General features: G+C 45.1%; 2 protein-coding genes and 1 non-coding gene across 3 annotated transcripts; 1 reads left to right on the top strand and 2 right to left on the bottom strand.

Annotated features, from left to right (window-relative positions):
* Positions 1-21,552: 21,552 nt before the first annotated feature.
* On the bottom strand, positions 21,553-25,705 carry ELF3 (E74 like ETS transcription factor 3). Its single transcript, XM_007941129.1, has 8 exons — positions 25,543-25,705; positions 24,996-25,217; positions 24,687-24,782; positions 24,377-24,481; positions 24,118-24,210; positions 23,873-23,989; positions 22,611-22,806; positions 21,553-21,667 (listed from the first exon to the last, which is right to left on the bottom strand). Exons 1-8 carry the CDS (start codon positions 25,703-25,705, stop codon positions 21,553-21,555), a joined length of 1,107 nt encoding a protein of 368 aa, XP_007939320.1.
* Positions 25,706-30,337: 4,632 nt separating this feature from the next.
* Positions 30,338-53,138, bottom strand: LOC103197293 (arginyl aminopeptidase). The gene is made up of 11 exons (XM_007941188.1): positions 52,704-53,138; positions 46,331-46,468; positions 45,850-45,998; positions 40,260-40,376; positions 39,302-39,537; positions 36,576-36,689; positions 35,487-35,599; positions 35,193-35,301; positions 33,643-33,867; positions 31,965-32,107; positions 30,338-30,496 (listed from the first exon to the last, which is right to left on the bottom strand). The coding sequence occupies exons 1-11, from the start codon at positions 53,136-53,138 to the stop codon at positions 30,338-30,340; spliced, it is 1,938 nt and encodes a 645-aa protein (XP_007939379.1).
* On the top strand, positions 42,392-42,494 carry LOC122150022. Its single transcript, XR_006163446.1, has one exon. It is a non-coding gene; the product is annotated as a U6 spliceosomal RNA (small nuclear RNA).
* Positions 53,139-64,497: the final 11,359 nt, after the last annotated feature.

Genomic DNA, 64,497 nt, shown 5'->3' with positions numbered 1-64,497 from the left:
CGAGGCGGTATCACTATGGAAGTAGATTGCCCAATCTTCCTTCCGAGGAGTGGCTGGTGGGTTTGAACTGCCAGCCTTCTGATTAGCAGTCAAATGCCTAAGGTACTACATCACCAGAGCTCCCATATCATACATAGATACCTATAATTCTTCCATTTTTAAACCAAAATTGAGACATACTACATTTGCTGTTTTGCAACCAGTCTTCTTCACTTAACAGTGTATTATGAACAATACTCCGTCCGTGTCATTAAATATCATCATTTTTAATAATTACCTCTCACTCACTCCCATCAAGTCGTGTTTCATTTTATGGATATGACAATTTATTTAACCAATCTCTTCTTTTTGACATTTTGGTTGTTACAAAGTTGTTACTCAAGATGCCATGAATCACGTTATAGATACATCTTTGTACATTTATCTCATTATTTGTTTAAAATATATTCCTTGAAGTTGAATTGTTGGGCTGGGAATTTGTACATTTTTAAAGCTTTGGCTAAACTGTTCTCCAGGAGGATTATAGCATTGTTATATTTCTACCAGCAATGTCAGACAGTACCAGTCTCTCCACTTCTTTACATAATTTCATCTTTGTCAGTCTGTGGTGGGAGGAGGAATATTGTTTCTATTCCCTTCGATAGAATGTTAAGTAGTTTTGAGGCCAGCATCTCCATAGATAATCACATAGTTGGTGCTTAATAAGCATTTTATGAATGAAGGAATGCATGAGTGAAGGCAATGTATGGATATGACATAACATATGGGACAAGCACTGAACTCAGATTAGACACAGAGTTCAAATCTTGGTTCCATCACCTAATGTTCATATGATCACAGAGAAGCCACTTACCTTTAGTAAATCTTGCTTTACCCAGTTATGAATTGGAGATCACAATCAATACCTGATATGATTACCTTTTTTTATTTTATTTTATGTTAGATACTCATAAGAAACTCCTGTTTTTGTTTTGGTTCTTTTAGTTTTATTGTGGTGAAAACATACGTAACAAGACACTCACCAACATAACAACTTCCACATTTACAGCTCAGGGACACTGATGACATTTTCATGTTCTGCCACCACTGTTGCTATCCTTTTCCAAAATAGTCCACCACAATGAGCATAAACTCAATGGCCCCCAAACAAAAGCTTCTTCATTCCCCCACCCTCCTACCTCTGGTAACCACTAATAATCTTTGATTTCTAAATATATATATATATTTTCAACCTATCTAGGAATTTTCCCTCCCCTCTCCTAACCAAGAAAGAATGTTTCCTTCCATGTATAAACCTTTCCTCAACTTTTTAGTGCCTAAGGCATCTGACTGCTAACCAGAAGCCTGGTGGTTCAAACCCACCAGCCACTCCTCAGAAGGAAGGTTGGGCAATCTACTTCCATAGTGACACCGCCTCGGAAACCCAAGGAGGGGTTGCTATGAGTTGGATCTGACTCGGCAGCAGTGAGTTTGGTTTTGGTTTAGATTAATACAATATTTGTTCTTCTGTGATTGCCTTATTTTACTCAGCAGAATGTCCTCCAAGTTCATCCACGTTATACGGTGTTTTTCAGATTCTACATTGTTCTTTAGGGTTGCATAATATTCCACTGTGTGCATGTACCATAGTCTGTTTATCTATTCCTCAGGTGATGGGCACTTAGATTGTTTCCATCTCTTTGCTATTGTGAGTAGTGCTGCCATGAACATGGGTGTACATGTATCTGTGTTCTGCCTCTCACTTCTTTAGGATATATGCCTAATAATGGAATTGCTGGATTGAATGGTATTTCTATCTCCAACTTTTTAAGGAATTGCCATACCAATTGCCACAGTGGTTGTATCATTTCACAGTCTACCAGCAGTGTATGAGAGTCCCAATCTCTCTACATCCTCACCAGGATTTGTTATTTTCTGCCTTGTTGAACTTTGCTATTAAAGCTGGCGTGAGATGGTCTCTCATGGTTGTTTTGATTTGCATCTCTCTAATGGCTGGGCAATCTATTTCTGTAGTGATACCACCTCGGAAACCCCAGGAGGGGTCACTATCAGTTGGGTCCCACTCGATGGCACATAACAACAACAACAATGGCTAGTTCTGGTAGCGTAGTGCCTCAAGCATTTGACTGCTAACCAGAAAACTGGTGGTTCAAACCCACCAGCCACTCCTCCTAAGGAAGACTGGGCAATCTACTTCCGTAGAGATATCCCCTCAGAAACCCAAGGAGGGGTTGCTATGAGTTGGAGCTAACTCGATGGCAGTGTGTTTGTTTTTTTGGTTTTTATCACTACAGAAGTAGTGCCCAGTCTTCCTTCTGAGGAGTGGCTAGTGGTTCAAACCCACCAATTTTCTGGTTAGCAGTCAAATGCCTTTGACACTACACCACCAGAGCTCTTACCCTATTACGAAGCTCTGGTGGGGTAGTGGGAAAGTCATTTGGCTGCTAACCAAAAAGTTGGCGGTTCAAACTGAAGGAGGAAGATGAGGCAATCTACTTCCATAAAGATTCACAGTCTTGGAAACCCAATGAGTTGGAATTCAGTCTCTCAATGGCAGTGAGTTTAGTTTATTTTGTCCCTATTAGCAGACTTTTCTAAGCCATTTGACTGCTAACCAGAAGGCTGGTGGTTCAAACCCACCAGCCACTCCTTGGAAGGAAGTTTAGACAATCTACTTCCATAGTGATACCACCTCAGAAACCCACAGAGGAGTTGCTATGAGTTGGATACGACTAGATGGTAGTGTGTTTGGTTTTCTGATTAGCAGACTTTTAGAGCTTGTGCATAAGAGCATAAGCTCAGGAATCAGACAGCATGAGCTTTAATACTGCTCTACTACAACAAAGGAACTCTGGTAGCACAGTGACTAAGGCATCTGACTACTAACCAGAAGGTTGGTGGTTCAAACCCACCAGCCACTCTGCAGAAGGAACACTGAGCTACTTCTGTAAAGATTTACCACCTTGGAAACCCAACAGGGGTTACTATGAGTCAGAATCGACTCAATGACAGTGGGCTTGGGCTTGAGCTACCACAACTTAAGGAGCTCTGGTGGCCTAGTGGATAAGGCATTTGGCCGATAACCAGGTCAGTGGTTCAAACCCCTCAGCCACTCTGTGGAAGAACGATAGGGTGATCTACTTCTGTAAAGATTTACAGCCTTAAAAACCCAGTGGAAGTCACTATGAGTTGGAATCAACTCCATTGCACTCCATTGCAGTGAGGTTTTTTTCCCCCTGCTACAACCTACTATGAAACCTTGAGCAATGGACTTAAATTCTCTGTACCTTGGTTTTCTCATCAATAGAAGGGGATGATAGAGACATACCTCAAAAGGTGGTTTGCACATATAAAATGTTAACAGTATCTGACACATAATAACCACTTAATAAAGTGACTTATTTTTCATCTGCTTCTAGTAATTTGTTATTTTCAAAACAAAAATGCTGTAATGACTATCCTTCCATCCACGTGAAATTATATCCAGAGGATAAATCTTCAGAAATGAAATAGTTGTGTCAGAGGGTTCATGCATTGTATTTTGAAGCCTTCCAAAGAGGCTGTTCCAGTTTACCCACCTACGGAAAACATGCAAAGATGATTATTTTTACCTCCATTTCTAAGCCAACCCAACATGTTGTATAACCTTTTTTCTTTTTCAAAAATAAAAATAAAAATAAAAGAATAGTATCATGTCTTGTTTAGATGTACATTTCTTTAATTTTTAGTAAGTTTGGGACTTAATTTATCTTAAGCACTGAAAATAGAGGTTCTTGCATACCTAGGGGCAGATCCTTTGATGGGTAAATTTATGTGCATATGTGCATTTTGGCATGGGGATGGAAAAAGGATTTTATTTTTCTTACACTCTCAAAGAAAGCTGATGTTTTTGTTGTTTTTAATTTTTATTGTGATTTGGGTGAGTTTAAAGAGCAAATTCATTTTACATACCACAGTTCATATACATTTTGTTTCATGACATTAACTGCAATTTCCCACGATGTGATAGCTCTCTTCCCACTTCCTTCCTATAGTTACCTCTTCTCTGTGTCCTTCCCTCCCACGCACTCCCAACACCCCCAACCCCAGCTATCTCTCTCTGCAAACACTGCCCTTCCGTTCTCCCACGATTGATCAACTGATCAATAGAGATTGATCAAATGATCGATCGAGATTGATCCATCGCTCCAAGGAGTGTATCTACGTGATGTAAATGTTCACCCCATATGCCTGTCCTGTCTATTGTTTGGCTGGAAGCCACAGGGGTGAGTTCAGTTCCAGACCTGAAGGGCAGCTAGGGGCCATAGTCTCAGTGGTTCCATCAGGCTCTATCAGGACCAGCAAACCTGGTCCCTTTTTCTTTTTTATGATTTTGAGTTTTGTTCCACATTGTTCTCCCACTCTATCCAGGATCTCCTGAACCAATCCCCCTCCAATTGGTTGACAGTGGTAGGTGGGCACCATCTAGTTCTTCTGGTCTAATGGTCACATAGGCTGAGGATCACATGGTCTACTAGTCCCTTGGACTAATTGTTTCCGTGAGTCTTTGCTTTTCTTCATTCTTCTTTGCAGGAGAGATCCATCATTGCATCTAGATGGCCACTTGCAAGCTTTTAAGACCCCAGTGGCTACTCACCAAAGTGGGATGTAGAACAATATTTTTGTGTAGTATGTTATGTCATTTGAGCTTGATGTCCCCTGCGACTACGGTCTCAGGCCCACAGATCCAAATACTTGCTCTCTCCAGATAGCTGGTTATGGCTAAGAAGTCACCACTATGTTGTCCCTTGTCAGCTCTACTATAAACCTGGACATTCTTACAGCACATATCGATACTCACGTAGAAACATCATCTGCCAACATGGTCATGGGCACATAGTCCCCTGCCTAGACATAACCAAACCATAGTTTGGTTATCATTCTTCTGTTGATGGGCACTTAGGTTGTTTCTATCTCTTTGCCATTGTAAATAATGCTGTGATGAACATGGGTGTGCATATATCTGTTCCTATCCTGCCTCTCACATCTTTAGGATATATACCTAGTAATGGGATTGGTGGATCAAATGGTATTTCTATTTCCAACTTTTTAAGGAATCACCATACTAATCTTCACAGTGATTGTATCATTTTACAGGCCCACCAACAGTGTATGAGAGTCCCAATTGCTCCACAACCTCTCCAGCATTTATTTTCTGTCTTGTTGAACTTTGCTATTAGTGCTGGGGCAAGATAGTATCTCATTGTTGTTTTGATTTGCATCTCTCTGACGGCTAATAATTGTGACCATTTCTTCTTGTATTGTTGTCCACCTGAATATCCTCTTTGGTGAAGTGTCTATTCATGTCTTCTGCCCATTTTTTAATTGGATTGTTTGTCTTTTTGCTGTTAAAGTGTTGGAATTTCCTATAAATTTTAGGGATAAGTCCCTCATCAGATATGTTGTTGTTGTTGTTATGTGCCTTCGAGTTGGCCCCGACTCATAGTGACCCCTCCTTGGGTTTCCAAGGCAGTATCACTACGGAAGTAGGATTGCCCAACCTTCCTTCCGAGGAGTGGCTGGTGGGTTTGAACCGCCAGCCTTCTGGTTAGCAGTCAAGTGCCTTAGGCACTATGCTACCAGAGCTCCTCTTGTCAGATATATCATTGCCAAATATTTTTTCCCAATCTGTAGGTTCTCTTTTTACTCTTTTGGCGAAGTCTTTGGAAACACATACAAATTTAATTTTCAGAAGGTCCCATTCATCTAGCTTATCTTCTGCTATTTGTGCATTTTGAGTGATGTTTGATAGTCTTTTTATGCCATAAATTTAAAAACAAACCAAAACTCACTGCCACCTAGTCAGATCTGACTCATAGCAACCCCTCCTTGGGTTTCTGAGGAGGTATCACTACAGAAGTAGATTGCCCAATCTTTCTTCTGAGGAGTGGCTGGTGAGTTTGAACCACTAGCCTTCTGGTTAGCTGTGAAATGTCTTAGGCACTATGCCACCAGAGGGCCCCTGAATTTTCCCCTTTTTTTTCCCTTAAGGAATATTAGAGTTTTATGGTTCACATTTAAGTCTTTGATCCATCTGGAGTTAGTTTTTGTGTGTAGTGTGAGGTATGGATCTTGGTTCATTTTTCTGCAAATGGATAACCAGGTTTGCCAGCAGCATTTGTTGAAGAGACCATTTCTTCCCCTTTTAATAGATTTTGGCCCTTTGTCAAAGATCAGATGATCATAGATTGATGGATCTATATCTGGGTTCTCAATTCTATTCCACTGGTCTGTGTGTCTGTTCTTGTACCCAATATCAGGTTGTTTAGACTATTATGGCTGTATAGTAGGTTTTGAGATCCAGGAATGTGAGACCTCCTACTTTGTTCTTCTTCTTCAATAATGTTTTTCTTATCCAAGGTCTCTTTCCTCTCCATATAAAGTTAGTGATTGTTTTCTCCATATCCATAAAGAAAATTTATGGGATCTAGTTTGGGATTGCATTGAATGTATAAATTGTTTTGGGTTGTTGTTGTTGTTAGGTGCCATCGAGTCACTTCTGACTCATAGTGACCCCATGCACAGCAGAACAAAACACTGCCCGATCCCACGCCAGCTCCATGATCCCTGCTATACTTGAGCCCATAATTGCAGCCACCGTGTCAATCCATCTCGTTGAAGGTCTCCCTCTCTTTTGTCGACCCTCCACCCTACCAAGCATGACATCCTGCTCCAGGGAATGATCCCTTCTGACAACATGACCAAAATAGGTGAGACGAAGTCTGGCCATTCTCACTTCCAAGGAGCATTTCGGGTGCACTTCCTCCAGGACAGATGTTAGTTCTTTTGGCAGTCCATGGTATTTTCAGCATTCTTCACCAGCACCTCAACTCAAAAGCATCAACTCTTCTTCGGTCTTCCTTATTCATTGTCCAACTCTCATATGCATATGAGGTGATTGGAAATATCATGGCTTGTGTCAGGCGCACCTTAGTCCTCAAGGAGACATCCTTGCTCCTCAGCACTTGAAACAGTTCCTTCGTGGTTGACCTTCCCAATGCTACACATCGTCTAATGTCTTGACTACTGCTTCCATTGGCATTGATTGCTTTGGGTAGTACTAACATTTTCACAATGTTCAATCTTCCTATCCATAAGCATGGTATGTTCTTCTATTTATGTAAATCTCTTATGGTTTCTTGAAGCAGTGTTTTGTAGTTTTCTTTGTACAGGTCTTTTGTGTCCCTTGTGAGATTTATTCTCAAGTATTTTATTTTTTTGATAGCCATTGTAAATGGTATTGATTTCCTTATTTCCTTTTCAGCAATTTCTTTGCTAGTGTAGAGGAACCCAACAGATTTTTGTACGTTGATCTTGTATCCTGCCACTATACTAAATCTCTCAATTTGTTCCAGTAGTTTTCTTGCTCAGTCTCTTGAGTTTTCTATGTATATGATTATACCATCAGCAAATAGAGATAATTTTACTTCTTCCTTACCAGTTTGGATGATTTTATTTCCTTTTCTTGCCTTATTGCCCTGGCTAAGACTTCCAATACAATGTTGAATAGAAGTGGTGATAGAGGGCATCCTTGTCTGGCTCCTGTTAGCAAGGAGAATGGTTTCAGTCTCTCTACATTGAGAATAATGTTGGCTGTTGGGTTTGCATATATGTCCTTTATTATGTTGAGGAATGTCCCTTCTATTCCTATTTTGCTGACAGTTTTTATCAGGAATGGGTGCTGGGTTTTATCAAATGCCTTTTTGCTATCAGTTGGTATGATCATGTGATTCTTTTCCTTTTTTTACTTATGTGATGGATTATTTTGATTGTTTTTCTAATGTTGAACCATCCTTGCATACCTGGTATGAACCCCACTTGGTCATAATGTATTATTTTTTTGATATGTTGTTGGAGTCTATTGGCTATGATTTTGCTGGAAATTTTTGAGTCTATATTCATGAGGAATATTGGTATGTAGCTTTGCTTTCTAGTGATCTCCTTGCCTAGTTTTGGTATCGAAGTTATGCTTGCTTCATAAAATGAATCTGGGAGGATTCCATCCTTTTCTGTGTTCTGGAATAGTTTGAGTAGGATTGGTGTCCATTCTTCTCTGAGCTTTTGGTAGAATTCTTCAGTCAAGCCATCTAGGCCAGGACTTATTATTATTATTATTTGGCAGCTGTTCAATTTCTTCTTTTGTTATGGTTCTATTCAAATTCTCCACCCCTGTCTGTTAGGTAAGTAGTGTGTTTCTAGGAATCTGTCTATTTCTACTAGATTTTCAGATTTGTTAGAGTACAGTTCTTCATAGTATCCCGATATCCTTTTTATTTCAGTTGGTTCTGTTGTGATGTTGTCCAATTCATTTCTTATTCGTGTTTTTTGTGTTCTCTCCCTCTCAAAGAGGGCTGATGTTCTTATTGTTAGTTGTTGCCCAAGAGTCCATTCCTACTCATGATGACTCCACATGTAAGGAGTAGAACTGCTCCTTAGGGTTTTCAAGGCTGTGACCTGTCAGAGAAGATCACCGAGCCTGTCTTCCAACACACCTCTGAGTTGGTTTAAACTGCCAACCTGACAGTTATCGGTAGTGTGCTTAACATTAAGTTTATGCCATTCAGGACTGTAGAAAGCTGAAAAGTGCTTCATTCCTACACTGGTAACATGAAAAAAGTCAGATAATATACAAAATTAGAACTTTCCTTGAACTTATCGGACAGCTAGGGTCACAGGGCAACCAAGTAGCTTAAGCTCCAAGGACAGACAGGCTCCTCTGAAGACAGAGGGCAAAGCAAGAAGGAGAGACCAGGTGCCATACAAGCTGGTAAGAATTCAGCTACTATTTTTTAACAAGTTGCTAAAGGCTGAGTGTGGGCTAGTAGGCCAGTAGAGTCCTTGGGAGCTGCACACCAATGGGATCTTCTCTACAGACCTCTGCAATGGCTCACGGGCAAAGGGGGTAGGGAGGGCGGGAGACCAGAGAGACCCTGAAGGTGGGGGGGGGTAGCAAAGGGAAAGGCACCAAGCCCCATCCAGCCGAGAAAAGAATGAAAGAACATCACAATTTATGAATCTTTGGACAAAGCCTTTTAACTTCTCAGAGTCAAATATTTTACATCAAACTAAAAGGGATGAGTGGTTAAAAAGAAGAAACTCTTTGGAGACATTTAAAAAGTGCTGTACAGATGCTCAAGGAGCTCTGGTGGCACTGTAGTTAAGGCAATGGGCTGCTAACCAAAAGGTTGGTAGTTTGAATCCACCAGCCTCTCAGAGGGAGAAAGATGAGGCAGTCAGCTTCTGTAAAGATTTACAGCCCTGGAAACCCTATGTGTCAGAATTGACTGGATAGCAGTGAGGTTTTTTTGGTTGTTGTACAGATGTAAATTATGGCCACTGGCAACTTCTTCTAATCCCACTGATACCTATAACTTGCTTTTTTTTTTTTTTTTCCAAAATGGTAAATAGCTTGATTTTTCTCGAGTAATAAATACTTAGGAATTATAAAGGAAAAATTATTCATGATACCACCAGAGATACCAATTTACAGAATGTTCTGGCTACCTAGTGCCGCTCTGACAGGAATATACCACAAATGGGATGGCTTTAACAAACAGGAGTTTATTTTCTCACAGTTTGGAGGCTCTAAGTCCAAGTTCAAAGTGCCAGGCTCTAGGGACTAGGTGAAAGCCCCTCAACCTTGGGGTCCAGCTCTGCCTCCTGCTCCCGGCCCACTGGAGCTAGAGGCATTTCTTCACTCAGACAGCTGTTGGCTGCTGAGGCTGAGAAGCTCCAAGGTTGACAAGTAAAAAGGCACAGTCCTGATGTTATCAAACCACATGGCAGTCCATTAACTTAAGTCCATTGTAAGTCCCAAGGTCGGCAGAGCATAGCAGGCTGCTGAGCAACAACACAGCTATATGCAGGGTCCAAGCGCGCCAAAGGCTAGAGACCATTCTCAAAGCTTCTCTGTTTTTACAGGAAGCAGACCACATCCCAAAGGCAGCTCCTCAGCTGCTTGTGGTAGATTCCACCATGGAGTTGATTGCCAGTCTCTTCATGGGGAATAACTACCACCAGCTGCCCAACCATTCTACCAGACCCAGCCTAGCTGACACACAAACTTAACTACCACACAGAAGTGGGTTCATTCTATGCAAAATGAATGCAAATATGCTTTTTCCCACTTAATAGTATATCATAGACAATTATACATGTCAATAAACATAGCTCCACAGCATCACTTTAATGGTAGCCTAGTTTTGAATGTAGTCACTAGCTGACACAAGCAGTTAAGCAGTTGGCTATTAACTAGAAGGTCAAACGGCTGGCAGTTTGAACCCACCCAGAGGCATCTTGGAAGACAGGTCTGGTGATCTGCCTCCCAAAGGTCATAGCCTTGCAAACCCTAAGGAGCAGTTCCACTCTGCAGGTGGGGACGCCATGCGTGAGCATCAATACAGCAGCAACCAACAACAATCAAGTCACACAGAGGAATGTGCCAGGTTGAGAGGTGCGGCTACCAGCCCATACCAACCAACAACCGACTCACGGTGACTCCGGGTATAGCAGAGAGGAACTGTGCTCCGTGGGGTTTTTCAACAGCTGATGTCTCAGAAGTAGGTCAGCAGGCCTTTCTTCTGAGGCACCTCTGGGTGGGCTGAAACCGCCAACCTCTTGGTTAGTTGTTTGTTGTTAGATTCTTAGTTCTTAGCTGTTAGTTGTTTGTTGCTGTTGTTGAGTTGGTTCTGACTCATAATGACTCAGTGTACAACAGAATGAAACACCGCCCTGTCCTGCGGCAGCCTCACAATCTAGTAGCTGAGACATTAACAATTCGCACCTCCCAGGGGCTTCTGCTCTTCAGAAAATCTCTCCCAATTTACAACTCAACCAGCTGGTTTTAATTTCTTCCCATTCACACCATCTCTAGACTTCAGGGGCATTCTTTTGATTCTTTGCCAATTTGATGTATGAAAAATAGTATCTCTCTGTGGTCTTAAACTGCCTGTATTTCAAACACTGATATAAAAGAGAATAGATGCTGTTGTTTGTAGTCTCCATAGAGATTCTAGTTTTTCTTTATCCTAACATTTGTGATGCCTGGAGCATTCTCTCTTAACTAGAAATCAGCCAGGAAAACAAGCATGTAATACAAGGACTCTAAATCCCAGCATGCCTTGCAAACACATGGAGCAGATGAGGATGAACTGAAGGATGCTGGGACTTTCCCCTAGGTGTTTCGGCCTGGGTCTTTGCTGCTGGCAGGTGAGGCTGAGTCATGCAGGACTTTGGGCGTGGTTTCCTGGATCAGCTCCAGAGTTGACACGCAGGTTCCAGTAACGGGCGGCTAAGCTGGGCTAATTGCTGCTGCTGCTGCTATTGCTGCCCTAGCCCAGCCCTGCACGTAGCAGGAGGAAGAGGAGAAGGGGCATGAGAGACACGAATGAGGAGGTAACATTCTCAAGAAATAGTCACCATGAGGGTCTCAACCACCTGGCTGGCTAGGCCCTGAAAACTTCCCATCTTTACCACATGATCCAGGAGTCCTGGCAAAGCAGCTCCAATTGAAGCCATCGCCACCTCAGGCATGTTTGTATGTAAATGAGGCCCTTCTCAAACTGTACCTCTAACGGTGGGATTTCAAGCTCCTTGGCGGGAGCTCTGGTAGTGTAGTGGTTAAGGCACTTGACTGCTAACCAGAAGGCTGGCGGTTCAAACCCACCAGCCACTCCTCGGAAGGAAGATGGGGCAATCTACATAGTGATACTGCCTCGGAAACCCAAGGAGGGGTCTGACTCGATGGCACATAACAACAACAACGATTCAGAGAGGAAAATCCTCACAACTGGACCTATAAACAGCATGATGATAAACACAGAAAATATTGAAGTCGTCAAAGAATTCATTTTACTTGGATCCACAATCCACTTATGGAAACTGTTGTTACTGTTGTTATGTGTAATAGAGTCATCTCCAACTCATAGCAATCTTATGTACAACAGAGCAAAACACTGCCTGGTCCTGTGCCAGCCTCACGATCACTATTATACCTGACCCCATCGCAGCAGCCACTGTGTCAATACATCTCATTGAGGGCCTTCCCCTCTTTCATTGACCCTCCACTTTACTGAGCATGACATCCTTCTCCAGGGAATGGTCCCATCTGACAACATGACCAAAGTAGGTGAGACAAAGTCTGGCCATCCTCGCTTCCAAGGAGCATTCTGGCTACACTTCTTCCAGGACAGGTGTGTTAATTCTTTTGCGGTCCACAGTACCTCCAGCATTCTTTGCCAACACCACAACTCAAAAGCATCAACTCTTCTTTGGTCTTCCTAATTCACTGTCCAGCTCTCACGTGCATAGGAGGTGATTGAAAATACCATGGCTTGGCTTAGGAGCATCTTAGTCTTCAAGAGATATCTTTGCTTTTCCGTGCTTGAAAGAGGGCTTTTGCAACAGATTTGCCAATGTAATACGTCTTTTAATATTGTGACTGCTGCTTCTGTTGATGTTGATTGTAGAACCAAGTAATATGAAGTCTTTGACAACTTCAATCTTTTCTCCATCTGTCTTAATGCTGCTTATTGGTGCAGTTGTGAGGATTTTTGTTTTCTTTATATTGAGGTGTAATCCATACTTCAGGCTGGTCTTTAATTTTCAGTAGTAAGTGCTCCAAGTCATCCTCACTTTCAGCAAGCAATGTTGTGTCATCTGAATATCTCAGGTTGTTGATGAGCCTTCCTGCAATCCTGATGCCACGTTCTTCTTCATATAGTCCAGCTTCTCGGATTATTTGTTCAGTATACAGATTGAACAAGTATGGTGAAATGTTATAACCCTTCCTGATTTTAAACCATGCAGTCTCCCCTTGTTCTTAGTCTTATGAGGACTTATGTCTTAGTCTTATGTCGAATGATAGCACCGTGGTTTATGTACAGGTTCCTCATAAGCACAATTAAGTGTTCTGGAATTCCCATTCTTCTCAAAGTTATACACAATTTGTTGTGATCCACACAATCAAATGCCTTTGCATAGTCAATAAAACACAAGTAAACATCTTTCTGGTATTCTTCGCTTTCAGCCAAGATCCATCTGATATCAGCTATGATATCCCTCACTCCACATCCTCTTCTGAATCCAGCTTGCATTTCTGGAAGCTCTCTGTCAATATATGCTGCAAAGATTTTTGAATTATTTTCAGTGAGATTTTACTTGCTTGTGATATCAATGACATTGTTTGATAATTTTCACATTCTGTGGAATCGTCTTTCTTTGGAATGGGTACAAATATGGATCTCTTCCAGTCAGTTGGCCAGGTAGCTGTCTTCCAAATACCTTGGCTTAGCCGAGTGAGTGCCTCCAGCTCTGCATCGGTTTGTTAAAAATCTCAGTGGGTATTCCATCAATTCCCAGAGCCTTGTTTTGTTTTGTTTTTTGCCAATTCCTTCAGTGTCACTTTGACTTCTTCCTTCAATACCTTCAATACCACTTGATCTTGATCATATGCCACCTCCTGAAATGGATGATCATCTACCAATTCTTTTTGCTACAGTGATTTTACCAAAAATCACCTCCAATTCATAGCAATCTTATATACAACAGAACAAAACACTGCCTGGTCCTGTGCCAGCCTCACAATCACTATTATATCTGACCCCATCACAGCAGCCACTGTGTCAATACATCTCATTGAGGGCCTTCCCCTCTTTCATTGACCCCCCACTTTACCAAGCATGACATTCTTCTCTAGGGAATGGTCCCATCCGACAACATGATCAAAGTAGGTGAGACGAAGTCTGTGTATTCCATCCATCTTCTTTTGATGTTTCCTACATCATTCAACATATTTCCTATGGCATCTTTCAATATTGCAACTTGAGGCTTAAATTTTTTCTTCAGTTCTTTCAGCTTGAGAAATGCTGAGCGTGATTTTCCCTTTTCGTTTTCTAACTCCAGCTCTTTGCATATTTCATTATAATAATTGACTTTGTCTTCTTGAGCTGCTCTTTGAAATCTTCTGTTCAGCTCTTTTTCTGTCGATTCTATGCTATGGAAGCAGCAGTCGAGAAATCAAACACTGTATTGCAGTGGGAAAATCTGCTGCAAAAGACCTCTTTACAGGGTTAAAGAGCAAAGGTATCACCTTGAGGACTAAGGTATGCCTGACTCAAGCCATGATATTTTCAGTCGCTTTGTATTCATATGAAGACTGGACAATGAATAAGGAAGACTGAAGAAGAATTGATGGTTTTGAATTATGATGTTGGTGAAGAATACTGACTATGCCAGGGACTGCCAGAAGAACAAACAGATCTGTGTTGGATGAAGTACAGCCAAAATTCTCCTTAGGAGAAAGTATGGTCATGGTGCCACATTCTTTGGACATATTATCAGTAAGGACCAGTCTCTGGAGAAAGGCCAGTGAAAAAGAGGAAGACCCTCAAAGAGATGGATGGATACAGTGACTATAATAATGAGCTCAAACATAGCAACGATTGTGAGCATGGCACAAGATGGAGCAATGTTTCATTCTGTCATGTGTAGCATTGCTCTGGAACTGACTTGAAGACAACTAACAACAAGATGCAGAGGTAAAGAAGCCCTGGTGGTACAGTAGTTAAGCATTCATCTGCTAACTGAAAGGTTGATGATTCGAACTCACCATCTGCTCTGCAGGAGAAAGATGTGGCAGTCTGCTTCTGTAAAGATGACAATCTTATAAGCTATAGGGCAATTCTACTCCATTCTATATGATTGCTATGAGTTGGAATTAACAATGGGTTTTTTGACTTATGCAGAGGTGTGATCTTTGGGTTGCTTAGATTTGTCAAAGCAGAGTCAGCTGTGGGCTTGAGGAACTGCTGCAATGATTTTTGAATTATTTTCAGTGAGATTTTACTTGCTTGTGATATCAATGACATTGTTCAATAATTTTCACATTCTGTGGAATCGTCTTTCTTTGGAATGGGTACAAATATGGATCAGTTCAAAACCTGATTTCCTAACTTCTTAGCTCTGAGCATTTGAGATGTTGCTTACCTTCTCTGAAGCCTCAATTTCCCCATCTGTAAAATGAGGAGCTCACTCATTCTCTACCTTGCAGAGTTGTTTGGAGGTTGAAGTAATTACCTTTGGAATTTCCTAGCTTTCAATCTATGTCCTCTTCTCTCCCTGGGTGGGTCCCCTGCACCCAGCATGGAGCCAAGCCCTCAGCGAACACTCACTGGGTGCTCACTGAGAGAATGAATAAATGACATATGCAAAGCACTAACTTGGCACATTGCTTAGCACCTCCCAGGTGCTCATTAAGGAATCAGCTGTCAATATTAAGCTCAGGCTCTGCACCAGCCTGCTGTGTGACTTTGAGTAAGTCACCTTCCTTCTCCGAGCCAGAGATTCCTCAAACAACATATGTGTGCTGTTCTTTTAGATCTAGTGCTCTGTTCTACAAATCATTATTAAATGGTTGTGAGGTAGAGAGTAATTTAGGGCATTTGTTCCTCCTGAAAAGGGATGGGTTATTGGAAGAAATATGGGAAAAAAATGTTGCCTGGATGAATGAGGTTCTACCAAACTCTCCTCCTTCAGCAGGGGAGAGGTATACACAGATGAGACAAGATTGCTGGGCAGTGGCACCATCTTTGAGAACCCTGGATAAATCAGCATGCCCAGCCCAGCAAGGTCACACATGAATATTCCAGTGTGCATTCAGGGCCTGATACACCATGCACTGAGTGGGCTAAAATAGTCTTGGAAATGAGAAAATTTGGTACTTCCTAGTAAGTAGCAGGAGCTCTGGTCTCCAGCCCAGGCTTTGACAGTAGAAGGGGCTGACCACATTTCCATACTCAACAACATGACCCTTTCCTCTCCCCTGACCCCTTATTAGCATTTACTTATCAATGTCCTCAAGAAGGCATCAGTTTGCCAGGTATCCAAACCTACTGCCACTGAGTTAATTCTGACTCACAATGACCCTATAGGACAGAGTAGAACTGCTCTATAGCATTTCCAAGGCTGTAATCTTTACGGAAGAAGCAGTCTGCCCCACCTTTCTTCCACGGAGCAGCTGGTAGGTTCAAACCACTGACCTTTTGGTTAGCAGCCCAATGCATTAACCACAGCACCATGAGAACTCCTTTGCCAGGTACAGGGGCTACAAGATGAGCTCCTACTCTGGAACAGGAGGTGGAAGCACCTTTTCCATTAATGGTTAAAAACTCAAATACCTCCGGGACCACCATAGGTGTTACATGATGAAAAAGTTGGTGAACACCAGACCATGTAAGGAGAGGACATGACTCTGCCTTGGCTGATGGTGGTCTAGTGGGAAAGCTGACTCAGCAACACCAGAGCTGATATTTTAAAAAGAGAAGCCACATAGAGTTTTCTGTGAAAAAGTTCATGATTTTCAAAAGTTGGCAACCTACTCATTTTGTTATGACAGCTACAAACAGATCTGTAGTAGAAGGCATGGTGGGGTGGCTCAGTGGAGCACTAAACAAGCCAGTGGGGCACCAGGGGCAGGGCTGGCTTTATGGCTGCATGGCTGACACAGTCATATAGGGCCCCAGACTGGCTTAAAGAACCCTACACTCTGAAGGGCCCTGTGTTTGGTTTAATGCTCTGCTCTGCTATTGCCAACTGACATTTTTAATACCTTCTGAATAAGGGCCCTATGTTTTCATTTTGTTGTTATTGTTAGGTGCCATCAAGTCAATACTGACTCATACCAACCTGATGTACAACAGCACAAAACACCGCCCAGACCTGCGCCATCCTTACAATCCTTGCCATGCTTGAGCCCATCGTTGCAGCCACTGTGTCAATCCATCTTGTTGAAGGTCTTCCCCTTTTTTGCTGACTCTCCACTTTACCAAGCAGGATATCCTTCTCCAGAGAATGGTCCCTCCTGACAACAAAGTAGGTGAGACGAAGTCTGGCCGTATTGCGCTAGGCCTCACAAATTAGGCAGCTGTCCTGATTCCAATCAACACTCCTAAGAAATAGCCACCATGAAAGTTTCAGCCACCTGAAAAGGGAAGGGCTGAGCCCAGCTTGTGTGAGAAAAGGTAGAAGGAAGGTTAGGAAATGCTTGAAGGAAGGGCCAGTTGGATCCCAATGGAGGAGGTGAGCAATGTGAACAAAAGGGCCGAGGCCAGGAGGCTGGTAAATTTGATCCACAGCAAGGGGTTGGGCCTGTGTGTGTGTGGGTGGGTGTGGCTATGTGTGAAGTGGTGTGTGGGTATATGTAAGAGTGTGTGAGTGTGTGGTGTATGTGTATGAGTGTGAATGTGTGTCATATGTGTGTGCTGTGTGTGTATATATGTATGAAAGTGTATGTGAGTGTGGTTTATGGCATAAAGAGTGTGTGGTACATGTATGTGTGGTGTGTGTGAATGTGTGTGGTATGTGTGTGAGGTGGTGTGTGAATGCGTGTTGTATATATGTATGTGAGTGTATATGGGAGTGTGCATGAGTGCAGGGTGTGGGTGGTATACGTGAGTGTGTCGTGTATGAGTGTGTGAGTGTAGTCCATATGTGTGTGAAGGTGTGTGGTGTGAGAGTGTGGGGAGGCAGTGGCCAGGGCAAGGAGAGGCAGGGAGAGTCACGGGGCAGTTTAACAAATATTTATCAAGCACCTTCTCTGTGCCAGGCGCTATGCAAGCTGCTGAGATGAGTAAGCCCCAGTCCCTGCCCAGAGGTGCCCACAGCCCTATAGAGAAGTTGTTGTTATGTGCCGTGGAGTCAGACCCAACTCATAGTGACCCCTCCTTGGGTTTCCGAGGCAGTATCACTACGGAAGTAGATTGCCCAACCTTCTTTCCAAGGAGTGTCTGGAGGGTTTGAACCACCAGCCTTCTGGTTAGCAGTCAAGTGCCTTAGGCACTACGCCAGACATGTAAAGATAACTAGAATAAAAGAATAGATTAAAATAGCTCCTTAATAAAAATATAACCACTTTACCTACTTCACTGAGGAGGGCAAGTGAAACAAAATTTCTCCTGAATTGGGTGGGAGGGGTGGGGCTGCAGGGCGAAAATCCGAAAATCCGGGAACTATCCTAGGGGAGGCAGCAGCAGACAGGAGGCCTGGTGGCAAGCCCAGCCCCCAGCAGGCACACCCAAACTTGGGAGGGGTGACCTCTCTCTGACCTGCACAGCAACACACCCAATCCCCACAGAAGCAGATAAGAGGTGACCAGTGGCTGGGGCAGGATCTAACAGCCCAGCCTCATGCCCTCCTCCCACAACCCTCAGTCAACGAGCTGAAGGGACACAAACCCTGCTAGTCCCCTCCCCCACACACACCATCTCTAGGTGGGAGTCCATTCAGAGGCTCCTAAACCAGTGAGAGTTGCCAGTAAGGGTGGCTGACGCCTGACTCCCTGAGGTGCATGGAGAATGAGGAGGGCCTGCCTGGGGGTTCCGGACTTGATGTGGGTTGGGGGCTGTGCCTGCGGCTCTGCAGTGTTCCGAAGGGGTGGAGTGTGAGTAAAAAATATGTCCCTTTGGGGTGGTAAGAAGGCCTCTTACTACCTCCTCTTCCCCAGAGCTGCCCTCTGACAGGCATCCTCCCAGACCCCCTCCCAGAGTACACGGCGGGATGGGGTGCTGCTGCCTGAGCTCTGGCCTGGGGGCAGGAGTCCTGGGTCTGGTCTCCACTCAAGCCAGGCTGGTGACCTTGGGCCCAGCCACTAACCTCATCAGTGAAATGGGGACACTCAATCTCCTCAGAGCTCTACGGTGAGGATCAAATAAGATAATAGGATGAGGAAAGCACCCCATAAAACGACAAACAGCAGGACAAAGGTCAGAGTATCGTGCTGTTTGGTGCAGCTGCCTTTCCAGTTCTTTGGCAGCAGATTACAGGGCTGGGCTCCATATTCTCAGCCCTCCTCTCTGACACGTACCCTAAGTGTGTCTCTAAGTGCCATGGAGTCGGTTCCAACTCATAGCGACCCGAGGTACAGCAGAACGAAACACTGCCAGGTCCAGCACCATCCTCACGATACTTGCTGTGTTTGAGCCCACTGTTGTAGCCACTGTGTCAGTACAGCTCATGGAGGGTCTTCCTCTTTTTCGCTGACCCTCTACTTTTAAGCATGATGTATTAGTGTCCCCTGTTTCTAGAGCTGAAGAAACTAAGGCTTAAGGGAGGTATAGCAAGTGTGCCCTGGGTCCCAAACGCTTACCTCCCATGTCTTGCTATGTGACATTAATAGCACAGGTGACCTCACCTAATGTGTGAGGACCCTGAGATATTCTCCATAGAAAATTCAGCACAATGCCTGTTGTTGTTGTTGTTATGTGCCGTCGAGTCAGACTCGACTTGTAGCGACCCCTCCTTGGGTTTTTGAGGCAGTATCACTATGGAAGTAGATTGCCCCATCTTCCTACTGAGGAGTGGCTTGAACCGCCAGCCTTCTGGTCAGCAGTCAAGTGCTTTAGGCACTATGCTACCAGAGCTCCCAGCACAATGCCTAGCACATATTAATTTTAAAAGAAATGATAGTTATCATCAGGCTAAGGTTCTCTAGTCAGTAAAGTAGTCTGGCCAGGATTGGAGCCAGGTCTGTTTTAGGCTAAAACCTACGCTCCTACCAGCTACCCTCTTGGGCTAACTCAGTCACATTTTAGAAGGGAAATGTAAGGGACATCATCTTCTCCTAAAATGGCTTTAGAAGATCATAGGTTCTTTCATGACCCCATTACTGTCTCCAACCAACAACCCTATGTCCTTCCCACCCTCCTCCAGGGTAAGCCCTCTTTGTAGACATACATTTACACAGCCTTCTCAAAATCCCTTTTTCACCCACATCCCTTCAGCAAATGATCTAGTGTCTCTAAAGCAACTGAACAACACTTCAAACTTCCCAAATGAGTATTCAATATGCTCCATGGAATCTGAAGGCCCAAACTTAAGGAAGTTTCCACCTACAAGGGTATTCTTCATGAACCAGCCTATAGCACACATCAGTAAAATGTCCTTTCTAATACCTAAATGTAATTATCACTGTGGAAACAGAATAGCATAGTTCTAGGATCTGCAGAGGATTGTGTTAGAAAAGCCTTAGCCCAGGAGAAGGTCCCAGGGCAAGGCTGCATGGTATCACCAAGGTACTGCCTGAGTGACCATGGCCACGTCACTGGCCCTATTGAACCTGTTTTTACATCTGTGAAGTAGGAATAATAAATCTCCCTTCTGGGGAAAAGATTACATGAAGCAAGTGGCATTTGGCTTAGAGTAGGCTTCCAACAAATGTCAGTTCCTTCCCCCATTCCTTTCTCACCTGTTTTTCTCTCCACACGACCATAACTCTGATTTCACGTCAGACAAACGAAAGCTAGGATTCGTATTACAGACGTTCAGCTTAAAGCCAGCTTGGCTGGAATGCAAAAGCCATCTATCCACAGGCCAGACATGCAATTCTAGACTTCTTAGAAAACATTGGGTCCAGCCCCAGCCTTCCAGTGAGGAAGCAGGCCTAGAGAAGACCAACTTGGCCAAGGTTACAGACCCAGTATGTGGCAGCAGCAGGACCAGGCCCCGATTGTCAGCTTCCTAAGCTCGTGTCCCTGCTTGCACGAAGAAGTCTTGCAAGCTCTCTCATTCGTGTGATGGTCTTCCCGTTTACTTTGCTCTCTTCCCAGACGTTCCCATTACCATCACCAATGTGTCTGTGAGCCTAGCCCTTCAACTATAGGAAGGTGTACACAGACCCCCTTGGGTCTGCCTCTGTCCTCACCTTCAGCCCAGTAGGACCCTGCCCTGCTCCCCCACCGATCCCATGACCCAAGCCAATCCAGAGGCCCAAACTTCAAGACACAGATAGCTAAGACAAAGGTTAGAAAAAGCCGAGAAGGCACTTTATTGGAGGTCTCTACCTCCATCCCTAAGAAGGAGGAGCCAGGAGCCCCACCCTGAGGGTCCTGGCATCACCCACCCCTCACTGGCCAAGCCAAGGGCCTACAACACCCAGTCTGACCACCAGTGCTCAGTGGGAGAGGAGTGGGGAGGGGACTGTCATAGAAAAAATAGATCTCTATGTACATTCTGACATATTTATAGCACATAAATTAGGGAGTGCTCTGACCCCCGCCTGCGGAGTCCATGCACTGAGAAGAGAGGTGGAGGCCAGTACTGGGAGGTCACTGGAGGATCTCGTCCCATCCTCACTCACAAGGTGCTCTCCTAAGGCTCCCCAGCCTCCTTGGCTCAGTCCAGGCATCAGCCAGAGGAAGGTATAGTCTGCAGTTAATGTCTGGGATTGGGTTTGAGGAGGCGCCAAATAAAAGAAGCTGCACTTGCAGCTACAGTCAGCAGTTCAAGTGGCTTCAAACCCCAGGGCTTGTAATTCCAAGAGGACAGAGAGGAGAGGCCACAGGCCCCATATCCCAGGACAGTGGTTGACAATAAACCAACACTTCAGCTTCTATCCACAGAAGCACACAGGGAAGCGTGCCCAAGTTGGGGCAGCCACCACGCCCAGCTGTCCTCCTAGGAGGGCTGTAGGCCTTGAGTCCATGAGTTCCATGAGTTTGGTCCCAGGTCTAATTCAGACCCTCAGTTCCGACTTCCAGGAACCTCTTCCTCTTTCCAGCCACTGGAGTTTTTGCCAAACTTGTAGACAAGCCGCCGGCCGTCCACTCGTTCCAGGATCTCCCGTTTATAGTAGTACCTGGGGTGAGCAGAAGGGTGGTCAGAGGGTTCAGGCAGGAAACATGCCCTGTGGTGTGGATACCTCCCACCTGTCCCAGGTTATCCTCAAGTGACTTGTCCCCACTGGTTTCCAACTAGACTAACCTGCCTCTGACCACTGTGGCTCAGCCTTGCTGAAATTACTCTCTTTCTTACCTGCAAGGGAAAGCTCTCTTTACTCCATCACTGCTCTCTGGCCTATAATTGTGTCCTGGTTCTGCCTTTGTTTCTTAGTAACTTATGGTTGTGTCCTGGGGCTCATCATGACACTGTATATTTCAGGGTTGAGAGGGACCTCTAGAGATGAGCCTGTCCACTCTTGTACGCAGGAGGAGACAGGCCCAGAGACAAGCTGCTTCAGTAGTGGGAGGGCCAGGACTTAAGCATGGGCTGTGGCAAATATTCTATTACTCTATAAACACCTTTCTTAGGCACTTGCAGACAGGACAGAGAAATGTTACTGTTGGTTAAAGTTTACTGAGGGCTTTCTATGTGCCAGGCTAAGTACTTCCTCCATGTAAGCATTTGATTATATGAAGCAGATATCACCAGTCGCTGGCAAGTAGATTCCAACTCATGGCGACCCCATGTGTGTTAGAGCAGACCTGTGCTCCACAGGTATTCAATGGCTGATAGTATGGAAGTAGATCTCCAGGCCTTTCTTCCTAGATGCCTCTGGGTGGATTCAAACCTCCAACCTTTCAGTTAGCAGCCAAGCATGGTAAGCATTTGCACCACCCGGGGACTCCATGAATTAAGCAGGCATTGCTATTATCCAAACTTGTTGGATGAAATAGGATTCGCAGAGGTTGGTGGCAGCGGTTGGGAGAGAGCAGGGGGCACACAAACACCATTCTGTCCCTGTCTCGTCCTGGATCCCCACGGTGACCTGCCAGGGTATGGGGTCCCAGCCATCAGCTCACCTCATGGCCCGGCTCAGCTTCTCATAAGTCATGCTGTTGTTCTTTTTCTTTTGACCCCACAGCTGGGCCACAGCCTCGGAGCGCAGGAACTTGAAGACGCCCTCGTGCCGGTTCTCCCACTTCATGAGACCCTCGTTGAGCTCTGGGTGGATGAGGATGTCCCGGATAAACTCCCACAGGTGGGTACCTCTGGGGGCTGTAAGGCCAGATGCCCTCGGTCAGTGGGTCAGTGTGTGGGCTTTGTACCCCACTGTCACCACAGGCCAGCTGGCCCTGCCATCTCAGCACGCTGCTTACTAAGTCTGATGCATGAAAGGGGCCTCACTTGGCACCATGTATTTACTAGCTTCTTCCCTCCTTGCCTCTCCACTGGATGGGAGCCCCTGGAAGACTTATACCATATCTTACACAGCAACATCCATTTTATTCACTCAAACATCTATCAAATGTCTGATCAGGACAGACAGTGACTGAGACACAGTAGGGCCCAGAGGAGCTCCTGGTCCAGTGGGGGCCACGGTTAAAAAGCAAACACACCTAATGGTGGTAAGTGCTACCATAGTAAGTACAGGGAGCAAGAATTGGCCACAGCCTGGAGGGTCAGGGGACAGCTTCCTGGAAAAAATACACACATATAAACACACACACGCACACACACACACAGAGACAACCAAGGACAAGAGAAAATAGGCCAAGTGTGTGTGAGCAAAAGCAGAGAGGCAAGAGAGACCACGGAGCTTTGTGGCAACCTCCTGCTGGTTCCCAGCCACTGGAGCATACAAGGCCTGACCCCTGTGGACTCAGGCCAACAGGGACAGAAGGACTGGTGGCTGGAGAGGTTGCCCACTCCTTGGCCCTGAATAGGCTGGGAGTCCAGCAACTTTCATGTTCTTTGTCTGGAGACTCAGCCCACTGTGGCCCCTTCTGGCCCTCCCTGACACACATCAGCTTCCTCCTCCAACACAAAAGTGTCCCAGCAGGCAGCACAGGGGCCAAATGCAGAGAGAACTAGAATGGGTTGGGCAGGAAACCTGGACCTTTCTCTAGGAGCTTCAGTTTCCCTCTGCTCCATGACCACCCAGCCAGGCCGAGCAATAAGGTGGTGGCTGTTAGCAGCCATCATGAGAGCAGGTGGCAGTGCAAGAGTCAGAGAACACAGGAGGAGGAGCATTATCAGCAGCGCCACAGTAAACCCTTCCCACCGTCCGCCAGGCCCACCCCCACCCCCCACCTCCCAGGAAAATGGGTGACCCAGGACCCACCATGCTTGCTCTTCTTGCCCTCCAAACACTCCTGGGACTCTTTGCTCAGTTTTCGCGGCCGGCCCCGTTTCCGCTTCCCATGCTTGGAGTCCCCCTTCTTATAGCTTGGAAAGCCACCTGTGGGGAACAGAGGTGGTCTGTCAGGGGGCAGGGTGGGTGCCAGGAAGACCAGCCGCTCCACACGAAAGCCCAGATATTGCCCAGTGAAATAACTTCTTGGGGCCCAGAAGCCTCCCTGAACTCACCACTGGGGAAGAGCTTGCTGCTGTCATTGGGATCCACGTCCAGGTCGCTTCCACCAGAGTCTGAGGAGTGTGAGCTCTGAGGTGTGCCAGTGCCTAGGGGAGGCAGGCCAGGGTGAGGTCTCACATAGCCCACGGCCTCTGTTAGGCATGCTGCACCCCCATTCCTGCTTCTCCCAGAAAAGCCTGGGTTCTAGCACTGGGACCTAAGGGGCTCAGGGCATTTAGGGCAAGGGAGATGTGGATCAGACAGTGTTCTCACCTGCAGTGGAGACATCTGAGCTGCCAGGGGAGGGGGCCCCTGCGCCATAGCTGTTGGGGTACTGGCAGTCCTCCAGCAGCTCCTGGACGAAGGGGCTTGCCTGGTCTGGGAGGAGGAGATGAGAGTTCAAAGTGACTCAGGGGACTGTGCAGGACAGAAGAGGGATGCCCACAGAGGTCTGCTAAGTTGCCCTGTTGATATTTTTCTAGTTGGGAGACGAGTCTAGTGCATGTGGGGTCATCTCTTGTATTCTGTAAGTGTCAGAGATGGGACAGGACAAGGTGGGGAGAAGAGGAAAGTGGGTTCTCACCAAAGGGACCCGAGTTTCCTAGGGTCTCCTGGAAGGCCATGCCATCCTTCTCCAAGAGCTCAATGATCCAGCTGAGTTCATCAGAAGAACTGGGAGCTGGCAGTGAAGGAAGAAGAGGTCAGAGCCCAGGCTGCAGTCCACTCTCCTCACCCTCAGGGCTCCCCTCTGGCTGTGCCCTCAAGCCTGGATCTGGGGTCTTTCCCATCACTGTGCCAAATTCTGCTCAGCCTCTCTGAGAAGGAGGATCAGGAAAGAAGCCAGCCTCCTCCCAACTCCTGGGCCCCCTTGGCACCAGGAGCCTGGACTCACTGAGGTCCCGCAGCTGGGCGTGGAGCTGGTCCCCCAGAGGCCCAAACACCAGGCGCAGCTCCTCAAGGGCACAGCTGCAGAGTGTGGCCCCATCCATGTCACACCGTGAGAAGTCAATGGAGCTTGCGTCGTACTTGTTCTTCTCCACTTGGTAGCTGATCCAGTCCAGAACCTGGCCCTTGGACCAGAACTGAGGCTGCTCCCCTAACCAGCTGGCTTTCCCTACAAGGGGCCAGCACAGCAACGGGGTCAGCCCAGATCACCCGGCAAACCCTCCAAGCCCCCTTCCCTGGAGCCCATTTCGAACAGGAGAAAAGACTGGGAATCTGGCTCCTCAGAGAACCCTCCCAGGGGCAGGGGCAGGGGCAGGAGAAGGGGTTCACAGCAGTCACAACCCCATAACCTCACACCTCAGCCACTTACATCACCCCAGCCCCTAGCCCCCCGAGAACTGGTTCAGGAGACCTTCCTCCCTGCCCAAACCCACTTTTATCAAACAGACTCTCAAGATAGGGTCTGTCACCCCTTCGCCCTGCCTGAGACCCACCTGTGCCCTCCAGAGGCATCTGTGTGTTACTCAGGGTCAGCACCAGGTCATCGGCCCCAAAGGTGGCCGCAGGGGGAGCAGGTGCCAGAGTAGGGTCCTCCGAGCTATACATGGCACTGAAGTAGTTGCTGAAAATGTTGCTAATCTCACAAGTTGCAGCCATGAGGCTACCTAGGGACGGGGAAGGGACGGGGAAGAGATGAGTTGGTGAGGGACTAAGGTCCTTGCCTTACATTCCACCTACTGTCTGGCCAAGCCTAGGCAAGAAAAGCTGCTGTCTTGATAACCCCTGAGGGTCGGAAGGTGGACATCTCTTGGAGCACCCTCTCTTGAGGAAGGGTTCCAAAGTCTAAGAGCAAGGGGAGGTCACAAGACTCCCTCTGCTAGGGCTCCCTCCTCAGCCCACCTGGACCCTTGAAAGGGACTGGCAGACTCATGGCCACCTTGTCCCTCCCAGAAATCATCCCTCCACTCCCTGTCAGGTCACCCTCACTGCCCAACACTCCTCTGAGATTCTGGATTGTGGAGCTAGGTGGGCAGGTTCAGAACTGCAAATCCACAAGACCCCTCCCCAATTTCCCAAGGCCCAGACTAGGGATTATGACAGGTAGGGGTCCTACCAGAGTGGCGCAGGGTGTGGATGCAGCAGGCAGAAAGGGACAGCAGGCAGGTAAATAATCCAGGTGGTAAAATGCTTGCCAGGTAGTGTGAGGAGGTTGGCCTGCTCACCCCCACCCGCCTAAATAGAGTGTGAGCTCCTCCCCCTGCCTGGGCCTTTATAGTGCACGACGCTGGTGGTAACCTGAGCCAGTGGCTCATTGGATGGAGGGGATTTCCTGGCCTTTAGACTGGGCTCTTGGCCCCAGGTGATTTGCATATTATGTGCCACTTGGCCCGGATCCTAGCAGGAGGTGCTGGGAAATCAGGCCCGGCTGGTTTAATGATTGTCAGAGTCTGTAATCCCACACCCTCTGGGGTTGGGCACAGGGCACTGGCCTGGGCTGGTGGTGGGAGAGTCAAAGGGTGGGCATCTGTGCTTTCAGTCACCCCCTACCTCAGGAAATTTCCTCCCCGGGGTCAGGCCAAAGATGGCTGGGGAAGGGGAAGGGTGGGGGGGCGGAATCTGAACCTCTGGCTGAACTGAGTCACAAGTACGTTGTTAGTAGTTGTTGTCATGGAGTCGATTCCAAGTCTGTTGTGACTCGTGGCGCCCCCATGTGCAGAGCAGAACTGCTCAATAGGATTTCAAAGACGTGACCTTTTGCAAGCAGATCACCAGGCCTATCTTCCGAGGCATCTCTGGGTGGGTTCAAACCACCAATATTTTGGGGAGTTGTTGAGCCTCTAACCCCTTGTGCCACCCACGGACTCCCTGAGGACAAAGAGGCCAAAGAGGGAGAAAAGTTACTGAGGTTTATAGATTTTCCCAACACCTAGGTTTCTGGGCGCAGATGGGGAGACTCTCCAGACCCAACATCAGACAATATTCAGGGGCGAACGGCGGGACCCATGCCTGCCAGCCTAGCCCTGGGCCTCCAAGGTCCCTAGTCACAGGGCCCTCTCGCTGGCATCAACTTTGTTGGCAAGGTCTTGGCACACTCTTGCCTACCTGAATCCCATCCATCCAACAGTGTTGCTGCGGCCACTTCTGAAGAGACCTATCTTTGCTTAAATGTTCTTCCGTCTGGCCCTGATGGAGCCCTTCTTGACTAGGGGCTGCTGGAGGTGCTGGAAACCGCAGTGATCTGTTTATTCCTTTCTATCTTGTCCCCTATGTAATCCCTAATTCACGCTTCCCAGTTTACCAGTGCCTGTTTGCTGCCCTCTAGTGGCAAAAAAACCATTCACAGACTAAAAAGGAACACGCAGGAATAATGTTATTTGCCAGGCATTTTTACCATATTCTCCAATTTAATCCTCACAAAAACCCCGTAAGGGATGCACAATGATCCCCATTTTATAGGTGGAGCTCAGAGGGGTTGAATGATTGTCCCAGGATGCACCCAACTAGTCCAGTGGTATGACTGAGATTTTAAAACCCAGGTATGCTGGGTGCTCAGCCCCAGCGCTGTCCCTATACCATATGCCTCCTGGCTTCAGAACCTGTCTTCTCAACTCCATGGAAGAGCCCTTGACTTCCTTATGCGCAAAGTAAATCCCCTATGTGTATTATCCTCTCTATGGACTCAGCCCACAAGGTTCTATAAACCCCCCTTGAGATTTTGGGGGTGGGGGTAACATAGCATAGTGAGTTGAAAGGCAGATTTGTAGGTTCCCACAACTCTGGTCTTGGACAAGGTTCTGCACTTCAGTTTCCCCATCTGTAAAGTGAGGAGATTTTTTGGGCTTAATTCCTACAATCTTCCAGAACTAGTTTTTTTTAATGCATCTATGATGTAGGATCTTTGTATCTCTCCTTTCCACTCCTTTATTAATGCCCACAGCCTCAGCTGGCCGATAGATAGCACACTCAGCCCAGGTGGGCAGAAAGGTTCCTGAAACAAAAGGTTACTCCCATTCCACAGATACCCCTTTCTTTAACTCTACAGCCTGAGGACTAAGAAAGTCCATCCCAGGCAATCTGTTTCTTATTTTCCTTGTCTCTGAAACTACTGGGTGCTTAGGAGAAAGGGGGGTTAAAGTCCAGGGTCCCCTCCACTGGGCCAGGGGTGGCAGGACAGCCTGGGAGGCTCTGGCAGTAGGATTTTTCCCAGCCCTTCAGGGGGCCACCCCCAAGTAGCCTGAGGCAGGCACACCCTCTGCCCAGTCATTCACTCTGGAATGTGGGAGAACCGGCTTCTAGCCCCAGGACTGCTCACGTGCTCCTGGCCCTAAGGATGGGGTGGGTTAAGGAGGATGTATAGAGAATAATTAAGGAGACTGCTCCCTTGCCTTCAGGGGGCTTAACAGAAGAAACAGAGCAGAGGCTTATGAAACCTTACCTCTGAGTATTAATGCCTTCAGTCGCCAAGTGAATGTTAAGGAAGGTAGGTGGGAAAGACTTGGATGTGAGGTCTGTCTTGGGAGGGCTAGGGATGGGGGATGGGATGATTCCAGGACAGTGGTCAGAGGATCTATGGAGTAGGAGGCAAGGGCCCTTCCTGATACTCTGCCAATGCCAAGGACAGCCTGATGACCCGCCCCCACAGAGCTGCCCCAGCAGTGGCACAGCCTCATCCTGGGGACAGCAGAGAGGAGCCAAGAGCCTCTCCCCCAGCCCTCTGAGAACAGGAACATCCAACTGGAATGCTGGTAGACATGGTGGGTGGGAGAGGCCACACAATCCCAGAGCCATGCTGTGAAACGTGAGGCCTCATGACAAAGTGATGGAGTCAAAGAACTGTTTTCAGAGGATGAGCTTCCAGCTCTTTGCTTTCACAATGACTCTTCATTATTACTGGGTTCACTGATGCCGTAGGTTATTTATACAGAACAAGGAAAAACAGCTACTGGTCTCAGAGCTAAACTTTACCCCTGCAGGCATCAGGATAGCCATTAAATAGCCCTCACCTATACCATACTGACAGGCAGCACCCTGAAAGAGCTACCAAGGAGTAGCTTTAATGATCCTGGCCCTGCAAATTCCAATCTTAAGACCCCAAACACCCTCCCTCTCTGTTGATGAAGCTCTGGGTGTCTCATGGTTCAGAGCCACTCAGCTAGCCCCCTGGTCACTACTACTTCCCTGCTTTTGCTAAGAGAACAAATCTATTTAAAAGGCTGTGTTCTTACCCAACCCCTATGCAAGGGGAGGGCGGAGGCCTGTATTGATAACCTCAAAGCCAAGGACAGAGCCACAAAAGGAGAAGCTTCAAGGGTACCCTGGTATTTAAAGAAAGGCAACTTAAATGCTATACTTCAGTATTTCTGTGTAACCGCCCCTCACCACACCACCAAACTCCAGTTACTAAGTGCTTAGGTCCACGAGGTAAAGTCAGGAAATCACAACTTAGTGCCAAGTTATGACTAGACTTTATTTACCATTAAAACAGTTATCCCAGAACACAGGCAGGGTAGGCCCAGCGAAGCCCAGGGATATTGAGAAGGCTAGGAGTTGGGCCGACTCGTCGGCACATAACAACAACAACAACAACAGGAAGTAACACTGGAACCCGCATTTTTTTCAGTGATAGATTAGTGATACTGCAGGTAGGGAATCAAGCAGCCGTCCCAGGGCCCAGGAGCGTGATCCCTTTGTACACCATTCTTGCACCAGGTTGCCCTGCCAGTCATACTTCCACGCTTCATATGCATGTGTGGGATCCCCACTTATATAGCCTGGGGATTGCTTGGGCAAAGGGACACTATCATTCTCTGGGTCTCCTCCACTGACCTTCTCAGAACACCCAAACACAGAGGGGACACCTGGTAGAAGAAATCTAATAGTCACTCAATCCATAAGCCCAACTGCAATACTTTCTACTTAAAAACATTTATTAAAATAAGATCAAACCCAAGAAGAATTACAAGAATGCCAGCTTTTTGCATAGTATCTAAAGAATCAGCAAAAAAGAAATAATAAAATCCACTCTGCAGACATCAGTGTGGAGGCAGGAGAAGGCCGTCTGTGCATTGAGGAGAGCCGTGGGGAGTTCCCTGGGCTTAGCCCTCAGTGTTCCAGAGAAGTTCCCACCAGAGCAGTGCCCTGAGAGTCACAGACACCTAAGCCCAGAGAACAGATTATCCTGAGGGGATATAAACTTCAGGAAGTTGACTGGAGAACTGGCAGTTGGGAACAAATGATTATTCTGACAGCCTGTGAAGGCTGAAGTAGCAGCAGCCACACACTGAGCCTCTAACTGCTCTTGGGCTCCAGGATCTGCTGGATGTAGTTGACCACGTTGCTGTGGAGCTGGGAGGCGGTGGAGGCAAAGGTCTCTTTGGCGAGGGCCCAGGCCACCTCGCTGCCACTCATCATCGCGTGGTACAGCGGAAGGGTGTACTTCTGCTTCCCCTGCGTGAAACACACACACACACACACACACACGGCCTAAGCAGCCTGTTCAGTGGATCTGGCCAGCCCTCCTGTCCCCTGGTTCCAGTGTAACAGCACTCATGGTCAGGTGCCAAAAGGGACATGGGTATCAATGCTGGAATGAGGAGCCTCCCAGAGCATGCAGTGCTCATACTGTGGCATCTCTTCAGATGCCAAAGACCCATGGAGACATATCCCAATATTCACCCCAATCCATGAGAACACAGGGATATCCACACTCAACAAGACAATGAGGACTAACATAATGGGGCTCCAGACTGGTGGAAAGCTGTTGGTGGCCAGCCACCAAGTTAATCTGAGACTGGCAGATTCCAAAGGCTGTACCACAGAAAACTGAGGGCCACACAAAGTCCAACTGCAGTAAAGCAGAGGAAAATCCGAGTCAGATTCATGTAACATAAACCAGTGGCATCACAAGCTTCTAAAATCCAGAGGCTCAGCGAGGCCTTCAGAGGGCTCCAAACATCTCCAAACAGGCACCCACCTCAAATGGAGGAGGGCATCAGTCCTGGTTTACATGCAGCCCAGCTTCTTCCCTGCTCTGGAATCTGATGACTTCACTTTGAGAGCCCCTAAGCCCTTCCCCAACAGGCAACTCTGGCAGGGTGATCCGAGATCCTGCTGCTGTCTGAATTTTTCCCAAGTCACAGGGTTTCCCCAGGGAGCTGAGACCAGTATCTTATCCTTCACAAATCTTTCTTGCCCTTTGACACCCCCCCACACCCTCTTGTCTTTTCCCAATGAGCAGCTCTCCCACCCCCACTCCACTTCTCACTATGGGGTCAGTGCTGACCAGCTCTGATCATTTCTCCCTCAGGCCTCACCAGCTGATTCACCAAAAGCTCCCCAACACACAGTGGACTCAGCCATAGAGAGAAATGAAGCCCTGAGGCACACCTCTTCACAGAGGGATCCTGAAAATACCATGCTCAACTAAAGAAGTCAATCGCAAAGGACTAGTATTGCATGCTCTCACTGACATGAAATAAGCAAGTATACCAAAACCCAAGATTAGCAGTGGGCACTGAGTTTATGTTAATGGTGGTGGGATGATTTGGAAAAGGATAGCGAGAATGTCTGCACAACTTGAAGGCTGTAAAAACGTTTCTGAAATGTACAGGTAGAAATTGTTGAGATGGTATATGTTTTGTTATGTATATTTTCATCACAATAAAATAACCTAAAAGAAAAAAAGCCCCCCAAGCCCATGGGCTTCCCTGTCCCTCAGGGCAAGCCCTCTTCAAGCCCTACCTAACAATAGGACTTCGAGCAGGATCCCCCAGGAGGCCATCTCCTCTCCTTAGCTCCAGAGGTGGTCTGTATGTACCTCAGACCCCTGAGGCTCTGATGAGGTGCTATCTCTGGCAAGCATGGCTGAGGGACCCACCCTGTGCCTGAGAAAGACATGTAGGTGACAGTCACCCACCTGGCTCTGCAGGAACTCCTTCACTTTCCAGAAATCCTCCTGGTAGTCATTCTTTAGGACGATTTGGCCCCATCGCAGTCTTAGCTCCGCATTCCGGGCATTTGAGATGTTTGGGTACGTCTCTTCAAGTTTTTTCACATTCCCTATAAAAGAGAAAGGAGCTCTGGTAGCATAGTGCCTAAGGCATTTGACCGCTAACCAGAAGGCTGGCGGTTCAAACCCACCAGTCACTCCTCAGAAGGAAGATGGGGCAATCTACTTCCGTAGTGATACTGCCTCGGAAACCCAAGGAGGGGTCGCTATGAGTCGGGTCTGACTCAACGGCATATAACAACAACAACATAAAAGAGAAAGAAAAGCGTTAGTCATGACTCTGTGGGCAGAGTCACGTGTAGCAGGCTAACTTCAGGAGCAGAAAAGCCCCATCCCAGTGTCTACCCTTGGGTCCTCCAAAAGCACTGGGAATATTCAAGGAGGTTCTTGACTACCCACTTGACCACACATTCTGTTCACTTCATGCCGAGAAATGACAATGTCCTGCTTTCATGTTTATTTACCTTAATTCCACCAAATGTTTCTTTAATATCAGTATAAACTTTTGCTCTTATAATCATCCCATTTTTCTTTTCCAGATTAAAGCACATGCATCCCCCTAAAATATTCTGTCCTACTTTATCTGTTACCACTAACCTGCAGAAAGTCATCTTTGCTTTAAAATTTTTCTTAACACCAGCACATGGTGACCATCATTTCTGACTGAGCAGCAACATAACATTCATGGTTAAGAGTTTAAGCCGAGTAGGTTCAAATCCCAGTCTCACCACTTATGTGACCTACTTCTGCCTCAAGCTCATGTTGTTACCTGGGGATTATAACTCCAGTACCTACTTCACCTCTCATCCATCTGTTAGTTTGCTGTACTGTGTTGGCCTGCATGCTCCCATGATGCTGGAAGTTATGCCACCAGCATTTCAAATACCACCAGGATCATCCACGGTAGACAGGTTTTAGCAGAACTTCCAAACTAAGATAGACTAGGAAGAAAGGCCTGGCAAATAACTTCTGAAAATTAGCCAATGGAAACCTTATGGATCACAACAGAGCACTTGCTTTGGACATGTCATCAGAAGGGATCAACCCCTGGAGAAGGACAACATGTTCAATGAAGCAGAGGGCCAGCAAGGGTGAGGGAGGCCCTTGGTGAGATGAATTAGCATGGTAGCTGCAAAAATGGACTGGAGCATGCCAGCAATTGAGAGGATGACACTGGACCAGGCTACATTTTGTCCTGTTGTACCTAAGGTCTCCATGAGTCCGAGTTGACTCAACAGCAGCTACTTACCTATTTCTCTATCTACCTACTTCATGGAGCAGTTATGAGGATTAAGTAACTTAAAGAGATTAGAAGAGTTGCCTGAGAAGCTGAGGACTTGATGAATGCTCGCCTTTGCTATCTCCTTCCCCATGCACTCATGTGTATAACCTGTATCCTCCTGTTGCCACACTCCTTGCACAAGCACTGTGTTCACCTGCCAGCCTTCTGATGTCATCTAGTAGTCGCCCGGGGTGAGTACCGTAACTTCTTTTCCAAGTCTCTCTCTGGCTCGTGACATAATTAGCTCTTCACACAAGGAGTCTCAATCCATCACGTTGAAAGAAATAACCCACGTTTTCTTACCAGGAGGAAGAGGGGACTTCTGGAGGATCTTATCTAGGAAGTAGACCAGCTGGTAGGTCTTCCAGGGAGAGACGGACACAGCGCCAATGGCCTGCATGTCCAGCTCCTCAGTCGCCCAGAGCTGGGCCAGCTCTTCAGCAGGCTTCATGAGTGCATCCCCAGGGGAGAGATCAGGGAGGTAGGGGGGCCAGCCAGGGGTATTCAGCCATCGATCAAACTCGAAACCTATTTAGTCAAAGACGATACAGGTCAGAATGTCTCTGGCAGGGTCACGGTCAACTTGCCCAAAGACCTGAGCTCCTTTCTGCCTCTCTCCATCCCAAATGCTTCCTTGAGTATTTAACACCACTCTCCTACCACTGCTTGTTCCAGCAGGCTCCCAGTTACACTAAGAATGGACTATATTTTTTCTGCAGAAAGAAAAAAAGTGGTTTTTTTCTGGTCTAAGTCAACATTACATTGTCAGAACCAGGTTGATGGATGCTTCCTTAGTCTTATTCAAGTTCATGTTCTCCTCTGGACCACCAGAACAGCCTGGTGCTTCAGCACCTTGGCTCTATCTAGCACTAGGCCACCTGGGTTCCCAGCTCAGCTCTATTGTTAACTAGCTGGGAAGCCGTAAGTGTGTAACTCCACCTCTCTGAGCCTTAGCTCTACCTGTAAAATGAGGGTGGCCTATCATGCTTGGCTGTTGTAAGGATTTTACTGCCTGGTTCATGGAAAGCACTATTATTAACTGTCGTTGGCTATGAAATTTTGTGACCTTGAAATGTAGGCCTCTAATCAGAGAATAAGAGGAGCTCTAATGGCATAGTGCCTAAGGCATTTGACTGCTAATCAGAAGGCTGGCAGTTCAAATCCACCAGGTACTCTGCGGAAGGAAGAAGGGGCAATCTATTTCCATAAAGATTTACTGCCTCAGAAACCCAATGGGGGTCGCTATGAGTTGCAATCAACTCGGTAGCAGTGGGTTTGGTTTGTTTTTTGGAACCAGCGAGTAGGTGCTGCTAAGCCCTGACTAAGCCCAGCTGCCAGGGGAGGCTAACTTAACCAAAGCCACCCCACAGTGATCAAAGCACATAACACAAAGTGGGGACACAACTAATGGACCATCTTCTCCATGATTAGTAATCCCCACTCTCTCAGGAGGCAGTGCCTCTCAAACCTCAATCAGGGCAGCCACTAGGATTTCCCCTCATTCAGAATTTACCTGTCTGAGGCAGCTCCATGCTCCTAAGGTAGGGGCTGCTGCCATTACTGCTGCTATGGGAGAATGAGCCTGGGCATCAGCAGCTCTCTGGATGGAGTTAAAGAGCTGATTATGTGTGCCCAGGAGCAAGGACGACATGAGAAAGAAAGCAGAGAGTAAAGAAACAAAATGGAAGAAAACGAAGCAGAGAGGAATCAAGAGAAGCCATTTCTGTGCTATCAAGCCTGGGATCCTGGGTTTTGATCCATTACTTTCCTCCTCTACCTTAGCTTTTCCAAATGTAAATGAGATATAATTCTCTCCTGCCTCCTGGAAGCCTGTGGCCAGTTCTCCTGCTTACCTGGAATGGAATCCACTTTCCTTTTCTTCAGCTCAGGAAAATAGTCCAAGTAGAATTCCAGAAAGTCATCAGCTAAGATACTTTGGAATTTAAACTCATCAACATAGGCCTGTGAGAAGGGAAGGTGCTTTTCAGAACCTCCCCGGATCCCCTGGGGAGAAGACCCCCTATATTTCTCAGCCCTCCTCCAAGCCCTTATCTCGTGCACCCTCTGCCTCTATCCTGGTACTCTGGCCTGGCTGCTTCATCTGCTCCTCTTCCCTCCCCCCTCATCTGAGACTTGACCGACCATACCTTGAGAAAATTGTCAAACTGATCCTGATCTCCCACCAAATGGGCCAAGTAGGAGACAAAGCAGAAGCCCTTCTCATAAGGGGTTTCATTGTAGGTGTCATCTGGATCAACACCTGACAGTGAAGAAAATGGACGAGATTTGAGCATTTGTAACCTGTAGTACTCATTGGCCCTCTCTAGCTCTGGATTCGAAGACCAACTAAAGAAGAAACAGAATTCAGCTTCCCCAGAAAGTATAAGGCCAAAAATGTTTCCAGATTCATCTTGGCCTCTCCAGAGGCACTTGAAAGATCTTTAACATCTTAACTAAGTACCCAAAGAGAGGACAAAGAAACCAGCCTTCCAGAGGAACTAGCAAGTTTCCTTACTCTTGGGATATGCTTTGCTCAGGTGAGTGCTCAATTATTTATTGGGCTAGAGCAAGGGCACAGTTCCTTCTACAAGCCACTTACACTCCTGACCTTCCCACCCCAGAACACTGTGTTGTCTCTATGACTGTTCCAGACTAAAACGTACTAATTACCAGTCTACAAAAAGTTTGTTTTCACAGTCAAGGACAACAAGGAACATGAGCTTTAATTGCACAGAAAGGTTTTCAATTAGTCACACATGGAACTAAAAATAAGAGAGGAAAAAAAAAAAAAAAAAAAAAAGCTCTGAACTCAAGAGACAGACAACCTGAACCCGAGTTCTGGTCATGCCCTGATTAGATACATGACCTTGCACAAGCCATTTAACTTGTCTGGAGCTCAGTCCCATCTCTGTGAAATAAGGCTTAACACTTGCTTTATAAAACTCACAGGTCTGACTTGATGATAAAGAAGGAATGGAAAAGTGCCTTGTAAAATGATATGGACCCAAACAGCATAAAGCAATGGTGAGGTCACTAAGAACTAGAGAGAACTCCTATCTTGCTGAAATAGCTGGGGTTCAGTCTGCCTAGAAGCCAAGGAATGGCTAGAAAGAGCTCTGGAGGGTCCCTTACTCTTAAAGAAGATATTCTAAGTGTACATGTAGTGATTAACATGAAGCTTGAACCAACTTGGGGCTCTGAGCTCAATTTAGGGGAGAAGATATCTGACAGAGGACCTGGTTCAATCTTCACTCGGAGCTTGTTGAGCGGGTGATCCTCGCCAGTGTTGTCCATGTGCTGCCGCAGCAAAGCCCGCCCAGTTGCAGCTTCCAAGCAGGTATAAGCAGCCCCTGGAGCAAAAATAAACCATAAGTCCTAAGCGTTAGTCATGGACACCCAACTACTTTCCTGACAGAAGGGGCTGTGTTGCCCCCTGGTGGTCATAAGGAGAATGACAGCAGATACCTGAAGTTTACCTTTTTGGGGATCAGAGGGCAAAAGAGGTCACTGACAGAGAACCTTACTCAGCTCCTAGCAACCTGTGGCTACAAAACACTTGGTCAGCTCAGACTGTCATCTCTCTCATAAACGAGAACTTGAGGAATCATTTACTCTTGTTCCTCTGACAGTTAACTTTCCCTGTCAGTATATTTTTATTTTTAGAGACAGTAATTTGACAAAACGAACTCTGGTGACGTAGTGCCTAAGGCATTTGACTGCTAACCAGAAGGCTGGAGGTTCAAACCCACTAGCCACTCTCTGGAAGGAAGGTTGGGCAATCTATTTCTGTAATGATACCACCTCGGAAACCCAAGGTAGATCGCTATGAATCGGATCCGACTCGACGGCAGTGAGTTTGGTTGGTTTGGTAATTTGACAAAACCTTTGAAAATTTTTCATATGACTGAGGAAACAAACAAACAAAAAAACACCCAAATGCACTACCGACAAGTCGGACCTGACTCATAGCGACCCCTCCTTGGGTTTCCGAGGTGGTATCATTACAGAAGTAGATTGCCCAACCTTCCTTCTGAGGAATGGCTAGTGCGTTTGAAGCACCAGCCTTTGGGTTAGCAGTCAAATGCCTTAGGTACTACGCCACCAAAGCTCCTGAGTGAGGAAACTGGAGGAAAATCTGGGTCCAGAAAGTGCTGCAACTTACTAGATGTTCTGACTCTGGGCAAATTACTTAATCTCTCTTAGCTTCAGTTTCTTCATCTGCTAAATGGGGTAATAACACTCACTCTATAGGATTTTTAGTGCCTAATTAAGAGTCTGTTCACAACAGGTTCTTGTTGTATATACAATGGGTAAAAAATTAAGTTTGTATAAATCTTCTGAGGCCACAGGGCAACATATACTAAAAATCTCTAGAAATGTTCAGCCTCAGAAATTATGTTGCTAGGAAATTATCCTTACTGGATAATCTGAACTGAAAAAAATCTATATGTAAGGAAAAAGAGACTTACACGTAAGGATATTTGTAAAAATATTTCAATGGAAAACTGGAAATATCTGGAGATTGGTTGAATAAATTATGAAACATCTATACTGTGCAGTCTTAAGAGAAAATTTAATGACTTGGAAAAATATTTAATTTTATTAAGCTAAAAGAAACCTGGCTGTAAAATCATGTATGGTTTGGTAACTAACATACACAAAAAAAGTTTGAAAGGACATATACAGCTATCCCCCACTTTTCAAACATTCGCTTTATGCCACACTGCTTTTCCAAAAGACCTATATTAGTACCTGTTTTTGCTAACCGAAAGAAATCCCACGATGATTTTCCCTTTTAATAAAAAAGGTACGAAGTGAAACTAGGGTTCAGCGTTCACCATTTGTTTTGCAGCAAGCGTTAAAGAAGGAGTGCACATCATGAGCAGGGTGAGTGGCATCACCAAGCTCTTTCTCCGGAAACAATATGCAGCATCTCAGTATCAAGCCCTGTAGGTTTGAATGGTATCTGTGAACACTGTATGTTCAAGTTATTTTAGGTTTTATGTGTTATTTGGTATGATTTGGTAGGGTGTTTTTTTTTTTTTTTAGGTCTGAGAATTGTCAAAAAATCTTTCCCATATAAATTAATGGTAATTGCTTTTTCATTTTACAGCATTTTGGCTTATGAAAGGTTTCAGAGGAACACTCTACTTTTGGATGTGGGAGAAACCTATATACTGATCATCTGGACAGTGAGATTATAGGTACATTTTCTTTCTATTTTTTGTGTTTTTCCATATATGCCAAATATAGATCTTGATCGGAGAAAAACAACAAACATCACATTTTAAAAATAAATGGGGCAGTGTAGTGAAAGGGTCCAAGTGCTGGCTGTGGCCTTTCCCACCTTCTGCAATCACTGGCTAAGGGCTTGGCCACATGTCTCATTCTCACAGAATTGTATTTTCTCATATACAAAATAACAGTAATATCTATTTTATAGAATTACTGTGAAATTGTTGAATAATGTATTTTTTTAAGTTGCCAAGCACAAGGCTGGCACATAGATGTTCAACAGATGGTAATGATTTAATGATTTATTCTTAAATTAACCAGCTGTCTGGGTGAATGATCCTGGGTAATGCTGCCCCCCCGGGGTTACACCTCATTTGAGAGAGAACAAAGTATCTAGTGGGGCTTCAGCTTTGAAGGTGGACACAGAGGCTGTAGAGTCTGTGTGTGTGGGGGGGGTAGTTTCACCATTAGTTCACCTATTAGTTCATTCACTCCATACATATTGAGATTCTCTCTCCCCCATTACCCTCTACTGAGTCTAGTGACATGCAGTGAAGTGAGAATGACTTACTTAAAAACAACTTTGGTCTCCATGGATTTGCTCTCCATGGCCTTTCATCTGAGCTTTCTGCTCTGCTACTTCACCACTTCACGCCACTTGTCCCCAGGTCCCAAAAGAATATCATACTGGCTAACAGGCTGAGCAATGCACTTGGGAACGGCTTACCAAACAGAGTTGTGGAGATCCTTCTCTGGGCATACATGGTAAAGCCTTCATTGAGCCAGAATTCACTCCAGTTGGCATTGGTGACCAGGTTCCCAAACCAACTGTGGGAGATCTCGTGGATGATAATATCGGCCAAGGAGCGGTCCCCTGCTAGCAGGCAGGGGCTGACAAAGGTCAGGCAGGGGTTTTCCATTCCTCCAAATGGAAAGGATGGAGGCATGAAGAGCACATCATATCTGCCAAAAAAGCAAGAGGTCACAGAGAGGCCCCAGCTCCCCAGAACAAATTCTGCCCTACGTGCCTAAGCAATGACTTCCCCAGCCTTTTATCAGGCTCTACGAGATGTGCCCACTAACCAGGCCATGTAGACCCAGGGGCCCAGTGCTGAAAATGAAGCCCAGGCTCCTCAGTCCTTCTCCCAACTGGCAACACCGACAGATGGCAACTTCCCTTTTCCAGGGGAGCTTTCTTACCCAGAAGTTGCTCTCCAGTCCATTTCCCTCTCCCCTTCCTAAAGGGGTGTGAGCATATTAGCAGTTCTGTGACACTCAGCTCACTGCAGTTCAACTTGGGGTCGCAAAGGCCAAAGTGGACCCTAAGCCTCTAAGTATTCTAAAGTCTGAAGATGTCAAAGGAAAACATGGAATGTGAAGCTACTTCCAGTACGAGGAAAGACAAGTCAACAAAGTTCCCTTGACAAGTGTTTTCTGATCTCCAAACTTGGCAATCCTGAAGCACATTTTTCTCATCTCAGGAACCCTCTCTCCCAGGCTCTCTTCCTCAGCAACAATGGAAGAGGCTGGTTCATCCCTTTGTCTTTCTCTTCCTTTCCCCTTCACCTCTGGGATTAGGGAGACCTTGCTCTAGGAGACAGGAGGAAGAGAAGCAGCACCAGTAATGAAAGGAAAACCAGTGGTTTGGTTTTAACAAAACACACTGGTGTCGAGTGATACCATACCTTCCCCAGACGTAGGGGCCAAAAAGCTTCTCTCCTGTTGCCAAAAATTCTTCTATCACCCCACTATACTCCTCCTTGGCAGCCTCAATCAGGCAGGGCTCAGCCCACACGCGGCTCCTACAGACAAGAGAGCAGAGAGCCCAGAGCAGTGTTTAGAGACCCTAGAGGTGACCTGACTCTGAAAACACAAGGAGAGGCAGAAAACAGGCCTCAGTCTCATATTTTAACCACATGAAGGTGATAGTATGGTCTGCCACCAGGACAGGGGAAGCAAGATCAGATCACCTGCAAACCCTAGAGACTGTTCACCACACCTGAGAAATAAGAACCCAAGGCAGCTTCACAGAGGTGGCCACAGAGGCCAAACCTACAGTACTATAAGCTTATAGCAACAACACTGAATGCAATCTTGCAAAAATTGTTTAAAAGAAAAGCCCTCATACGGTGGCTCATACAATAAATGTCAGTGCCCTTGTCCCTGCTTCAGGAGAGGTCTAGAAAGGATTCTCATGATATAATCTTTGGAACTTTGAAAGGAATCTTAAGACAGACTTATTAATGTTAATTGAGAATTGTTAATTTTCTCAGGTGTAATTACATCTTCAGTCTTAGGAGAGGCATGCTGATTCACTTGCTTTTAAATGGTCTAGCAAAAATAAAAAATAATCCCCACATACATAATCAGGCAAAGCAAATGGCTATACATGAGTCCAGTGTATCTCTCAATTTTCTACATGTTTGGAATTTTCATAATAAAAAGATGGAGAAACCACAGACTTGGGACCATGGTCACTAGGGACATCAAACTCAACTGAAGTAACATACTACACAAAAGTATTGTTTTACATTGGTGAGTAGCAACTGGGGTCTTAAGAGATTGCGAGAAGCCATCTAAAATGCAGTAATTGGTCTCTCCTCATGTGGAGCAAAGAATGAAGAAAATTAAGGATGCATGGAAACAATTTGTCCAAGGGACTAGTGGACCATGAGAACTTCTGCCTACATGACCCTGAGACTTAAAGAACTAGATGGTGCCCAGCTACCACTGTCAGCCTCAAAAAGGGATCAAAATTGGAGATCATGGATAGAGTAGGAGAAAATGTGGAACAAAACTCAAAATCATAAAAATGACCAAGCTTAGTGGTTTGACCAACTAGTCAAACTCCTGAGACTATGATCCCTAATCACCCTTCAGGCCTGGAAGTGAACTCACTCTTGTGGCTTCCAGCCAAACAACAGACACGGCTATAATGTGAACATTTATACCAGGCAGGTACACTCCTTAGAACAATCAACCAAGGGAGATCAGAAGGGCAGCATTTGCACTGGGTGGTAGCTCAGAGGGCAGGAATGCACAGGAAAGAAGGACACAGAGAAAAGGTAACCACAAGGAGGAACTGGGAAGGGAGCTGTTAAATTATGGGGATTGCAATCAATGTCATGAAACAAAATGGGGATGAACTGTTGAATGGAAAACGAATTTGCTCTGTAACCATTCACCCAAATCAATAATAATAATTTTAAAAGATGGGGAAACAAAGGTGAAAAGGGAAAAAAGGAAAAAAAAAAAAAAAAAATCACAGGAGACCCAGGCCAATTAAAAGCCAAAACTGAGCAGGGAGGTGATGAGCCCAGGACCATTCACTGAATTCCAGGACAGGCTGACCCCAGAATGTGGGGCACCAGAGCCACAGCCTGTGCCTGGCCAGTGAGCCCTGGATGCTCTAGGAGCTGCTCTCCGATGTGGCACACTGAACAGAAAGCCAGATGGCAAAGTGGATGGGTTCAAGGCTGGCTTGGGGGGCAGCTTCCTCTGATTTTGTAAAATCCAGAAACTATTCTCACAGGAGGAAAAAGAACAGGGAAACCAGTATCAGGCATCTCTCAAGTCTCAAGGAGGGCCTGAGGCTCCTAGGACCAAAAGTCCCTTTCTAAGTCCAGCTCTCTGACCTGGGGAAAGGATTTCAGGCTTCAAGCAGTTTGACTGAGGCCAACAACCACTTATCTGGTAAATGTGATTAGAGGATGCACAGGGTGCTGTGGGAGTACAACAAAGAACACAGGACCCAGGCTGAGTTCATGGACGCCTTTTAGCATTCAGGTGCACAGTGAGCTGAATTCAAAGATAAGTAATACTTCAGCAGCACAAATACTAAAACTGAAACAATACAGAGAAGATTAGCATAGCCCCTGCACAAGGGTAACAAGTAAATTTGTGAAGCGTTCCATATTTTTAGATCAATCAACTGTGAGAAATCAGAAGGGCAACATTTGCACAGAGGGAAAGCTACACAGACAGGAATGAACAGATAAGAAGGACACAGGGTAGGGGAAGTCACAGGGAGGAGATGGGAGGAGAGTTCTCTATTGTTGGGACTGTAATGGGTGCCATGAAACCAAGTGTACATGAAATGTTGAAAATATATTTGCACTCAAATCGTAATAAAAAATTGGAAAAATAAAAGATAAATAATACTTAGCTAGGCAAAGAAAGGTGGGAAAGGTGGTAGTTCTATATAAAGGGAAAGCAAAGGCCTAGCAGTAGAAAATGAGTCCCTGGAGGGTGCAAATGGTTAAAGTGCTCAGTTGTTAACTGAAAGGTTGGCAGTTCAAGCCCGTCCAGAGGCACTCAGAAGCAAGGCCTGGCAATCTATTTCTAAAAATCAGCCACTGGGAACCCTATGGAGCTCAGTTCTACTCTGACACACATAGTGTTACAACTGGTAGCAGCTGAAAACTGCATGAAGCTTGTGAGGAACCACCAGGAATCTGGGATTACTAAAAAGTACAGTATCAAATAAGGGGTAAAGAGGGGTGGCAGGAAATGCAGCATGAGGGGTCCAAGAGGGCCAGGTCCAAAAGGACCTTCTTTGACCCATTAAACACTCCCTCAGAGCCATGGGAATGTTTTAAGGCAACAAGTGATATTACCAGATTCAGTTCTGAGAGACATCCCCCTGGCTGCAGTACACCTATTAAACTGCCAAAGTGGGTGAGCATTCCTAAGAAAAGCATGTAGGAGAGAAGACTAGGTCAAGGACAGAAGTCTGGGGAATACTGACACATAAGGGGCCAGGCAGAGAAGAGCCCACAAAGGAGACTAGAAAGCAATAGCCACTGCTGACCTTCTGGTTAACAGCCAAATGCTTTACCTACTATGCCACCAGAGGTCCTTTTATTATACCACCAGAGCACCAGAGATAGAAGTAGAGGAAGGTAACAGTAGGATTGTGGTAGGAGCAGGACTGTGAGCAAGATGGCATGGGGGTTTGGGAAGAGATGGTCAGCCATGTACCTGGGCCAGAGAGAAAAGCCGGCTAGAAGAAGATGACTTCCCAGAAGAAATGTGCCGCTCCAAAGAAGGGAGGTCTCCATAAACTCAACCAGCAGATACAGTGGGATACAGCAGGAGTGAGGCCATCAGAGCAGCTTGGTAGGGTGGAGTCAGAAAATGAACAAGGCCAAAGTATTTACAATTTCTGATATGGTATAGTTTGGGAAGATGCCTATGTCTAAAGTCATACTCTGGAGTGTGGCTTTGAATGTGGATGGCTGAGAGGAGTGGAGAAGGTTTCTGGAGTAGACGAGGTCAAGAAGCCCTGAAGCGTGGGTTTCTGGAGCACAATGTCACCAAAGATGTGACAGGGCACAAGGCCAAAAAGATCATGGTACAGGGATCAGTCTTCAAGGAATTTCTGTATGCATTGCTCCATCACCAGCTTGGATGTCAAAATCAACAGTCCTTCAGCCCACGATACTTTAGCTTGCTACAACTACCCACAAGTTTAAGACAAGCTAGACAGAGACCACAGGGACCATCTAAGATACTTTCACCAGTACACATATTTCTGTCAAAGGAAGTTAGGGTGCTCTCAGTCAAGTTAGAGTGTCGTCACAAGTAGTACAGAAAAAAGCACACTGAATCTACAATAGAAATACCTTGATTTGAATTCTAGTTCTGCCCACAATATCACCCCATATCAGCTATGTCACCAGACTTCCTCTGTAAAATGGAGACAATAACACCTCCCTCACCTAAGGCACTTGACTGCTAACAGAAGGCTGGCAGTTCACACCCACCAGCCACTCCTCAGAAGGGAGGTTGGGCAATCTACTTCTATAGTGATACTGCCTCAGAAACCCAAGGAAGGATCAATATGTAGGATCTGACTCAAAAGGAATGAGTCTGGTTTTGGTTTTCATGGAGGTGGTGTGAGGATTAGAAAAGATTACACAGGAAAGGGCCTATTGGGATATAACCATTACACTCTTCCTCCCATGGTAACAGGGACTGGGACTGGTGGTACACTTTGCCAGAAGACCTTCCCTTTTAGCACATCCCACCTGTATCTATAAGGCCCTAAGACGTGACTCATCAGGCAAGGACTGTCCACCTGATGGGGGAGGAATAAATTATCATCACGAGTTAATGAATTCTGCCAACTGGACTGATGTACTGTATTGCCATTTCATTACAGAGAGTTCAGAAAAAAACCATCATTACCCAATATGTTTTGAAGATACTATGCTTTCATTTCCCATTATAGTTCCGGAGAACCTTGGAAAAAGTCAATTCTCTTAAAATTGCATTTCTTTACCTACCTATTTTCCTGTCTATTGCAAAGATGACATTCCTTTGCTTATCCAGTGGTATTCTGTTAGGAAGACAGCACTTCAAGAGAGGAGGACGTACTGTCTTTCAAGACTGGCATTGTTTTATGTGTGCTGGAAGCAGAGACCAATGGAATCCCATCTACTCTTCCATCTTATACCTAGGAACTAAGATTCCTGACACTAGTGAGGAATGCTACTGTAACCACTCATGAAGTCTGAGGCTTGTAACTAATCCTGTCAAGGACACCATCAACTGCAGGAACTGAGAACAGAGCCAAAGATAAAGACCAGCAACAGAGCCCAGAAAAGTGTCATCGCTCTGCTGTCTAACCTCCGATGCTCTCACAGCAGGATTAAGCAGGTAATGAGAGCGAGGAAAAATCCACACTCCCGGTCAAATTTCTCTTCTCAAGAAACCTTAAAAAATCCTTTTGTATCTCCACTAAATCCATCCAACTTCACAGCGGTACCTCTGTTACCAGAGACTTAAGTTTATGCACCTGCCACAGACAGAAGGGAGATTCTATTTCCCTCGCCAGAGAATTAATGAGATCAAAGTGATGTGTTTCCAGGAATTAAGTGCTACAGAAAATGGGGACATTTGGTGAAAAGATAAAAAAGCAAATATAGTTACTTCAAAGGAATTTAGAACTTAAAGATACTGAAAAAATCATGCTTCTAAAACTGCTGCCTAAGCTCTAATATCTCTCTGCAAGCTGGCCCAAGACAGTAGTTACTGCTAGGAGGTCTGATGATCTCATTCCAGACAGCAGGGACAGAACTAGAATGAGAGAAGGAGAGGAAAAAAAAAAGTCTAGCTAGACTCACGGCCCATGATCTTCTGTGGCAGAAAGGCTCCAGACTCCACAGAGTAGATCTGAGATGGCCCCACAAACCACCCTAGCAGGTCCACTGATCACAATCCTCCTTGCCTCTCAGTCAACCCAACCTTGCTTGTGGGGTCTTTGGCTCCTACCTGGGTCCAACTTCGGCCGAAAGCAGATCTCCGATGGCCAAAGCTATCAGATAGGAGGGAATGGGGTGACACATCTGGAAGAAGAACTTATTTGGACCTCTCTTCTCCCAGGTGTTAGCACTCATCAGAGCTGTGAAGCCATCTGGGACCTGACAACAGAGAAACCTTAGGAGATTTTAACTGGAGAGACTCTCCTTTTGATTAGCTTGACAAATAGCAATGACCAGCAAACTGTGTGTTCATGTGATGACCCAGAGCCCATGGTGGGAAACACAAAGGTTTTAAAAAACTAAATCTGTGCTAAACCAATGGGATTTGGAGGAAGGCTATATGCAATTTCTATAGGTTGGAGAATGTGGGAGTAAAGAATTTTTCACACCTATCACTGGACTGATGGTATGATTTACCAACTGAAATGTGATCTAGTAGATTTAAAATTATTACCCCCAAGGGCAGGAGCACCTAACCTTAGTCCCCTTACCTCAATAAGGGCTGAATATCTGTATTTCACTGCAGGAGTGTCGAAGCAAGGGAAGAAGGCACGGTTTAGCACAGCTTGACCTTGGGTATAGACAAAGGGCTTCTTTCCTGCTGTCTGCTCAGGAGTCAGCCAGCAAACCTATGAGAACAGAATTATTTCAGAACTGACACTTCTTCCATGAGCTCAGCCCAGCCAGAGACAAGGAGCTGGCTGGCCTGGGAGAATTTTAGGTAATCTTTAAAATCTTTCTGCTAGCAAGTTTGGCTGTGATAGGACATTCTCTCCTACTGTGTATTTAATCCACCCTGAAACCCGTGCCAAGGCATTACCTACACTTCACAGGATAGAGCCACCACAAAGGGCCTGTTCCTCACTGTCTCCCATGGGTCATCTCAGGAATCTCAGACCTGGCCTCTGAGTCACGCTGCCCTCCTGTGTTTCCTTCTCACTGTAGTCTTTTCTCATCAAAACACAAACACTTGAAGCCACTGCATTTGGATTTGTGATGAAAGACACAGAAAAGCAGAATCTGACTGACTGGGAATCAATGATTAATATGTGTTCTCCATTCCTAAAATTTACATTCTTGGAACAGACAGATGTATTTTATATTACAAGCATTGGCTGTATGATTCTAAAATTTGTTTTCTGTTAGCCCTTAAACCAAGGGCAAAACTGAAATGATTATAACCCCGTTTGCCGACAGTGAAAAGTTCACTTACAACACAGGCATGACTAGTGGGGAGAAGAATATGTCAGTACTAAATGCAATTTAGAATTTAGAGAAGGCTTGGATTATCCAAGGAAAGTTTCATAAGGGAAGCAAACCTTTCCAGTTGGGCCTTCAAAGATGAGCAGGATTTAGATGCTGGAAAGACGACATTCCTGGGGAGGTAAGCAGTAATCTGAGTAAAGGCACGGATGGAAGGAGGCTCTGGGAGTTGGAAGTAGGTTTTGGATAGAGCGGTAGGAAGCATGAATGGGCAGGTATAAGGAGGGACCTTGAATACAGCTGTATTTGAGACCAATTTTAAAAGGCATAATGAAGCCACAATGATGTTGGGTTTTTCTTAGCTTGAGTTTTGTGTGTGTGTGTACCTATGTGGATATGGGAATAATTTAATGAGTCTCTTTCCAAAGAACACAGAATGGAAAGGGGAATAAAAGTAACTCCACAGGGACATCTAGATGCAACGATGGGTCTCTCCTCGTCCAGAGCAAAGAAGAATGAAGAAAACCAAATATTCATGGAAACAATTAGTCCTTGTGACTGGTACACCATGCAATCCTCAGCCTATATGACTATGACACCAGAAGAACTAGATGGTGCCCGGCTACCACTGTCAACCATTCAGAGGGGGATCTATGTAGGAGATCCTGGATAGAGAGGGAGAACAATGTGAAACAAATCTCAAAATCATTTGGGGAAAAAAAAAGGGGGGGGGGACCAGGTTGGTTGGTCTGATAGAGCCTGGTTGAACCACTGAAATTATGGTCCCTAGCTGCCCTTCAGGTCTGGAATTGAACCCACACCTATGGTTTCCAGCCAAATAAAAGACAGGCATAAGAGATGAACATGTACCTGAGGTATACACACTCCTTAGAGAGAAAAATCATGGGAGAAAGAAGGGCTGTTTATGCACAAGGAGATAGTTCAGGGGGCAGGAGTGCATGGAGGGATGGACACAGGGAAGAGGTAACTATTGGGAGGAAGTAGAAGGGGTGCTGTTGCATTGGGGTAAATTGTAGTCAATGTCATGAGACAACATGTGTGTGAAATGCTGTATGGAAAGTGAATCTGGTCTTTAAACTTTTCACCCAAATTACAGTTTAAAAAAAAAAAAAGTAACTCCCCAGGGAGAAACCTGACAAAACACTAATTCAGCTAGGTGGTCAAGGTCAAATCAATAGTCCTAAATTATGTTGGCAGTAGGTACCCTTGATATAATGTAATGAAAATGGCACTTTATTTCTGAGATCTTCTGCTCATAAACCCACCTTAATCATGAGAAAAACATCAGACAAATTCCAATTGAGGGCATCCTACAAAAAACCTGGCCAGCACACAAACTATCAAAGTCATCAAAAACAAAGAAAGTCTGAAAATTGCCACAGCCAAAAGAAGTCTAAAGAGACATGACACTTAAATATAATGTGTTATTCTGGATTGGATCCTGGAATAGAAATAGATATTAAGTAGAAACTAAGGAAATCTGAGTAAATTATGGGCTTTAGTAAATAAAATCACAGTCAGTCCACGAATTATAACATACACAAAAAAACAAACACACTGCCATCGAGTACATAGCGACCTCTCCTTGGGTTTCCAAGGCGGTATCTCTACAGAAGTAGATTGCCCAACCTTCCTTTCAAAGAGTGGCTGGTGGGTTTGAACCACCAGCCTTCTGGTTAGCAGTCAAATGCCTTAGGGCACTATGCCACCAATGTAAAATGTTAGTAATAGGGGAAACTGTGTGTGGAGGATATGGAACTCTGTACTACCTGCTCAATTTTTCTATTAATTTAAAGGTGTTTTTTTAAAAATAACCAAGAACCATTTGCTGTCAAGCCAAGTCAAGTGGATTCCAACTCATGATGACCCATGGGTGTCAGAGAAGAACTGTGCTCCACAGAGTTTTCAGAAGCTGATTTTTTTTTTTTAAGTATCACTAGGCCTTTCTTCTAGGAGCTCTGGTAGCATAGTGCCTAAGGCACTTTACTGCTAACCAGAAGGCTGGCAGTTCAAACCCACCAGCCACTCCTCGGAAGGAAGGTTGGGCAATCCTACTTCCGTAGTGATACTGCCTCGGAAACCCAAGGAGGGGTCGCTATGAGTCGGGGCTGACTCGACGGCATATAACAACAACAACAGGCCTTTCTTCTAAGGTGCCTTTGGCTAGACTTGAACTTCTAATATTTTGGTTAGCAGCCAAGTGCATTACTTGTTTGTACCACTCAGGAATAAAGTCTATTAATTAACATACAATTTCAATGTGTTAACAATAAGAGCTAATACTTACAGAATCTTCCTTGCATACCAGGCACCATAGTATGCAGTTATATAAAGACAACTTACACCAAGCACTTAATACCAGTGTGTGGCACATCTCAATAAATACTGGGTAACATCTCTTCTGCCATAATTCCATACTCAACATTTTTGCTTGAGTTTTAAAAATAATGATGTAAAGAAAATGAAACGAAAGAGTGAGTTGGCTGTATGTACACTATTGAGAGTTTAAAGTCAGGGTGAGGCTGCTACAGTGATTAAAGTGAGAACCTTCACTAGGATGGTGGCAATGAGAAGATGGCAAGGAAGAAATACAAGTGCCATTAATGCAGACCTTCACAGTGCAAAGGGTACTTGTTTGTAAAGTGTAGAACATCATGTCCTAAAGTTATTCAATTGTGATGTTCCATTTGAGGTGCCACTTTTACCAGGCAAATTCAGGGAGGGGTTCATTTTTCCAGTCCACTTGTTGAATTTCCAGTTCCTACCAAAAACCAGGAACCAGAATATAACAAAGTAACCAAACATTTTACAGACTTACAGGACACTGGGTTTTTCCTTTACCTTAGAATCCATTTGCATTTAAGTACTTTTTCATTCATTTAAAAAAAAAGAAGAAGATCCTTTGCCATAAGACCAAAATAACTGGATAATGCCCAGCTACTATTACTAAACATTTTGGTCAAAGATTCCATAGAAGAATCGTGATCAAAAAGGGAAAAATGCAGAACAAATTTTCAAAGTCTCATGGACTCCAGACTTCTGGAGCCATAAAGGTTCAACGACTCCTGAAACTATTATTGCCCTGGGATAATCTTTAAACCTTAAACCAAAAATATCCCCCGAAGTCTTCTTAAAACCAAATAACAGTTTAGCTTAACTAGTAAGAAATACCTGCCATGAGCATTATGCACTTTTAAGAACTCTCTATAAAGGATCAAACTGACAACAGTAACTCAAAAGATTAGATAGGAATCTTAGGGGGCAGTGAATTTATGTTAAAAAGGGAGGAACTACACAGAAAAGAAAGGTGAGGTGGTTACACACTTTAACATAATCAATGTCACTAAATGAGACATGTACAAACTGCTGAATTGGTGTATGTTTTGCTGTGCATATTGTCAACAACAACAAAATAAATCAAATTATTAAAAAAAAAGAGAATGAATCATAAGGTTAATTTATTACACCAATGGTGAAAGAAGAATTGAGCCAATTCTAAGACCAAAGGGGAAATGGCTGGCCAGATAAGCAAATTTTAATCATAGGCAAGTAGTGAATTGTGAAATTTGTAACCCACCCTGTCTGAGAAATGACTAGCAAGAGCTATCTAAGTTATCTCCATGAAGGATTTTCTAACTGACTCTTTCAGACAGGAGTTACATAACCTTCCATCTTCTTATTTCCAGTATCTGTCCCCACTCCCCCACAAACACAACTTAAGATTTGAGAATCAACTAACAGTGAGAAGGCCAAGCTATTATAAAGCCAAAAAGCCAAAAACCAAGCCATCTGTCCATTTGATTTTGACTCATAATAATGACCCTATAGGACAGAACGGAACTGCCCTATACGTTTCCCAAGGCTGTAATCTCAACAACTCTTCGCAGATTGCCAAATCTTTCTCTCCCGGAAGGTGCGCTGGTGGATTAACCACCAGGATTCCTTCTTATAAATCCTAAACCAAAAAATAAACCCTCTGCCATCGATTCAGACTCATAGTGACCCTGCAGGACAGAAAAGAATTGCCCCACAAAGTTCCCAAGGCTATAAATCTTTAAGGAAGTCAACGTCTTCCTCCTGTGAAGCACTGCCCACTTTTTGGTTAGCAGTTGAGCGCTTTAACCACTGAGCCACCAGAGCTCCTTTTATAAAGCCTAGTATACCCTAACACCAGTTCTCACTTGTACTCTAATTATATGTTGCTGTTGTTGTATGTCATCCAGTCTGATGAGAATCATAGCAACCCCTCCTTGGGTTTCCCATGGTGGTATCACTGTGGATGCAAATTGCCCAACCTTCCTTCCGAGGAGTGGCTGGTGGGTTTGAACCGCCAGCCTTCTGGTTAGCAGTCAAGTGCTTTAGCCACTATGCTACCAGAGCTACTATGCTACCACATGTTGTTGTTGTTATGTACCATCAAGTCGGATCCGACTCACAGTGACCCCTCCTTGGGTTTCCCAGGCAGTATCACTATGGAAGTAGATTGCCCCATCTTCCTTCCGAGGAGTGGCTGGTGGGTTTGAACCCCCAGCCTTCTGGTTAGCAGTCAAGTGCCTTTAGCCACTATGTTACCAGAGCTCCCACGCTACCAGATTGTTGTTGTTGTTGTTGTTATGTGCCGTTGAGTCAGCCCGACTCATAGCGACCCCTCCTTGGGTTTCCGAGGCAGTATCACTACGGAAGTAGGATTGTCCAACCTTCCTTCCGAGGAGTGGCTGGTGGGTTTGAACCGCCAGCCTTCTGGTTAGCAATCAAGTGCTTTAGCCTCTATGCTACCAGATAGTACACCCTAATTCCAGTTCTCACTTTAATTCTTTTGTTCATCAAACCTGGGATTTCACAGAAAACAAAACAAAACAAAGCCAAACTCACTGTCTTGATTCCTACTCCTAGCGACCCCTCCTTGGGTTTCGGAGGTGGTATCACTATAATAAGTAGATTGTCCAATCTTCCTTCCCAGGAGTGACTGATGGGTTTGAATCGCCAGCCTTCTGACTAGCAGTCAAATGCCTAAGGCACTACGCCACCAGAGCTCAAAAAATAATTATCTGGGTTTGAGAGTTGTTTTAGCCTGTGGAACTAGAAGGGCACACAGGACAGAGGACCCAGTCAGCATCTGGCTAATTAATCCACATTGTCCAGGGCAGCCATAAAGCAGAAATTAAGGGGCTGATTTAATTCATGAGAGAGAGATGCAGGCCCGAAAGTGTTAAGTTCAATTTGTGAATAGCTGGTTATCCAGAAAGGATAAGGTTACCTCCTCCTGCGAAAATGGAAACTAGATATTGGGGGTGTGTAATGAGGGAGAATGTAGGATGACCTGGGCAAACTAAGACAATCTTCAGGGAGGACAGGCAAGAGAGATGGAAAGGGCCAGTGGTGTAGCAAGATGAAATGCCAGAGGAGCGGAAACCAGAGCCTGTGAGGAAAAGAGGGGGCTGAACCAGGGCGGACAAGAGGCGTGCACGAGGGACGCTTAGAACCCCCATCCATGAGGGCTTTAAGAATCAATCTCTTCCTTTCCATTTCCCCGGGTGGGTGGAGTACGTGTCGGCCCAGAAGCCGGAAAGGCTAGGAGGAAGCGGCCCGGTGGGGCCTGCGGCAAGTGCCGGGGATCTGGGAGCCGGGGGTCGCACTCACCCCAGGTCCCTCCCCGACGTGGTAGGTGAGCAGCACCTTGAAGCGCTCGCCAGCGCGGCAGGGCTGCGGGAAAGCCACGCACAAGACCTGGCCATAGTGAGAGAAGGGCCGCGTGTGGAAGGGCACGGGCTCTGCGGGCGACTCCTCGGACCCGGGCTGCTCCCGCTGTAGCGCCGCCGCCGTCACCTCGAGACACGGGTGCGAGTCGAGAAGCAGCTCGCTGGCGCCCTCGGGCACCAGGCAGCGCAGTTCCAGGGCCGCTGAGCCCTTAAGGCTCCGGCTTCCTGGAGGCCCGAACTCAGCCCGCAAGTCCAAGATCAAGTGTAGCATCTCGAAGGCCCGGAAATTAGAGGCCGAAGCTACATCTAGTGCTTGGGCCGAGTGCAGCGGCCGCCGGACCGCGCCGGCACCGGTCGAAGCCCCGCAGTTCGCCATGGTCCAACAACTCCGTTGACCCCCCACTGGAAAAATCCAGCAGAACCTGCTGCGCGAAAAGCCACGCCCCGGGTGCCCTGCGCCGCCGCAGACCATGCCCCCGCTACAGGACACGCCCCGAGGGACGCTTTCTCCCAGTGAAGCCACGCCCCTCTCCCAACTTTTATTGAGCCCTGTGTAGCCCGGCTCTTCTACCTTTCTTTGTCCATAACTTTATTTGTATTTATTAATTTTTTTTGTGTGTACAGGACTTTAGGAGCTCTGGTAGCATAGTGCCTAAGGCACTTGACTGCTCACCAGAAGTCTGGCGGTTCAAACCCACCAGCCACTCCTGGGAAGGAAGGTTGGGCAATCCTACTTCCAGTGATACTGCCTCGGAAACCCAAGGAGGGGTCGCTATGAGTCGGGGCGACTCGACGGCAAACAACAACAACAACACAGGACTTTAGACAAAAGAGAATGGTGGGATAATTTGGTCTACATATATTTGCTCAGATTTATCCACTGTCCCGACCTGACACCCTCCTCTGCTTAAGTTTCCTGTTTCCATTTTCCAGGACGCCGGAGGGAGGTGGTTGATTGAGTGCAGGATTGGAAGGATTGGGATTCCAGATTTCTCGGCGTTCAGTCAATTATTAGAACTGTGTGTCATCTTGGGTTAGTCTCTGAATTTTTCTGAGCCACTTTATGCACGGGTAAAACAAAACGAAAAACCCTTGCCTTTGAGCGATTCTGACTCTGAGTGACCCTATAGGGCAGAATAGAACTTCCCCATAGGGTTTCCAAGGTTGTAAATCATTAAGAAGCGGACTATTACATCTTTCTCCCTTGGAGTGGTTGCTGTGTTCCAAACAACAGTCCAGCGTTTAACCACTGCATCACCAGCCCTCCTTACTTGTAAAATAGGGATAAAATCTATTTCACGAGGTAATTGTGAGAATTCAATCCGTAATGAATGTGTCTAAACACATTTGGTAAACTGCAATACCTTATATAACTGCTGGAATTCCACACCAGACCAAAGGTCCATCCCCCAGCGCCTCCAGGCACACCTATCTTTTCATTCCTCCACAAATGAACAGCACCTGGAATGAGCAACACACAATTTAATACTTGGTTGTCCATGGTGTGTCACTTATATCTCCCTACTGTATTGTACAGTATTAAACTAGGGGTATCTCTTACATTTTGTTTCTCTTCTGTGCCAGTGGGTTGGAAAAGCAGTTAATGATGTTTTTACTGATCAGCTGGAAAATGAAATGAGTAAGAACAATGTAGGAAGTTCTTAGTAAAAGGAAACTGCCCATTATGTGCTTCCTAGTTTTCTGTCTGATACATTACTGGGCAACTTTATGAATAGCCTAGAAACATTGTCCAATACAGCACAGGAACAGGAGCCCCTTAGGTCGGAAGGTACTCAAGGTACTCTGCCTCATCAGAGTAGAATCAACCTTAATCATAAAGATAAAGTAAATCTTCCAGGACCTCCATTTGCTTATAGGCACGACTCAAATTAGGGAGAAACAGCTGCAAACATCCATTAATAATGAGAACATGGAATGTATGAAGTATGAACCTAGGAAAATTGGAAGTTGTCAAAAATGAAATGGGACACATAAAGATTGATATCCCAGGCATTCAAAAAAACGCACTACTGTGGAGTCAGATCCAACTCATAGCGACCCCTCTTTGGGTTTCCAAGATGGTATCACTACGGAAGTAGATTGCCCAATCTTCCTTCTGAGGAGTGGCTAGTGGGTTTGAGCCACCAGCCTCTGGTTAACAGTCAGATGCCTTAGGCACTATGCCACCAGATCCATTTCGAATCAGACAACCATATGATCTACTATGCCAGGAATGACAATTTGAAGAGGAATGGCATGGCATTCATCATCGCAAAGGATGTTTCAAGATCTGTCCTGAAGTACAATGCTGTCAGTGATAGGATAATATCCATATGCCTACAAGGAAGACCAGTTAATACTAACTATTATACAAATTTATGCACCAACCACCAAAACCAAAGATGGGGAAACTGAAGATTTTCATCAACTTCTGCCGTCTGAAATTGACCAAACATGCAATCAAGATGTGTTAATTATCACTGGTGACTGGAATGCAAAAGTTGGAAACAAGGAAGAATCACCAGTAGTTGGAAAATTTGCCCTTGGTGACAGAAATAACGCTGGAGATCGCATGATAGAATTTTGTAAGACCAACGACTTATTCATTGCAAATATCTTTTTTCAACAACACAAACAGCGGCTATACACATGGACTTCACCAGACGGAGTACACAGGAATCAGACTGACTACATCTGTGGCAAGAGGCAATGGAAAAGCTCAATATCTTCAGCCAAAGCAAGGCCAGGAGCTGATTGTGGAACAGACCATCAACTGCTCATATGCAAGTTCAACTTGAAGTTGAAGATAATTAAAACAAGTCCATGAGAGCCAAAATATGACCTTGAATATATCCTTCCTGAATTTAGAGGCCATCTAAAGAATAGATTTGATGTATTGAACACCAACGACTGAAAACCAGAGGAATTATGGGATGACATCAAGAACATCATCCATGAAGAAAGCAAGAGGTCATTAAAAATACGAGAAAGAAAGAAAAGACTGAAATGGATGTCAGAAGAAACTCTGAAACTTGCCCTTGAATGAAGAGTAGCTAAAGCAAATGGAAGAAATGACATGATAAAAGAGCTGAACAAAAGATTTCAAAGAGCAGCTCAAGAAGACAAAGCCAGTTACTATAATGAAATATGCAAAGACCTGGAGTTAGAAAACCAAAAGGGAAGAACACCCTCAGCATTTCTCAAGCTGAAAGAACTGAAGAAAAAATTTAAGACTTAAGTTGCAATACTGAAAGATTCTATGGGCAAAATATCAAATGATGCAGGAAGCATCAAAGGAAGATGGAAGGAATACACAGAGTCACTGTACCAAAAAGAACTGGCTGATCTTCATCCATTTCAGGAGGTGGCATATGTTCAAGAACCAGTGGTACTGAAAGAAGTTGAAGCTGCACTGAAGGAATTGGTGAAGAACAAGGCTCCAGGAATTGATGGAATACACATTGAGATGTTTCAACAAACAGATGCCCTGCTGGAGGCACTCACTTGGCTATGCAAAGAGATTTGGAAGACAGCTACCTGGCCAACTGACTTGAAGAGATCCATATTTGTACCCATTCCAAAGAAAGAATGTGGAAATTATCAAACAATATCATTAATATCACATGCAAGTAAAATCTTACTGAAGATAATTAAAAAACTGTTGCAGCAGTATATAGACAGAGAACTTCTAGAAGTGCAAGCCGGATTAAGAAGAGGACGTGGAATGAGAGATATCATTGCTGATGTCAGATGGATCTTGGCTGAAAGCAAATACCAGAAAGATGTCTACTTGTGTTCTATTGACTAGGCCAAAGCATTTGACTGTGTGGATCACAACAAATTGTGGATAACACTGATAAGAATGGGAATTCCAGAGCTCTTGATTATACTCATGAAGAACCTGTACATGGACCAGGAGGCTGCTGTTCGAACAGAACAAGTGGACACTGCATGGTTTAAAATTAAGAAGGGAGTGCGTCAGGGTTGTGTCCTTTTACCATACCTATTCAATCTATGTGCTGAACATCTGAAAAGCTAGACTATATGAAGAAGAATGTGGCATCAGGATTGGCGTCATTAACAACCTGTGATACGCTGACAACATAACTTTGCTTGCTGAAAGTGAGGATGACTTGAAGTACTTACTGACAAAGACTGAAGAACACAGTCTGCAGTATGAATTACATCTCAATATAAAGAAAACAAAAATCCTCACAACTGGACCAATAAGCAGCGTCACGATAAATGGAGAAAAGATTGAAGTTGTCAAAGACTTCACATTGCTTAATTCTACAACTGACGCCAATGGAAGCAGCAGTCAGAACATCAGACAACGTATTGTTGTTGTGTTGTTATGTGCCGTGGAGTCGAACCCGACTTATAGCGAACCCTCCTTGGGTTCCCGAGGCAGTATCACTAAGGAAGTAGATTGCCCAAGCTTCCTTCCCAAGAATGGCTGGTGGGTTTGAACCACCAGCCTTCTGGTTAGCAGTCAAGTGCCTTAGGCACTACGCTACCAGACAACATATAGCACTGGGTAAATCAGCTGCAAAGGACCTCTTTCAAGTGCTGAAGAGCAAAGATGTCTCCTTGAGGACTAAGGTGTACCTGACACAAGCCATGGTATTTTCAATTGCCTCATATGCATGTGAGAGCTGGACAATGAATAAGGAAGACTGAAGAAAAATTGATACTTTTGAGTTGTGGTGTTGGTGAAGAACGCTGACAGTACCGTGGACTGCTAAAAGAACTATAAAATCTGTCCTGGAGGAAGTGCAGCTGGAATGCTCCTTGGAAGACTGGTCAGACTTCATCTTACATACTTTGGTCATGTTGTCAGAAGGGACCATTCCCTGGAGAAGGATGTCATGCTTGGTAAGGTGGAAGGTCGACAAAAGAGGGGAAGGCCCTCAACGAGATGGACTGACACAGTGGCAGCGGCAATGGGCTCAAGTATAGCAAGGATAGTGGAGCTGGCACAGGACCGGGCAGTGTTTCATTCTGCTGTCCATGGGGTCGCTGTTAGCCGGAGACAACGGCACCTAACAACAATAACAACAACAATTTTCTGGTGTTGAAATATATTTTACCTTATGAAATTATGCTATAGCAAATGATTTTTTTAAATTCCATATAAGCTCAATGGAAGTTTTATTTTTTTAACTGGTTGTTAAAGTTAACAACCTCGAATTAGCTCTAACTCATAGAGATCCTATGTACCACACAATGAAACACTGCCTGGTCCTGGCCATCCTCACATTGTTTTTTAACTTACTGGTTAATAAAATCCAAACACCTTTTCTGTGGCATTGAGTAGGAGCTCTGGTGGCATAGTGTCTCAGACATTTGACTGCTAACCAGAAACCTGGCGGTTCAAACCCACCAGCCACTCCTCAGAAGGAAGGTTTGGCAATCTACTTCCATAGAGATATCACTTCAGAAACCCAAGAAGGGGTCCCTATGAGGTGCAATCGACTTGACAGCAGTGAGTTTGATTTTGGTTTATGGCATTGAGTACAGTGCCTTGTACCTACTACACATTCAATATATCTACCTTGAAATTATTTATTTATTGATGCAATACATTTTTCTTGAACATCTACTATACACAAGGCATTAGGCTGGGTGCAGTTTGAATAAGTCTAGCATAGTCCTTGTCCTTGTAGTGCTCACAGTCTAGTTCACATTTTAGCAAACAGACAGGTCATGACCACTGTACATGCTGTGCCATGTCTGGGAAGAACAGGATGTTATGGGCCCACAGGGAGAGACACCCAGTGTGGAAGTTAAGATTGTGTCTCAACTCAGCTGGGTCATGGTTTTGAGTGGCTTGGCAGCTGAGTGAAGTTATTCCCTATAATGAGACTGTAATCGCCTCCATGGTGGAATCTGCTGTGAGAGGTCAATCAGTGGAAAGGGAGCTGCCTTTAGGATGTGGCCTGTTCCAGTACAGATGGAAGAGCTTTGGGAAGTGTCTCCAGATTTTGGCACATTGTCGATCCTGCATTTGACTGAGTCTCCATCTCTAGTTCCTGAACTTGAACCAGTGGCCCACCATGTTGCCTGCCAATCTTGGGATTGTGCCATTTTATCTGCTGACCTTGGGTTCATCAGCCTGAGCAGTCAGCAGCTGCCGGAGTTAGGAGACTCCTTCAGCTCCAGTGGCCTGGAACAAGAGGCAGACCTGAAGCCCAAGGTCAAGGGGCCTTCACCCAGCTCCTAAATCTGGCACTCAAAATTTGGACTTCTAGAGAACGATGTACAAAAAAACTCAAAAGTCATAAAAATAAAAGACCAAGGTTGCTGGTCTGATAGAGCCTGGTGAAACCCCTGAGACTGTGGCCCCTAGTTACCCTTCAGGTCTGGAACTGAACTCACTCCTGTGGCTTCCAGCCAAACAAGAGACATGAGGTAGATACACTCCCTGGAGCAATTAATGGTGGGGGAACAAGAAGGGCAGTATTTGCACACGGAGACAGTTTGGGGGGTGGGAGTGCATTGGAGGGAAGGACATAGGGAAGAGGTAACTATGGGGAGAAAGTGAGAAGAGAGCTGTTACATTTGTGGTGAATTATAGGCAATGTCATGAAAGAAAATGTATATGAACTGCTGTATGGAAAATGAATTTGCTTTGTAAACTTTCACCCAAATCACAATACAAATTAAAAAATTTTTTTTTGAGAAAGAAAAGAATTTGGATTTCTAGCCTATAAACTGTAAGAGAATACATTCCTGCTTGTGGTAGTTCTGTTATAGCAGCACTGACAAATAGAAACAACAACAACAGAGAACTGAGACACGTAGCTTATCATTCCAGTTAAATCTTCCTGGAGGAAGGCAATATATTATCCTCGAATCTATGGTAAAACATTTTTGTAGTTATAATATGTCTCCTTTTAGCATTAATTTCTTCCTGAGAATATGAAGAGCCTCATTCCCATGATTATCACTTCTGCTTCTCTGTGTGGCTCCCACAGTGTCTGGTTTGCCTCGGAAGTAGCCTGCAGAGCAAAGATTCATGAAGGCCCCAACTGACCTTACCTCCACTCCTTCCTTTTCCTTTGGAGAAAGGAGATAATGTGGACATAACCCAGCTTTCCCAAAAATACCTCTCATTATTTATTTAATTTCTTCTGAATGCTTAGAATGCAACATATCTTGGATATCTCAAAACAATGGCTGAAAATTTCCAGAACTGATGAAAGATATGATCCTGTAGAGTTAAAAATTACAATAAATTCCAAGCAAAAAAAGTACACATATATATGTTGTTGTTGTTGTGTGCCATCAAGTCAGACCTGACTCATAGCGACCCCTCCTTGGGTTTCTAAGGCTATATCACTATGGAAGTAGATTGCCCAACCTTCCTTCTGAGGAGTGGCTGGTGAGTTTGAACCGCCAGCTTTCTGGTTAGCATTCAAGTGCCTTAGGCACTATGCTACCAGAGCTCCCCCATATTATATATAAGTTTGGTTATATAAAATATATATTAAATTGAAGAAGACTAAGAGATAAAGATGACTTTATAAGCTGCCAAAGAAAAAAGACAAATGATCTATAACAGAATGACAGTTGGAAACTGGACCAACAGCAGCCCTCTCATTAGCAATAATAGAAGCCAGAAAGCATCATCTTCAAAATACTGACCAAAAAACAAAAACCCACAACGATCAACTTAGAATTATGTACTTAACTAAACTATTATTTAAGGAAGAAAAATGTATCTTTAGAGTTTTTACCATCAACAGACTCCCACTAAGGAAATCCTCAAGGAATTACGTCAATAAAGAAGTTTTTCTTTCTTTCTTCTTCTTATTATTATTATTGTGATTTAGGTGAAAGTTTACAGGGCAAATTCAATTTCCATACAGCAGTTCACATACACTTTGTCTCATGACATTGACTACAATTTACCACAATGCAATAGCTCCCTTCCCACTTCTTCCCCATAGTTACCTCTAAGAAGGAAGCTTTTCTTAGAACTAAAGAATGACATGCAAAAAAGAATGGTAAGCAACAAAAGTAGGTAACTCTAAATGAACACTATATGGAAAACAATAGTGTTAATAATAATACATTACTGATGTTTACATAGGAGCTCTGGTAGCATAGTGCCTATGGCACTTGACTGCTAACCAGAAGGCTAGCGATTCAAACCCACCAGCCACTTCTCTGCAGGAAGATGGGGCAATCTACTTCTGTAGTGATATTGCCTCAGAAACCCAAAGAGGGGTCACTATGAGTTGGGTTCGACTCGACGGCACATAACAACAACGTTTACACGAGGTGCAGTACAATGGGTTTCTCCTTATATATGGCCTTTCTGGCCTTGGGTTTATAATTCTGCCAAAATAATTGGTTGGCCTGCAGCCTTCCCTGTCATTGGTTTATTTTATGTACCTTGTAGGGATTAGTTTGCTATGCAAATAGGGTGCATAAAATCACCCAGTAAAGATTAAATGACCTTGTTGGTTGTTTTGTGGCCTGGCTGTGAGGGCTATGCTTTGAAATTGATTATAAGGTCCAATGCCATAGACACTTGGAAGAATCTCACTACCATTAAGAAAAATCTGAAGCAGAGTGTATCCTTCAGACCCAGGGTCTCTTCACTGAGAAACTCCCAGACCCAGAAGACAGACAGCTTGTAACACTGAAGGTGGCAAAAGATGGGGAGAAAGGGCGGCGAGCTCAGCAGAGCCCACTGGCAGAGAAACCTCGGCATCGATATGAGCAGCAGGAACCAGGAGACTAGCATGATGGGCTTGCCAGCCCCCAGAGAGAGCTGCGCACCTCAAGGCAGAAGGCTTGCTGATGGAGCTAAAGAGCTGTCATAACACTTGCAAGGCAGAGGCCGAGAAAAGGGCCACCTGCCTGTGGGCCTGGCAGAGATGAGGGCCTGCCTGCCAGCACAGCTGAGAAGCTGTAAGTTGTCTTTGTTGGAAGCTGTCCTGATTGACGAAATTGATCCTTCTGAATTGTATCATTACTTCCAAGATGATCCTGATCCTGAGTTGTAGCCTGTTACTTGCCTAATAAACCACATAACTGTGAGTGTGGTGTGTGACTTCTGTGTGGCATTGCAATGAATTATCAAACCCAACAGAGCAGAGTGCTGTGGGGGAGGATGGCTGGTGTCAGATATGGTATCAGGATAAAACTAAAATACTAGACTAAAAATATTTAAGATGAGAGAGAAGTGACTAAAGATAAAGAAATCTAAGCTTCTTGTATTATTCCTAAAACTCCAAACCAAACTCACTGTCACTGACTTGATTCCAACTCATAGTAACCCCCATTGGGTTTCTGAGGTGGTAAATCTTTATGGAAGTAGATTGCCCCATCTTCCTTCTGCGGAGCAACTGGTGGGTTTGAACTGCCAACCTTCTGTTTAGCAGTCAAATATTGTTGTTGTTGTTGTTGTTATGTGCCGTCGAGTCGGCCCCGACTCATAGCGACCCCTCCTTGGGTTTCCGAGGCAGTATCACTACGGAAGTAGGATTGCCCAACCTTCCTTCCGAGGAGTGGCTGGTGGGTTTGAACCACCAGCCTTCTGGTTAGCAGTCAAGTGACTTAGCCACTATGCTACCAGAGCTCCCAGTCAAATATTAGGAGAGGAGATTTAGAGATTAGGAAGCCACTTAAAGAATATACATTAAATGTATAGCTCACAAAGCAATAAAAAAGGAAAATATGGAGTGAATTAAAAAAAAAAAGAAAAAAAAAACCCCAGCAGGACAGGATAGCAGTTACCTCAGGTTGAGGGGAGAGGGGGCTGGGATTGTTTTCAGCCCCTTGCTGAAAACTGTAGAACTTTAACAAAAAGTAGACATTAATTTAATAACAAATTTGCTATTTTTCCTTCCTTCTCCTTCCTTTTAAGTAAATAAAATAACTGACCTCTTCATGGAAGCTGATTTCTTTAGATTGTTTTTTTGCTTACACATTCTTTTGATTATAACCTTATCCCATGCCTGGTTTCAGCAGAGAACAGCAGTTCATGGGGCAAGAGGACCCTGAGAAGAGAAACATCAAATCAGGAGCAACTGAGATAAAGAGGAACAAAGACATTCCTGGAGGTCCAAGAGATCTTCAACAGCCTTCCCATCTCCCTATATAATCATGTTTACCCCTTTGGTCGGCAAGACAGACTTTTTAGAGGAGCAATACCCTCTCTCTGCTTGGGTATCAGTACTCAATAAATCTTTTGCTTTTCCACTTCAACCTGATGTGGTGATTAGCTATACTTGAGATAGGTGGTAAGAACCTTGTTGTTCCTGCATCAGGATGGAGGAACCCAAAACCAAACCCACTATTGAGTTGATTCCAACTCACAGCAACCCTGTAGGAGAGTAGAACTGCCCCACAGGGTTCCAAGGCTGTAAATCTTTACGGAAGTATACTGCCTCATCTTTCTCCTGCAAGTGGCTCATGGGTTTGAAACAGTGACCTTTCGGATAGCATTAACCATGACTGCCACCAGAGCTCCTGGAGGAGGAGCTTATATACCTAGATGTAAATTATTCTGTGTTCCAGCTCTTACACTGGCAGATACATGCAGTAATATACCCTCAAAATACATCCATTCCTCACTTACTATCTCATTATCCAACATTTCACGTTTACAATAGTGAGAAAATCTACTATCCAACTTTTTTGCAAATTAATGATGTAAGTCTGGCAATAACGAATGCTTAAGTGTGGGGAGAGAGTAATGCTGGCTTTGATGGTTAAGATTATGTAATGATGTAATTTTTAATGGTCTGGCAGCTTTGTAATGATGTAATCTGGTAGTTAAATAATGATGTAGTCATCTTCCATTTTGTGATCTGATGTGGTTATCCTTTTTTTTTTTTTTTGTAATTGTGATTTGGGTGAAAGTGTACAGAGCAAATTCATTTTCCATACAGCAGTTCATACATGTTTTGTTTCATAACATTGATTGCAATCCCCATAATGTAACAGCTCTCTTCCGACTTCCTCCCTGTGGTTACCTTTTCTGTGTGTCCTCCTTTTCCTATGCATTCCTGCCCCCTGAGCTATCTCCCTGCGCAAATATTACTCTCCCGCTCTCCCAAGATTGATCGTTCTAAGGCATATACCTACCTGGTATAAACAGTTGCTTTATATGCCTGTCTATTGTTTGGCTGGAAGCCACAGGACTGAGCTCAATTCCAGGCCTGAGGGTGACTAGGGGCTATAGTCTTGGGAGTTTCACCAGTCTCTATCAGACTACTAAGTCAGGCCTTTTATGATTTTTATTCTCCATTTTTCTCTCACTCCATCCAGGATCTCCTATACTGATCCCTTTCCGAGTGGTTGACAGTGGTAGCCAGGCACCATCTAGTTCTGGTCTCATGGACATGTAGGCTGAGGTTTGCATGGTCCACTAGTCCCTTAGACTAATTGTTTCCATGTATCTTTGTTTTCCTTCATTGTTTGCTTCTGGTGAGGAGAGACCAATTGTTGCATTTAAATGGCACTTGAAAGTTTTTAAGATCCCAGTTGCTACTCACCAAAGTAGGATGTAGAACAATGTTTCTGTGTAGTATGTTATGCCAATTGAACTTGCTGTCCCCTGCAACCATGGTATCGAGCCCAAAGGTCCAACAATTCACTCTCTCAGGGTGGTTGGCTATGGCAAAGAAGTTATCATAACTTTGCCCATTGTTGTTGTTGTTATGTGCCGTCGAGTCGGCCCCGACTCATAGCGACCCCTCCTTGGGTTTCCGAGGCAG

Source organism: Orycteropus afer, unplaced genomic scaffold (genome assembly GCF_000298275.1).
Source record: "Orycteropus afer afer isolate SDZICR_OR568_19922 unplaced genomic scaffold, OryAfe1.0 scaffold00075, whole genome shotgun sequence".
NCBI classification, from domain to species: domain Eukaryota; kingdom Metazoa; phylum Chordata; class Mammalia; order Tubulidentata; family Orycteropodidae; genus Orycteropus; species Orycteropus afer.
Note: the sequence above shows the minus strand (reverse complement) of the source record. Positions and strands in the feature narration are given on the sequence as shown.

What these genes read in the sequence shown, in the direction of transcription:
- ELF3 (XM_007941129.1), bottom strand. Translation starts at nt 25,705, where the DNA reads ATGGCTGCAACTTGTGAGATTAGCAACATTTTCAGCAACTACTTCAGT. An exon ending in GATGCCTCTGGAGGGCACAG is followed by an intron (nt 25,218 to 25,542) that starts GTGGGTCTCAGG and finishes GGCCCCTTGTAG; the next exon opens with GGAAAGCCAGCTGGTTAGGG. An exon ending in AAGCTGAGCCGGGCCATGAG is followed by an intron (nt 21,668 to 22,610) that starts GTGAGCTGATGG and finishes TGCTCACCCCAG; the next exon opens with GTACTACTATAAACGGGAGA.
- LOC103197293 (XM_007941188.1), bottom strand. Translation starts at nt 53,138, where the DNA reads ATGGCGAACTGCGGGGCTTCGACCGGTGCCGGCGCGGTCCGGCGGCCG. An exon ending in AGTTTGACAATTTTCTCAAG is followed by an intron (nt 35,302 to 35,486) that starts GTATGGTCGGTC and finishes CCCTTCTCACAG; the next exon opens with GCCTATGTTGATGAGTTTAA. An exon ending in GAAAGTGGATTCCATTCCAG is followed by an intron (nt 33,868 to 35,192) that starts GTAAGCAGGAGA and finishes TTGACTAAATAG; the next exon opens with GTTTCGAGTTTGATCGATGG.